The 72089-nt window shown below is 39.8% G+C and overlaps 7 protein-coding genes and 2 pseudogenes across 7 annotated transcripts; all 9 read left to right on the top strand.

Annotated features, from left to right (window-relative positions):
- Positions 1–1621: 1621 nt before the first annotated feature.
- On the top strand, positions 1622–2191 carry LOC125119962 (interferon alpha-1-like). The gene has a single exon (XM_047767569.1). It carries the CDS (start codon positions 1622–1624, stop codon positions 2189–2191), a length of 570 nt encoding a protein of 189 aa, XP_047623525.1.
- Positions 2192–9819: 7628 nt separating this feature from the next.
- On the top strand, positions 9820–10335 carry LOC125119963 (interferon omega-2-like). The gene has a single exon (XM_047767570.1). The coding sequence runs from the start codon at positions 9820–9822 to the stop codon at positions 10333–10335; it is 516 nt and encodes a 171-aa protein (XP_047623526.1).
- A 3998-nt stretch (positions 10336–14333) lies between these two features.
- Positions 14334–14879, top strand: LOC125119959 (interferon alpha-1-like; annotated as a pseudogene).
- A 7624-nt stretch (positions 14880–22503) lies between these two features.
- On the top strand, positions 22504–23076 carry LOC125119955 (interferon omega-1-like). The gene has a single exon (XM_047767564.1). It carries the CDS (start codon positions 22504–22506, stop codon positions 23074–23076), a length of 573 nt encoding a protein of 190 aa, XP_047623520.1.
- A 7735-nt stretch (positions 23077–30811) lies between these two features.
- On the top strand, positions 30812–31313 carry LOC125119958 (interferon omega-2-like; annotated as a pseudogene).
- A 3911-nt stretch (positions 31314–35224) lies between these two features.
- LOC125119957 (interferon alpha-1-like) lies at positions 35225–35811 on the top strand. The gene has a single exon (XM_047767565.1). It carries the CDS (start codon positions 35238–35240, stop codon positions 35805–35807), a length of 570 nt encoding a protein of 189 aa, XP_047623521.1. The 5' UTR covers positions 35225–35237; the 3' UTR covers positions 35808–35811.
- A 4309-nt stretch (positions 35812–40120) lies between these two features.
- On the top strand, positions 40121–40693 carry LOC125119952 (interferon omega-1-like). Its single transcript, XM_047767561.1, has one exon. The coding sequence runs from the start codon at positions 40121–40123 to the stop codon at positions 40691–40693; it is 573 nt and encodes a 190-aa protein (XP_047623517.1).
- A 27040-nt stretch (positions 40694–67733) lies between these two features.
- On the top strand, positions 67734–68410 carry LOC125119954 (interferon tau-11-like). The gene is given in 1 exon segment (XM_047767563.1): positions 67734–68410. A coding segment is annotated over 1 exon segment (558 nt). The 3' UTR covers positions 68292–68410.
- A 1338-nt stretch (positions 68411–69748) lies between these two features.
- LOC125119953 (interferon alpha-1-like) lies at positions 69749–70328 on the top strand. The gene has a single exon (XM_047767562.1). It carries the CDS (start codon positions 69759–69761, stop codon positions 70326–70328), a length of 570 nt encoding a protein of 189 aa, XP_047623518.1. The 5' UTR covers positions 69749–69758.
- The last annotated feature ends 1761 nt before the right edge of the window (positions 70329–72089 follow it).

Genomic DNA, 72089 nt, shown 5'->3' with positions numbered 1-72089 from the left:
TGATGGCTTCCTTTTGCTTGTAAAGAATAGACTTGGGGAGTTCCTGACATGTCTCAGTGGTCACGAACGGGACAAGCATCCTTGAGGACAGGGTTTGATCCCTGGCCTCGCTCAGTGGGTTAAGGATCTGGCATTGCCATGAGTTTTGGTGTAGGTTGCAGATGAGGCTCAGATCCCCACATTGCTATGGCTGTGTTGTAGGCCTGCAGCTGTAGCTCCAATTCGACCCCTAGCCTGGGAACCTCCATATGCTGCAGATGCGGCCAGAAAAAGCAAAACAAAACAAACCAAAAAATTAGACTTGGATTGGAACATCTCTCTGAAAGTCTTAGAGAAATCTGATATTTCACAAAAATAAAGACTCAAATTGATGATGATTTCTAAATCATGCCTTTTCTTTGCTCCCATGGATGCAAACATTAGCTTTTAGGGCTACGAAAAAAATCATACTACTACAATGGTGTGTAGCACTCCAAAATGCAACCCTATCCAACAAAATCTTAGTCCTTGGTATTCATTTTCTCTTCGGGTTTTCTTCTCTGTTACAAGAGCAGTACAGACATTGAGTTCACTGAAAATCAACAAACTGTATACACAATCAGAGCCACAACCTATGGTGACATGATGGCTCCTTGGAAGACGTCTCCTCCATCATTGGCTTGATCTTGTGAGGGGTGGCTTTTACTTACTTATGAGCTGCAATGCGCTGTCTTGTGGATGTTGCTTATGTTTGAACCTCAATGTCATTCAGGCTATGGGAGTTAAATACAAACAGAGATTTGTTTTTGTACATTAAATACAAAAAATGGTTATATTTTATTATTTAATTCTTCTAAGTTGTTCCATACATCAATAATTATGTCAAGGGCTAAACAGAAAAATTTTGAAAATATCTATATATCTATTAGCCAGTGAAGTTAAAAAATATTTCCTAATACGAAGTAAAATTAAAAGTTAAGTAGCAAAAATAAATATTAAGAAAATAATTTGTCTTTGAATGATTGTGACCAGTTTTGATTCTAAACATAACCAAACTTTGAAATTATTATATTTATATACATTTATTTGAATATGTAATTTAATACATTCTTACTTACATAAGTCAATGTATCACACGAAAAGTAACTCTGCCAAACTTAGTTTGCAAGATTTAGGTATAAAGGTAAATTAAAATTCAATAGCTTTTACATTTCATTTGTAGCTTAAAATTTTTTGTCCTTCTTAACGTGCATTGAAAACAAAGAGTAATCCTTGTACTTTCTTTTTCTATGGATAAAATAGAGATCTTCATGGATTACATAAAGAGATACACAGTATGCCTGTGTTTACATAATTTCATGGGGTCATGGTTAGGAAAAAAATCTAAAAAGGCTCTGTAGAGAGAGGAAGGGAAGGCAATAGTGAAAAAGAAATGGCTGAGAAATGTTGCCCTAACCCATTTGGAGAGTGCAAAGTGAAAAGCAGAAACAGAACTAGAAAGTAAGAGGGGACATTCAGAAAATGGAAATGAATTCGTTCCTATTTAAGACACAGCCCTGAGGGAAGGTCTTCAGACATCCTAGAGAGCAGGGTCACAGAGTCATCCACCTCAGCCAGGACAGCAGCATCTGCAAGGTCCCCAATGGCCCCAACCTCAGCCTTCCTCACGGCCCTGGTGCTGCTCAGCTGCAATGCCACCTGCTCTCTGGGCTGCGACCTGCCTCAGACCCACAGCCTGGCTCACACCAGGGCCCTGAGGCTCCTGGCACAAATGAGGAGAATCTCCCCCTTCTCCTGCCTGGACCACAGAAGGGACTTTGGATTCCCCCAAGAGGCCTTGGGGGGCAACCAGGTCCAGAAGGCTCAAGCCATGGCTCTGGTGCATGAGATGCTCCAGCAGACCTTCCAGCTCTTCAGCACAGAGGGCTCGGCTGCTGCCTGGGATGAGAGCCTCCTGCACCAGTTCTGCACTGGACTGGATCAGCAGCTCAGGGACCTGGAAGCCTGTGTCATGCAGGAGGTGGGGCTGGAAGGGACCCCCCTGCTGGAGGAGGACTCCATCCTGGCTGTGAGGAAATACTTCCACAGACTCACCCTCTACCTGCAAGAGAAGAGCTACAGCCCCTGTGCCTGGGAGATCGTCAGGGCAGAAGTCATGAGAGCCTTCTCTTCCTCCACAAACCTGCAAGACAGACTCAGGAAGAAGGAGTGACAGACACCTGGTTCATCTCGGAAATGCTTCTCACTGACTAACAAGCCCACACTTCCTCCTGTGCTGCCAGGTCACAGCCCCTCATTTCTGCTGTCGTCCTGCCATGAAGTGATTCAATTTGTCAAGGAACCTCAGGAGTATTGAGCACCATCGTGTTCTGCTCTACAGGCACTGGTTCTCTACAGATGCCCTTGCCATCTATTTATTTATCTATTCAACTATTTATTTATTTATCTACTATAGGACTTAAATTATTTTTGTTCATAAAATATATATGTACCTTTACATTGTTAAGAGAAAAAATATATCCTTTGTATTTATTTTATATTTTTCTTTGTTCATTAAATTTTTACTATAGAAAACTTCTTGTATTTGCTTTTTCTTTAACAAAGAAACAATAAGCCTGCATGTGTAAGCTGACTAACACTGGCTATTATAACTTATTTACCCAGTATAATTATATTCACCCTAGAGGTATAGTAGACGTCCTCTGAGTCAGGTTGTATGTTACACTCAAGACACACAAGTGAACATAACTAATCCAACACTGCTTTTTTATATCTTTGAATTTTTTTCAGGGAAATAAACCTAAAATCCATAGTAAATTAATATGTAATTAAATAGTAATTATTTTTAAATGCTGCTCTTTAGTATTAGAAATTAATATCAGGCTTGATGCTATAATGAAAACAATGAAGAAAATGGAATTTCACCACCAGAAAATTGATCAAGCCATGTTTTGATATAAAAGTAAAATTATTAGGTATTATCTATACTTAACTCTTACACATTTGAGTGCAAATACCTCCTGGCAAATTTTCAAGCAATTCCATGAACTGTAAAGCATGGGGCAGAAGAAGGGATCACATGTAGAGAGAGTTCAGCCCAAGAAAAGGGCTTAAATTTGAGTCCTATGACCTTAACCTTAAAAGGGAGGGGATGCCACAAAGGAAATAGGGGGGATGGCCATATGTTAAGAGAACAGTGGAGAAGGGTGAGGACACCATGACGGAAAGACTGAAGCTGCTTAGAAGACTCCATGCACTCGTGAAAATGTATGTGGAAAGCACCCACTACACTGCAATGGTAGATGGAACTGGTAGCCTTAGTGAGAGCTTGTTCCATGGAATTAATCAGCAGAATCCATAGTGGGGAAAGTGGAAGGGTGATAAGGTAAAGACAATATTTATAGAAAATAGGATTGAGACATTTGCCATCTAAATTGGAGGACAGATATAGGGTGGGACCTAGAATAGAATGTGGATGGTTTTTTTCTCTGCATTGTTTTCATTTTTGACATGTGTTTGCTTCTGAAGAGAGTTCATGGATTTGATGAATTGATAACTCATATTGATGTTTAAATTTAATTTACTTAAATCATGACATGTTTAATTGCTTACAGTGATAATTTATCATTATTTTGATTAATATGGTGTTGAATGTTCGTAAGCTGCTCTGTGCTTGAAACCATCCGCCACATGGGAGACAGATGGACCTGACCTCAGTGAGAGCTGATAGAGGATGATAGGAGTTGACACGAACTCCCACTGGCAGTTCTTCACTTGGGGAGTCACTTCACTACTTTCACTCTCAGCATAGTCAGATGTGTATTTGTTTTCCTTTTGCCTCAGTGCATCCAAATGCAATGGCAGCTTTCTAAGAAAGTTGAATGGAAAGGGAAAATAAAGGTTCATTCAATATATTAAGGAAAATAAAGTATAGGCCCTTTATGTTTCCATTTTTAGGTCCCTATTAAGTTACCAATCTCAAGATGATAGAGAAAGTTATTCAGAAGTAGCAAGACAAACTTTGCCCAGAAAAATACTAAATGAAAAAGAACATAAAAAATAAAGTCTGTGAAATCAGGAAAGCAAAGAAGGCTAATTTTGTCTAGCATCATATGTTGCTCATCTTCACCATGAGATGGAAAATGGTGAACCAAGAGGTCAGGAGAAATGTACTGAATTGTACAGTGATGCTTAGAAATTACTGCCATGTGAGGATCTGATGGGAGGTCAGTGGGGGTTTCTGATGTGAGATCTGATAAAAATCTAATTCTCTTTGTTAATAGTTATTTTGGGTAATTATTATGAACTCTGTGCTCATGATAAAGTAATGAATAAGATAAAGACCTTTCTCCTACAGTGGTTACTTATCAAATAGGTCTAAGAAGGCCATTTTCAAGAAGACCAATCCAGAAGGATAAGAGAGCTTGGCTGATATACAGAATAAAGAAGACACAGAGCCCATGAAGAGCAAACACAGTCAAATTCCTAGCAAGATAAATGTAAATCCTCGTCCCAATGGCCAATTTACCACAATTCCTTTTACTCTGTACACCAAGTTCACAATCACCAGAACTTACCATACTAACAAGTAAAAATACAGCTTGAAGAGACAGAGCAGGGAGTTCCTGTTGTGGCTCGGTGGGTTAGGAACCTGACTAGTATCCACAAGGATGCGGGTTTGACCCTGGGCCTCACTCAGTGGGCTAAGGATCCGGAGTTGCCCTCACCCGTGGTGTACGTAGCAGATGTGGCTCAGATATGGCCTTGCTGTGGTTATAGGGTAGGCTGGCAGCTCCAGCTCAGATCCAACTCCTAGCCTGTGAATTTCTATATGCTGCTGCAAGTACTGCCAAAAAAAGAAATTTAAAAAAGAGCAAGTATTACAAGTAGACTCAGACAGAGTAGAGAGTTAGGAATTATCAGACCAGGGGTTTAAAACAACAGTGATTAATATGCAAAGGGTTCTAAAGCATCCATCTATTTATTCATCTACTTCATCTCAGTCATACCATGTATGGTACTTAAAATTCTTTTGTTCACACAACATCATGTGCACATTTGTAATGTGTTCAAATCAACAAAATAAATTTACCACTATCTTTCATCATATTATTTTCTTGTTTAATTTATGCGACCCCCCCCCCCAAAAAAATCTTGGTGTTGTTCATTCTTACAAAAAGAAATAGCTGAAACTTGCAATCCATAGTAAAAATTGGATGATGAACTGTACTCTTCATTCATTTTTTTTCAGTTGGTTATCCCTCAAAACTTCATACTCCTCATCAGATATGTGATAGTCCTCAGAACACAAAGGTGAAAAAAGCAAATGCCAAACCTCTTCTTTTGGAGCTTTCACTTTGGAAGAGAAAGAGATCTAAAAGCAATAATGATGCTAAATTATCTCAATTACGTTTCCTGATACAATGAGAGAGAGAAAGGCAAAGGGATTTTCTCACCAGAATCTTGAATGTGGCATCTCCAGAAGGGGAGAAAGCAGATGTGCTCTAGAAAGTGCCAAGAAACATCTAAAAACAGACTTCCATTGGTAGATGCATATATGGATCCAGAATCTGCAACAATGAACATCCTGGAGATATTAATTTGCAATTGTTTGTTGCATATGTGGAAATCAGGACATGGTAAGGAATGTCCTTCCTTACCGATACAATGTAAAATGAGAAGATGACCGAAAGCTTATGAGGACCTGAGACAGGAAAGGTGAGCCTGCAAAGGGCACAGAGATGGAGTAATCAGTGCAGTTAGGAGTCAACCAGGGAAGACCAACTTTCAAAAAGCACTGAAAAAGAAAACAAAGGGCTGGAGAATTGCATGAGATGAAACTTAATTATTGACATGTGATAAAGGATCCACATTGCATCTACACTCTGCCAGGACACACGTGTGATCCTGTGGGACCACTTAACTTCCCTGAGCCCCAGCTTCCTCAAATATAAAGTAAGCGAAATGATTCCTAGGGTTGTTGTGACGAGTAGACAATCTAGAATATTCAAGAGCTCTTAGAGTATCACCCACTGAGAAATAGCTAAATAGGTAGTGGCTATTTTCTTGTTTTCAGAGAAATATAAAGGGAAATAATGAATTCACCTACCCCTCTCTGTAACTGACTGCAAAACACCGACAGTCGGCAAAACAGAATTGGAAAACAGTGTCTCATCAATGATATGCAATTATATACAAAATGTAATAAATATATATGGTACATATGCATATAAACAGATACTATAAAATAATACTGCAATATAATAAAGCATATATCTATGTGTTGATTCTGACACCTGGAACACTGCCCTCTCCCTCTCTGCTTTTCTGGATCCCATTCTTTCACTCCATCACCACAATCCTTTTCTTCAGGTAGGAAATCCTCATCCACTCTGCATTAAGCTGTACTGCCCATTCATACAGCTGTTTCCTTTCCCATTAGGGTTTATGGCTGCCAATACCTTCCACCAACTGCAAACAGAAGTTGAGTGAAATTCTAGGTTTGTGAGAAAACCCCCAGATGAATATCCCGGACTCACCATTGACAACAGAAGGTCCAGTCTGGGCTGGAGGTGAGAGGCAGACTTGTCCTCTTTGGGAATGACAAGAGCAGGCTGACCTGAAGAGGTCTTGTCCACTGAACAAACAATGGACAACATGAGAGCTTGGAGTTCGGTTATTTGGGAGGACTTTCTGAGGACAGCCTCTCTGACAGCTCTAAGGAAACTGCTCCAGGGGGCTGTGGGGTTGGGGGGAGGTCAGTATATATACGATTTTGGTAAATGATGAACCCACCATCAAAGACACTCTTGGTAGAAGGTTGCTGATCATCACGAGCAGCAGATGTCTTTGTTCATGACTTTACTGCTTTTCCAGGTATAAGAAGCAAGAAACTGGCTTCACAAAATTTTCTCCTGAAATGATCTACTATCTGAAGGCCTGCACTGTCAGTTTTCCCAGAGCACAGAGTGCCTCCTTCCTGATCCCCACCCTGACCTCCTTTCAGGGTGTAGGAGAGTTCAGTGACTTCATTCCTGTGGAACCAGGTGGAGAGTGACACCTAAGTTGTCATCCCGAAGGAGAAACATCAGAGCTCATATGGTAGAACCTGATAGGGTTTTTTTTGTTGTTGTTGCTAAAATCACACAAAATATAAAATGTTTTAAAAAAACAGATCCTAGGGATCTGCGTTGGAGGGTTAATAAACTTATTTTACTATGTATCGCTAAAGAAATAAGTCATAAAGTCTTCCTTATTTTTTTGAATTGGCAGAAACATCTACTCTCTTCTAACTATTTAATACGGATTTTGTCTATTTTTCATTACGACATAAAGTCACTTCAGCTGACTCAGACCCCACAGCCTGTTGCCCTACAAAGCAACACATAGCTACACTCTGGTATCTGAAGCACAAGTAAGCATCTTTTGTCATCACATGCTCTTCCCTCTGATTATTTCCTTCATTCCTAAAGATGCTGTTCTTTCCCAGCTTTCACTTTCTTTAATGGGTTCCTCCAGACAAATCATTGTAAAGCTCCTCACTCAGGTTTGCCCCTGTATACTAGGTACGTCTGTACAACTGTATAAGTGAATGTGATCCAAATAGGGTTAATGAGAGAATTGAGTTAATATTAACGAAAAATGTTACAAAATGGCTAGTCTACAAGCATGATAAGCAAGCAATAATATTCAGTTATTACTCCTTAATATCGTGATTACTATTATCCAGATTAAATCAGGATTTTCTGAAATCTACTAATTTCCTTCCCTGTTTTTTTTTTGTTGTTGTTTTGTTTTTGTTTGTTTGTTTGTTTGTTTTTTGGTAGGGCTGCAACTGTGACATATGGAAGTTCCTAGGCTAGGGGTCAAATCTGAGCTACAGCTGCTGGCCTATGCCACAGGTGTAGCAGCTCGGGAGCTGCATCTGTGAACTACACCACAGCTCATGGCAACTAGGGATCCTTAACCCAGGACAGGGATAGAACCGGCGTCCTCATGGTTACTAGTCGGGTTTGAAACCACTGAGCCCAAGGGGAACTCCCTAATTCCCTTCCTTATAATTGCCTGAGTGGATTTATCAACTAGACAGATGCTCAACAAGGCTGATCTCCAAGATCCTGCCAGAGAGGGTTAGCAACTGAGGTCCTGATTTCTAGTCTCTCTTTCTCTTTCTCTCTTTTTTCTTTTTGTGGCCCCACCTGTGGGGTTCCCAGACTAGGGGTTGAATCAGAACTATAGCTACCAGCCTCCACCTCAGCCATAGCAACACGGGATCTGAGCCGCATCTGCCACCTAAGCCACAGGTTACAGCAACGTCCAGTCCTTAACCCACTGAGCAAGGCCAGGGATCAACTTGCATACTATCACACGCTCTGTCAGATTTTTAACCCACTGGGCCACAATAGGAACCCTTCTCTTGCCAGTCCCTGAGAGTCTTACAAAGGAAGCCTTCAAGATACTATTAAACTTTGGCACATTCCATTTCGTCTATAAATTTTTTTACCAAAAAATAAAAAAGTCTGACCTGGTAAATATCTTTAACTGCTTCTATGGGTCACTAACTCTTCTTTTAACAATCTAGTCAAGTTAAGGTTCTGTGAAAGGAGTTTCAGGAACCCGAGTTGAGTAAAATTATTTTAGACTGTCACCGAGTCAAGAGAAATTATCAAACACAGTAATGCTCTCAATTAAAAACAAGTAAAGAGATAATTCTGAAAATAGTAGGGTTTGCTTCCATAAAGCCAGGAAGGAAAAATTAAATTGTGCTTTTAGTATACAGAAAGTAAAATTTAAACAATGCTTCATAAAAATACTGTTATTTTCTTTGTTTGATATTTATTATTTTCAAAAACTATTTTCATTAAAAAAAAAAAACAAAACCATTTTGCGCTATGCCTTTGGCACTAGTAAGTTCCCAGGCCAGGGATCCAATCTGTGCCACAGCAGCAACCCTGAATCCCAGCAGTGACAATGCTGGATCCTTAACCACTAGTGTACCACGGAACTTGCCATAAAACTATTTCAAAAGTAGAAAACATTTAAACATATTTAATGTAAAATAAATATAAAGATTAATTTTAATAATTTAATAATATAAACAAAATGCTGTGGGTTTTTAAACCTTCCTCCTTTTCAGTTCTTCAATACTTTCACCAGCACTTTAACGCTGTATCCTTAAAGACAACAGGAAAGTGACAGACTTCCAGGGACACCAGCTTCCCCGCCTTAGACCGGGGTGGTGGCCTCGCTCTGACTCACCCCCCAGGGCGTCCCCAACACCGCCCAGTCTCCCCATCGCCGCCGCGTCCCCCTTTCTCTGAGCTGCTCCTGCATCGCGCCAGAAAGGAGTCCTAATCTGTAAAATCGGCTACAATTCACTCCGATTCTGAACCTCAGACCCCCACAGGAAACGGATTCTTTCCTAAAAATGGCCTCGCTAAAGTGTCTAGGAGAAAATAACACACCAAACTCAGGGGCAAGTCCAGAAAATGCACGCTTCCATTCTCCCTACCGGAGAAAAGTGTCGCTGGCAGGACCGCGACAAGGCTCCCTCCTCAGCACTCAGCACCACGAAAACGAAGGTTTTTTCCTCACTATTAAATCACCACAAAATTGCTCAGCGACTTGGGGACGCTCCTTCTCTCCTGCTGCCAGGGACGCTGAAACCACACCTGGCAAGTCTGCCTGTCCAAAACCCGATAAAAAGGCTTCCTGCGCCCTCTTGCGGCCACCTAAAGAAACACACCGCCCGAAGTTCCAGGGAAGGAACATTTGTGCTAACTAGTTGAGCGGTGCCCGCTCGCCTCCTGGTGGCCGTCCGAAGAATCACTGAAATTCTCAATGGCCCAGATCTACTTGCTAGTGGCAGGAGTGATGCTCTGCTCCACTCCTGCTTGCTCTCTTGGCCAGAACTTGTCTGGGACCCCTAGCCAAGAAAATAGGGAAATCTCCACATATTTGTGGTGGATGAAAAGGATCCCCTCTCAGTTGTGTCTAAAGGAAAGAACTGATTTCAAATTTCCCTGGAAACGAGACAATAACACCCCAATCCAGATGACTCAAGGCACCTGTTACCACCATCTGATACTCCAGCAGATCAGCAACCTCTTCAACACAGAGGAGAGCCGAGCTGCGTGGAACAACACCCTCCTTGATCAACTGCTCTCTAGGCTTGATCACAGCCTGGAACAACTGTGGAAGCAAATGGACAAAGACAATCTGGCTTGTCCCTACTGGGAAACTGCTGTCCGGAAATATTTCCAAGGCATCCATCGCTATCTGAAAGGAAAGGAATATAGCCTCTGTGCCTGGGAGGTTGTCAGGGTCAAAATTGGAGAGTGTTTCTCCCTCATGTAACAATCCTCAAAGAGATGTCAAAAGAGAAAAAAGTCACACTGTGACACTCCCTAATGAGTCATACGATTGCTTGTTTTAGCCTCCAAGCAACCCCGACTCATATTTCCACAAATGCTGACAACTATTTGACCCGAAAATCATGAATTAACAAACATACATTTAAAGAGACGAATATGATCTGTTTCCCTAGATAACTATTTTATTTAATCTTAAATCTGATTAGCATATGGGGGCATTTGCTGTTCCTATGTGTGATGTTTATTTTAATGGAAAGGTTATTAGAATAGTCTGTTGTTAAAGACATTTGTTAGTTAACTTAATGCTACCTTCCTCAACAGGTAACAGAAAACTGTCAGGATTCTGATCATAACACATATCTTTATCTTTCCTTTGCATCAGAGCACAATGCTGGCATTACTGATCAGATGACTTTTCTAGTTGGCTCTTTTCCAAACAGTGATTCAGTGACATAGGTACCCTCCGTTGCGTGGCTTTGGCATATTCAGCATACGACTCAAATTTGTCTGTAGTAGTTCAGTCTATTCCAGTCTGTGGTAAATGGTAAAAGTATGGTGGATCACATGGGATGTTTCCAAGGGACAAGCAGTACAGGGCAATATCACTTCTACTCACATTAGCTGGTCTGAATTGATGCTCATGGGAATCCAAGTGCAAAGAAGTTGGGAAATTATTTAGTGACAAACTTGTGAAGAGGACACAAGTCCAGTGACTAAGACCAACTTTCACTTTTACACTATTTGCACTAATGACATTCTAGGTTGGAATTTAAAAAAAAAAAAAACCTAACCGATGTTCTTGCTTGCACACACTTTTTCAAAAAATCAATCTGGACCAAAGTCTGATTCCACAGTTTCAGCTTAGGGGAGAGGAGGGTAATTCACAGCATCATTGACTCTTTGCAAGAAGCATTCACATTGATTCCCAAAGGCATAGGCTGAGGAAAACATGCACATGTGTGGAGACATTAAAAGGTGTTTCCTTCTTACCTGAGGGAGACAAGAAAAGTATGATCAGGCAGCTCCTTGCAGGTACTTGAGGATCATTGAACTAAAAGTGAGAGGGAGTCTTTGATTTATGGCCAGTCCTGATTCTCATCCTGACCTTCTGAATACTGAAAATATTCAATATTCAAACTTGAAGAAAAGAGTCCTGCAAATAGTCTTCAAAAAAAAAAAAACCCTCACAAATATCATATTATAGCTCCCCTTGTAGAATGAGGAAGAATTTCTAAAGTATCTTGGACTTATTGTCCTCTCAGATCATTTCTACTAATGTATGTTGGTATTATTCCTCCTATTATTACCATGATTGTTCCCTTCATGGATATTGATTGAGCTCCTGAAATGAAAGGGGCTGGCCTGTATGTCTAGGAAAGAGGGTTGTGTCAGATGGTTTCTGTGCCGTTGGTTATTTCACAGACTCCTGGGAGGTATTCTGAGGATACAACAGGTCAGGTCAGGTCTTAGTCTATACCTGCTTTTTCAACAGAAGAGCAAAGACTGGGTAGTTTGTAAAGAGTAGAAATGTGTTGCTCGCAGTGCTGGAGTCTGGAAATCCAAGATGAGGGTGTCAGCATGGTAGGGTTCTGGTTGAGAGCCTGCTTCAGGTCTCACACTGCAAAGTATCCTCTAACCTCACAGGGCAGAAGAGTGAGAGGTTTATTTCAGACCTCTTTTATAAGGGCACTGATTCCACTTGCGAGGCCTCCATCTTCATGCTCTAATAAGCTTCCAAAAAACCCAGCACTTAATACCACCACTTTGGGGGTTTGGGTTTCAACATATGAATTTTGTGGGGACTCTAAACTTTGGAGCATAAAGGACACTTAAAAAAAAAAAAGCCTAGCATGTAAAAGCAAGGACATAGTCATGCTGAGTAAATTAAAAAAGAAGAAGAAGAAGAAGAAGAAGAAGAAGAAGAAGAAGAAGAAGAGCAGGTTGGCATGTCAAAAGAGCAGACCAAGGACTTAGAATCCAAACTCTTGCTTTTCATCTGAAGGAATGTGCTGTTTCATGCCCATTTTTGGAAATCAAACTGAAATGGAAGGGAATGAAGATAATACGGGAGGCAAATGATCACTCATTGTCTTTGTGAGGAGTCTTCAAAGTAGCTCCCTGATAAAGGTGGTAACTGCCCCATCATTGAAGACCCACCAAGGATAATATGGTAAATTTCCTGGTGGCTGTGAGCTGTGTGAATCAGGGAGAGTTTGAGTCTAGATATGCGTCTCTTTCTGACACCTGATTAGTAATTTTCTGTTGTGACAAACTGAGGGCAAGGTGGACATAAGGCCATTCTTCTGAGTTTAATATGGTGCTGAGCAAAGGCAGAAAATGGTGCTATTCCTGAAAATTGAATCCCCAGAGCCCCATGCCACCTAAAGGAAAGAGAATCCTGCTGGTTTGAGCAGTAAACGTAGTGGCTATTATTAATACCAGTAGGGGAAGTGTGGAAATACTAGCCATTGTCACAGCAAATATGGCTGTGATGAAGGAAAATAATTTGGTCATTCATAAATGCCTTCCCGTAGAAGAAAAATCAGCAAAACTGCTTCAATGAAAATTACTTGTTGAGTGAGTACACTGGGCCTGGTGCCAAGGATACCACAGAATATAAGACAGAATCCAGTTACTACAGAGCTGATTTGCCAAGATGATCACATAGCTAGTATTTAAAGATCAGAAGTAAAGGTCTTTGGAAAATTGGAAATTTAATGCAAAAATAGGGAGAAAGATGTAAATTGATGATGATTCCTAAAAGGTGCATTCTCATTGGAGATGATATTGCTCTCACGGGTGCAAACATCGAGTTTTTAGGGCTATGAACAAATCTTGGCTATTACCATGGTTTGTGACACTCCAAACTCAACCCTATCCAACAAAATCTTAGTCCTTACTATTTACTAGGATTCATTTTTCTCTTTGGTTTTCTTGCATATCATGAAAAGACTCACATTGACTTTATGGAAGATAGGCAAACTTTACACATGATCAGTGCTACACTGGAGGAGTTTCTCTGCATCATGTGCTTGATTTCAATGTCCTATTCTGAGAGGTGTCTTTTATGTACCTACGAGCTGCCATTGGCTGTCTCATGGATATTGCTTAGGTTTGAGCCTCAGTGTGAATCAGGCTAGAGGAATTAAATACAAATAGAAAATTGAATTTGTAAATTAAATAAGGTAACATTTTATTATTTAATTCTAACAAGTTGTTCAACACATCAATAATGACGGTAGTGCTAAACAGAAGAAAAAAGTGGCCAGAATCTATATGCATACCTAGCAGCTAGTGAAATTAAAAACTCCATTCTGATATGAAGTAAAACAAAAAGGTAAATACCTAAACAAAGCTCAGAAAACAATTGGTTTTGCGAAGATTTTGAGCCTTTTTGAATAATTATGTCCATAAATTGGTATTATTATCAAGTATGAAAATAAATTTTTTATTTGTATAAGAAATTTGATCCATTTCTAACTATATAAGTAAAAGTATATTACATTAAAAGTCATTCTGCCACCTTAGTTATGAACTTAAATTTCAATTCAATAGCTTTTACATTTAGTTGGTAGCTTAAAACTTTTTGATATTGTTAACTCTGCACTGAATACAAGGAGTAAGTGTTACACTTTCTTTGTCTATGTATAGAGTAGAAATATTTATGGATTACCTAAATAGATACATAGTACAGCTGATTATCAAAATTTAATGTGGGGGCAATAAGGAAAAAATATTTTAAAGGAGTCTGGGGAGGAGAAAGGCAGGTGATAATGAAAAAATATTGAGAAATGCTGCCCTACACATTTGGAGAGTTCATGTAAAAAGCAGAAACAGACTTAGAAAGAAACATTCAGAAAATGGAAAAGAATTTGCTCCCATTTAAGACACAGGCCTGAGGGAAGGTCTTCAGACATCCTAGAGAGCAGGGTCACAGAGTCACCCACCTCAGCCAGGACAGCAGCATCTGCAAGGTCCCCAAAATCAGCTTTCCTCATGGTCCTGGTGCTGCTCAGCTGCTATTCCATTTGCTCTCTGGGCTGCAACCTGCCTCAGACCCACAGCCTGGCTCACACCAGGGCCCTGAGCTCCTAGCACAAATGAGGAGAATCTCTCCCTTCTCCTGCCTGGACCACAGAAGGGACTTTGGATTCCCCCAAGAGGCCTTGGGGGGCAACCAGGTCCAGAAGGCTCAAGCATGAGATGCTCCAGCAGACCTTCCAGCTCTTCAGCACAGAGGGCTCGGCTGCTGCCTGGGATGAGAGCCTCCTGCACCAGCTCTGCACTGGACTGGATCAGCAGCTCAGGGACCTGGAAGCCTGTGCCATGCAGGAGGTGGGGCTGGAAGGGACCCCCCTGCTGGAGGAGGACTCCATCCTGGCTGTGAGGAAATACTTCCACAGACTCACCCTCTACCTGCAAGAGAAGAGCTACAGCCCCTGTGCCTGGGAGATCGTCAGGGCAGAAGTCATGAGAGCCTTCTCTTCCTCCACAAACCTGCAAGACAGACTCAGGAAGAAGGAGTGACAGACACCTGGTTCATCTCAGAAGTGCTTCTCACTGACTAACAAGCCCACACTTCCTCCTGTGCTGCCAGGTCACAGCCCCTCATTTCTGCTGTCGTCCTGCCATGAAGTGACTCAATTTGTCAAAGGCTTTCAGGATTATTAGCAACATCATGTTCTATTCTATAGGCACCGGTTCTTTACAGATACATTTGCTGATCTATGCATTTATATGTTTCAATATTTATTTATTTATCTATAAGATTTAAATTATTTTTTCTCCATTTGATATGTGCACCTTATAAAAATCTTTGTATTTAGTCTGTTTACTATTTTTCTTCATTCGCTAAAATTTCACTATAGGAAACTTCCTGTATTTGTTATTCTTAAAAAGAAACACCAAGCCGAACATGCAACCTGAACTGAAAAATGTGTGGTGTAATTCATCTCCCCATCATTATGACATTAAATTTAGAAGACAATATAAACTTCCTCTAAACAAGGTTATATGTGGCTGAAGCGAACTTAAGAAATCCAATCTTGCTTTCTTGTTTCTTTGATTCTTGTAGGGAAAGTAACTTGAAAACAAAATCAGTTAAGTGAAAGTTAAATGCCAATTATGTTTAAAACTAATACTAATATCAGCAATTAATATCAGGTAAGTTTAATGCTGTAAGGAGAAGAATGGAGAAAACATGAAGTGCTCTCAACAGAAGGTAAATGAAGCCATGTGAGGATTCAAAAGCAAGAGTAGAAGTTATGCTCTACCATTGACGGGTAGGCATCAAACAGCCAATGTCCACTGGGTACTGGAGCTGGTGATTTCCAAGCAATTCCTGGACTGTAAAGCATGGGAACAGAAGTGATCCAATCAGAAGAGGGCATAGAATGAGAAAAGGAATCAAGTTGAGTCAATGACCTTAACCTTAAGAGGGAGCGAAGAGCTGCAAGGGAAAATGAGATGGAAAGGCCATAGATTAATAGGACAAGAGAGAAGGGTGAGAAGACTGTGTGTAAAAGACTGACACTGCTTAGAAGATGTAATATGTTCATTTAAACTGGAGATGGAAACTGCACCTCCTTGAGAAATTAGATGGCACTGGTCACCTAAGTGAGAGATGACTGGGTGGGATTCATCAGCAGAAACCATCCTGGAGAAGCTGGAAGGATGATGACAGATGAGAACTCTCCCTGTTTTCTTCACCTGGGGAGTCATTTTATTACTTTCACTCGCCTCATGGTCATATTTGCATTTGCTTTCCTTTGACTTGAGTGCATCCAAAGGCAATGAGAGCTTTCTAAGAAAGTTGAGGGAAGAAAGAAAACTATGACATAGTGAAAATTACGGAAACTAATGGTATGGACAGTTTTATGTTTCCCCTTTTACCTCTCTATTTTGGTTTCTGTTTCAAGATGAAACAGAAATAATTCAGAAGCTGCAAGACAGCCCTTGCCAGAAAAATACTACTAAAAGGGAACATATATAAAGTTAAGACTCTGGAATCAGTGGCGAAAAGAAGGCTACTGTTTTCTAGCATCATGTGCCTTACATCTTCCCTGCTCTGCACCTTGATTGTGACGTGGAGAATCATGAATCAAGAGGCTCCATAGGAATATGATGAATGATCAAATGATGCTTATTTATTACTTCAATATAAAGTTCTTTTTTTTTTTTTTGAGGGCCACACCCAGGGCATATGTATGTTTCCAGGTCCAATAGGAGCTAGAGCTGCTGGCCTACTCCACAGCCACAGCAAGGCCAGATCTGAGCCACATTTGCAAGTTAGCCTGCAGCTCACAGTAATGCCGGATCCTCAGCCCACTGAGCAAGGCCAGGGATCAAGCCCACATCCTCATTGCTAATAGGTGGGTTTATTACTGCTGGGCCACAATGGGACCTCCTCAATATAAGGTTCTGATGGCAGGTTAATAGAAGCTTGCGGTATAACGTGTGATGGAAAATCTAAGAATACTCTTTGTTATTCATTATTTTGAGTAATGATAATGAACCCTGTGCTCATAATACAATGGTATACAAGATACAGACCTTTCTCCTTTGGTGGTTAATTGTCAAATAGGTCTAATAAAGTCATTTTTGAAGAAGACCAATCCAGAAGGATGAGGCAGCTTGGCTGACATGCAGAATAAAGAGGGCAGAAACAGAGCCCTGGACCAGAGGTAAACACAATCAAACTCCTAACAAGATAAATGGAAATCCTTACCCTAAAGGACAATTTACCTCGGTTCCTTTTACCCGATACACCATGATCAACTCTCAATAGAAACTTACCATACTAAAAGGAAAAAAACTGTTTGAAGAGACAGAGCAAGGATCAGAACTAGACTCAGACAAAGTAGAGCGTTAGGAATTATTAGAGCAGGAGTTTCAAATAACAGTGATTATTGTGCAAAGGCCTCTAAAGTACCCATCTATTTACTCATCTCAGCCATACTACATATGGTATTTAAAATTTTTTTTGTTCATACAACATCATGTTCATATTTATAATTAGCTGAAATCTAACAAAATATGCTTACCTTTATCTTTTATCAAATTATTTTCCATTTAATTTATGAAATTCTTCCCCAGAGGATATCCTGAGTTTTCTCTTAAACAAAAGAAATAGCTAAAAGTAGCAACCCATACTAAAAACTGGATGATGATTTGTACTCATCATTCATTTCTTTCTGTTGGTTATATCTCAAAACTTCATTTTCCTACATCAGATATGTGATAGTTCTGAGAACACGGAGGTGAATAAAGCAAATGCCAAACCTCTTCTTTGGAGCTTTCAGTTGGAAAGATAAAGAGATATAAAAGCAATAATGATGCTATATTATTTCAGTTAGGTTTCTTGTTACAATAAGAGAGAGAGGCACAGGGATTCTCTCGCCAGAATCTCCATGGGGGGATATCAAGACAGGAACAAAGCAGATGTGATCTAGAAAGTGCTCAAGCAACATCTAAAGACAGACTTCCCATCAGTAGATGCATGTGTGGATCTAGAATCTGCCACAATATACATCCTGGAGATATTAATTTGCAATAGTTGAATATATGGAAATCAGGACATGGTAAGGAATGTTCTTCCTTATGAGTACAGTGTAGAATGAGAAGATGACTTGAAGCTTATGAGGACCTTGACCTTTTAAGCCTGAGACAGAGAAGGAGAGCCTGAAAAGGGCACAGAGATGGAGTAGTCAGTGCAGTGAGGAGTCAACCAGGGAAGAACAACTTTCAGAAAGAACTAAAAACAAAGGAATGGGACTTCCTGTTGTGGTTCAGCAGGTGAAGGACCTGGTGTTGGTTTCTGTGAGGATCCGGCTTTGATCCCTGGCTTCGCCAACTGGGTTAAGATCCAGCATTGTCACAAGCTGCAGCATATGTCACAGGGGCAGATTGGATATGGTGTTGTGGCTGTGGCATGGGCAGCAGCTGCAGATCCAATTTGACCCCTCATCCAGGATTGTCCATATGCCATAGGTGAGGCCAAGCAGGAAAAGAAAAAGAAAAAACAAAGGGATGGAGAATTGCATAAGAAGAAACTTCAACAATTATTTTTAAGTGATATAGGATTCTGCACTGAATCAAGATTCTACCAGGAATCATGGGTGATCTTGGGAATCACCTAACTTCTCTGAGCCTCAGTTCCCTCATATAAAAAGTAAGTGAGACTATTCCTAGAGTGGTAGGTGGTAGACAGTGCAGAACATTTAAGAACTCTTAGCAGAGTATCATCCATTGAGTGATGTCTACACAGGTAGTGGCTATTTTCTTGTTTGCATGCAAATATAAACATACATAATGAATTCTCCTACCCTCCTCCGTAACTGACAGTAAAACACTGCAAAGCAGAATTGGGAAACTGTGTCTTCTCACTTATATGTATTTATATAATACATGTGCACATTTGGTACACATGCATATAAATATAAACTATAAAATATACTACATATGATAGTAGTGCATACTGAGAGCATAGAATTATCACACAAATATATGGACACTAACAGTGTTCCCAGCATGGGTGACACGGATACCACAGCAGCCTGCAGAGCATCAGAAGGGATGAGGGTCCAGTGCCAGCTGCAAACCTGTTTCCTCCTTAGAACCCAGCAAGCTACCACAGAGCAGGGAAGGATACTCCCGGGACAATGAAACCCAAGGAATTTCTTACATTCCATCTTGATGGAGCCTCTTTGAAAGACAAACATAATAAAACAAGGCTGAACAGAAGGGACATGGGCAGGGATTATGATCCATTTAGGAACCAGTGGGGTAGAGCCTTCCCAACAGGACATGTATCAGCACTGTGCACCCTGGAAGATGAGAACTGCTCAAAGCATCAAAGACCTTTGTGGAAATCCATTTATTTAATTTAGGCAATTTGGAAAGAGAGCATTGATGGATCAATCATCTTTCTTCTCTTTGCAGCTGGTACATTCTGCACTAAGTAGGGACATTTAAGTCAGAGGGGCCTTTCAAGTACATTTAGATGTCTGGAAACCTTCCTGAGGATTAGGATCCAAACAATAGGCAAAAAACAGTCCTATATTACTTCTAAAAATGCCATCTTATTAGTGAATGTTGTTTTAAATAATGGTATTGTTTTATGCTGCTTTCTAGGTTGTGACTAAAGACACAAATCAAGACAACTACTCTAGGCAGTGTGGCTGACTATTGAGTTCAAACCAGGCTCTCCCTGATAAGCAGCCCTTTAAAAACCTTCACTGCTTCTGTCTAGGAAGCACATACGCTTTTCCCCCTTGGTCAGTCCAAAGCCTCATCAGAAACCACATCTTAACCATTAGCTAGAACAATAAAGAGAAGAGACTCTTCACTGGGCTCTCTGGAGACAACAGAAGGTCCAGTTTGGGCTGGAGGTGAGAGGCACACTTGTCTTTGGGAATGAGAACATCAGGCTGACCTGCAGAGGACTCCTGGGACATCAGCGAGGTCCTTGTCCACTGAACAAACAATGGACAACATGAGAGCTGGGAGTCAGTTCTTGGGGGATTTCCTGAGGACTATAGCCTGGAGGAGAGCTGCTCTGACAGCTCTAAGGATCTGCTCCAGGTGGTTGGGGGAGAGATCAATACACATATATGATTTTGGCAAATGGGGTACCTGCCATCAAAGACACATTTCGGTAGAAGTTTGTAAGTATTTTACTACTTTTCTAGGTGTAAAAAGAGGCAAGAAATTGCTTTCATAAGATTTTCTCCTGAAATGATCTACTATCTGAAGGCCTGATCTGTCTGTTTTCCTGAAGCACAGAATGTCTCCTTCTTAGTCCCCACCCTGGCCTCCTTTCAGGGTGTATTAAAGTCCAGTGACTTCATTCCTGTGGAACCAGATGGAGAGGGATTTCTTAGTTGTCATCCTGAAGGAGAAATGTCAGAGCTCATATGGACAGAAACTGTTAGGTGCTTTGTTGTTGTTCTTAAAATCACAAGAAAAATCAAGACAAATATATTGCAGGTGTCCGCTGTTGTGGGGTTAATAAAGTTACTTTACTATATTTGACTGAAGAAATCACTCATAAAAATCTTAGAGATCTTTTTTTTCCCTCAATTGGCAGAAACATCTACTGTCTTCTAACCACTTAATAGGGATTTTGTCAATTTTTCATTAGAACTTAAAAGTCACTTTAGTTGGCTCAGACCATACCCTGTGGTGCCCTATAAAACAGCAGACAGCAACACTTTGGCATCGGAAGTAGAATTAAGCATCTTTTGTCATCTTACTCTCCTCCAGGTATTTCATTGGTACCTCAAGATCATCCATGAAGCAGCCATGTTCACCCCTTCCTGTTGTTCATATGAACCTCACCCTTCCCCTCTGCATTGCCTTGTCCCCATCTGTGCTGCACTGAAGTTTGCTAACTTAGAATATGTCATTGTATCAGTGGAAAACCACTTCCATATTTCACATTCAAGACATTCAGACCTACATTGCTTTTCTTTTCCACAAAGCAACTGTCAAATTTTACTTTCAGGAAAGTTGCAATGAGAAACAAAATATCTAAAGTCTTGAAAATGATAGCAATTGCAGCCCATTTGCCTTCCTTTACTTCCTTTATTTTTCTTACCTAAACTAGCCCTACAAACCCCTAACATTAGTGAATGCAATTTCTAAAAACCTTAAGTGAAGAATCACATACAAGTAAAGAAAAGAAGGCAATTTCTCCCCTAAGAATAGCCCAGGCCTCACTGCCCTGCATCCCAGAGACAGAGGAAGAGAGAAACCCAGAGGGATCCACTGAATGAATGACCAACTGAAGATCATTATTTTCTGTGACATAAGTGTCTCATGAGAGACAACTTTGTCACTAAATCACCTGTCTCCAGCTGAGAAACTTTGAGTATAACAAGCATTCATTTGTTTAAGGACAAGAGTTGACTAACAAATTTGTATTGACAAAACGCAAATTATCTGTCAAGTCAAACTGAAATGATTTCAACCAGATAACTCCTCCACATCCTAAGACAGAACACACCTTTGCTCTCAACATCTAAGGGCTGCTGGCACCTTTGATACCTGAGTACACATGTCAGGAGAGGAGGAGGTCACCACTGAGGCCTAGGGTCCTTCAAGCAAACATTCTGGGGGCAAAGGCAGAGATCCTGGGAGAAGAATTATCTTCCCAACAAATAAATAGGGCCCTCCACAGCGAGGAGATTTTAAAGTTCTCAGGATGTGGTGAGTCTGCTTCAGGGAGTGGGTGCAGGAGGTTAGGATGGGGACTCTGTCCCTCGAGAGGACAGGGTGTTACTAGATGTGACATCTCCCTTGTGAGGGAGGTAATGCTGGGAAAACACAATCATCTTGGAATTAGAATCTCCACACCCATATTCTCCTGAAAAGAACCAGGATTTCTGTTGGGAGTATTGGCCCAGGCTTTGGAGGACTATATGTCCTCAGGAAGAACGTGGTGGAAAGAAAGGACAATGTCTGTAACTGTCCTGACCTCCTGGTCCCCTGAAGCAGAACCACATGGATCTGCGTGGACCTGTTCTATAAGCAAGAGAAACATAAAAGAATATCATTCACTCATAGTCACTGGCCTCTTCTGTTAATCAAATAGTAAATAAAACCCCTCTTCCATTTCAAAGCCGTTAATTTCCAAAGGTGGTCTTGTAAATCCCTAAGTGAATACAGACAGACACCATAGAGCTGAGAGAGTTGGTCTCCTAAGTAAATAAGGTGGGAAAAATGGAGCCTAAGTTCAGAGGTAGAAATTTACTCCTACAATGGAGAAGAGCAGTATTTATGAAGGAAAGGGATTCACACACACAAAGAGGATGTGTTTATACACCAACATCACTTCTGACTCTAAGACAAAGACATTTCTTATTTGATTGATAAATATCCATTTGCATGGACATAGCTGAAGTTTCCGGGGGAAATTAAACTTCTATGACAAAATTAATGGTTCACAGTGATGATGTTGTCTTGGACCATAGGCAAAATACATAAATGAAAACCAAAAAAGAAGTGAAAGAGTAGAGAAATGTTTAGAAAATGAAAATTACTGTGTTCCCTGTTTAATGGCCTTGCTTAGAGAGAATGGCATCAGAGAACCTACCCCCAAGGTTCCCCCAGACACCCATCTCAGCCAGGCCAGCAGCGCCCTCATTTCCCCATGGCCTTTGTGTTCTCTCTACTGACGGCCCTGGTGGTGTTCAGCTATGGCCCTGGGGCATCTCTGGGCTGTGACCTGTCTCAGAACCACGTGCACGTCAGCAGGAAGAACCTGGTGCTTCTGCGTCAGATGAGGAGACTCTCCCCTTCCTTCTGTCTGAAGGACAGAAAAGACTTTGGGTTCCCCCAGGAGATGGTGGAAGGCAGCCAGCTGCAGAAGACCCAGGCCATCTCTGTCCTCCATGAGATGCTCCAGCAGACCTTCCTCCTCTTCCACACGGAGCGCTCCTCTGCTGCCTGGGACTCCACCCTCCTGGACAAGCTCTGCTCTGGACTCCATCAGCAGCTGGAAGACCTGGACCCCTGCTTGGTGCAGGTGATGGGAGAGCAGACATCTGCCCTGGGAATGGCTGTGAAGAGGTACTTTGAGGGAATCCATCTCTACCTGAAAGAGAAGAAATACGGCGACTGTGCCTGGGAGACTGTCAGAGTGGAAATCATGAGAGCCTTGTCTTCAACCACTAACTTGCAAGAAAGGTTAAGAATTATGGATGTAGACCTGGGGTCATCCTGACATGATTCTCATTGACTAAGATGCCATCTCATCCTAGCACATTCATCTTTTGTCATTTTAAGAACCTCTTATTTTGGATCTACACACAAAATGCATTGAATTAATTCAGGTTATTCCTTTTCAGTAGTAATAAGCATTAATGTTTCAAAGTTTTTCAACTCCAGTGGTATCTGTCCCTTAGCAATGACTTTCATGATGTTCATTTATATATTATTTATTCTGTTATCATATTTATTTTTCATATAAAAATATTTATGCTTATATTATATTTAAATTTAGAAAATATAATAAATATTATTAAATTTTCATATTCTTTTTCTTTTTAAATGATCTTTACTTTTTCCATTATAGTTGGTTTACAGTGCTCTGTCAATTTGTACTGTAAAGCAAAGTGACCCAGTCAGGCATACATTCTTTTTCTCATGTTATCCTCCTTCATGCTCCATCATAAGTGACTAGATATAGTTACTAGTGCTACACAACCAGATCTCATTGCTTATTCATTCCAAAGGCAATAGTTTATGTCTATTAACCCCAGACACCCAGTCTTCCATTTTATTTTATTTATAAAATAGTTATCAAAGAAAACTTCTTGAGTTTAATTCCATAAAACAAAATCCTTATTTTTTTATATAAATCTCAGAATGATATTTGTTCCTTTAGTCCTATGGAATAGTCCTACCATTTTCCAGAAAATGCTTGTCAAAAGGTGGAACTCCATGGGATTGAGAGAAGTTCTGAAAATTATGGAAAACTGTCAGTCCTTCTGTCATGGGTGGACCTGATTTATATTCAGTCAGCAAAGAGTGGCCCATGTAAATATCTGATGGAAAGACTCACCTCCTCCTGGGAAGCTGGTGACATGTGGTGTGATGGGGGGACCTGGTTGCTTTTCATTACAAAATTAATACATAAGATGTACAGTCATCTTTTCATTCGAGATTCTCACCGTGAAGTTAAGAGAAGATGAGTAACCAAACAGATGCAAATCCAGGACTAGAGAACCCAGAGGAGGTGACCTTCAGGACAGGGACCGTCCTTACGCTCCTGCGGCCAACGACGCTCACCCAAAGGGAGCTGGTGGCTGAGAAGAGAAGAATGTCCTGACTTGGGTCACATAACAAGTCACATCTGGTTTCCAGATCTGATCTTTTCTCCAGAGACACACATGGGGTGAGGCAATCAGACAAAATATGCACACATACAAAAAGGGGCCAAGAGATCTGCCCCACATGAGGTGGGTGCAACAAGAAACACTTTCACTGGTCTGCTTCTTGCTCTGTTTTCCTTTCTCTTTCTCTCATTTGCCTACACTGTCTAGTTGACATTTTCTTAGCTGTTTCTAAGTTTAAAAAATAAGTTGCTACAATTATCATGCAGGTGTCTTATATCCAAGGGAGAGTCTTTCTCTGAAGAAGGTGTCATGAAGCAAAATTTCTTGGTCAAAATACATACATACTGCAAGCTGTCCACGATAAAAATGATGATATTAATCATATTTGAGAGCGAATATGTTTATATATGTTTCCACGCATTGACCAAAACAGGATCTTATCATTCCTTTTTAGTTTTTCTGCCAACCTGATAGGTGACAAATAGCATCTAGAAGATCCATTAGTTGTCCTTTTCCTATTGATGGTCACTGTTTTCAGTCACAGCCCAGTCAGGAAAACAGAAAATTTCCTCAAGCCTTCTAGCCCATCTCTTGGGACTTGCATGGAAGCACTCTAAAAGAAAATAAACCTGCTGGCAAAGTAGAAATGGGGTGGATGGCAGTGGAGCCCCAGCATCACAGAGCAGAGCTGAGGTCAGATGTGGAGCTGACACTTTAGCTTCAAGACCAGCACATGAGGACAGGAGACAGCCTTTCCCATCACATCCACTGGAAATTCGAGTTTCTTCTCTGAATTTCCTCTCCACAACAAATGCTGCTACGGCTTTGCATTGTCACTTTCTCACTTATTTACACAACTTGACTATTGGAGTTCTCTGGTGGTCTCAGTGGATTTAGGATCTGGTGTTGTCACTGCAAGGGTGTGGGTCTGATCCCAGGGCTGGGAAATTCTGTATGTTGCAAATATGGAAAAAACGCAAAGGTTTCATTACCATTTTTTATACGAAATCCGTGTTGTCCAGGTAGAGGACACATAGTCTTTAGGTCCTCGACTAGATCTCAGTCCCACACTCACACTGTGTCCCTCCCACCTCCCTGGTGCCCATTCTGAGTTTCATTTGTGACATAAAATGTGGTTTTCCTGTGTTCCGGGCCCAGAACTCTTTTCAGTTCAAACTCATGAACTAGTTTGTGTTTTGTCCTAGTCTAGTTTTCAGGGATTTAAAAACACTCTTGATGCCAGTATATTTCAAAGATGAATTCTGGAATCATATACTCAAATGCTTATTTGACAGTTGGTATGTAGTAAGCATCTCAAATTTAGGTAATTAAAAATTAAAATCTCCTTAAAAACACACAAAAGCAAATGTAATCAACCAGCAGAACCTGTCCTTTATCTCTGTTCCTTAGTCAGTTAATGGCAACTCTGTATGTCCAGGTTCTCAGGGTAAAGTGCCTGACATCATTCTCCACTTCTCTCTCTCACATCCTGCATCCAGTCTGAATGCAATCAAAGTTTTACATCACTGAGGGTTTTCATGCAATAATTTTTAAATCTTTGCATTATGTGCATCAGGCTTCTATAATCTACCAAATCATGTTAATAGCTATGCTGAAAGCATCCTTGAATTATTAGGTAAATATACTTAGGATTTATTAGTCATTAACATGCCTCCTAATTATTGTAGTTATATTTTTCTTGCTTCACATGCATAGTTTTTTAATAATCCCTGAAAATATTTTCTTATTTGACCTATTTAATATACTTGAACCAGAATTTTTTTATTCTCAGAAAAGAAAGTGGATGATATTTCACTTTTTCTCACAAGGGGCTAAAAATAATTTTAACATATTTGCTGGTATTTCCTGATCTATGTCCTTTTCACTAGTTCTTTAAGATAATTCTAGAACACAATAATTTTTAATTTGTATGGAAACACAAAAGACCCCCAAGAGACAAAACAATCTTGAGAAAGAAAAATGGAGCTGGAAGAATCGGGTTTCCTGACTTCACACTATACTACAAAGCTACAATCACCAAAACAGTATGTTATTGGTATAAAAACAGAAACACAGATCAATGGGATAGGATAGATTGCCCAGAAATTAGCCCACACACCTACAGTCTACTTATAAATGACAAAGGTGACAAGAATATACAAGGGAAAAAAGACAGTCTCTTCAAGAGGTAGTGCTGGGGAAACTGGATAGCTTCATGTAATGAATGAAATCAGAACACTTTCTAAGGCCATACACAAAAATAAAATCAAAATGGATTAAAGACTTTAGTGTTAGGCCAGATATTGTAGACCTCCTAGAACAAAACATACAGAACACTCTTTGACATAAATCACAGCAATATCTTTTCAGATCCACTTCCTAGAGTAATGAAAATAAAAACAAAAATAAACAAATGGGACCAAATTAAACTTAAAAGCTTTTGCATAGCGAGTTCCCATCGTGGCTTCATGGTTTAGATCCCTGACTCACTCAGTGGATTAAGAATCTGGCATTGTCACAAACTTTAGAGTAGGTTGCAGATGAGGCTCAGATCCGTTGTTCCTGTTGCTGTGGCTTCAGCTCTCATTTGATCCCTAGTCCTGGGAACTGTATATCCTGCAGGTGGAGTCATAAATAGAAAAAAGAAAAGGCTTTTCCATAACAAAGGAAACCATAAACAAAATGATGTGACAATATTTGCAAATTAAGGAATTGACAAGGGATTAATTTCCGAAACATACAAACTCTTGAAGCTCAATAATAGCAAACTAATCAAAAAATGAGTAGAAGACCTAAATGATGGGCATTTCTCCAAAGAAGACATAAAGATGGCCAAGAAACATATGAAAAGATGTTCAACTTCACTAATTTCTAGAGAAATGCAAATCAAAACTACAATGAGGTATCACGGCCTTCCTCAAAAAGCCAACAAACGAGTAGAACAGCCTTTGTCAAAAAGTCAACAAACTATGCAGACTGCAAAGGGTGCAGAGAAAAGGGAACTCTCCTACACTGTTGGTTGGAATGTAAATTGGTACAACTACAATGGAAAACAATATAGAGATTTTCAAAAAACTAAATATAAAACTTCCATATGATACAGCAATCCCACTCCTGAGCACATATCCAGGAAAAGCATAATTCATAAAGATAACTGCATCCCAATGTTCCTTGTAGCACTATTTATAATAGGCAAGTTGTGGGAACAACCTAAATGTCCACAGAGAGAGGAATGAATAAAGAAGGTGTGGAACATATTTACAATGGAATATTAGCCATAAAAAAGAGTGAAATCATGCTGTGTGCAGCAAGATGGATGGACCCAGAGATTATCATGGTAAAAGTGAAGGAAATCACACAGAGAAAAACATCATCTGATATCACTTATACGTGGAATATCAAAAAAAAAAAAGGATACAAATGAACTTGTTTAGAAACAGAAACGGACTTACAAACTTTAAAAACTAAGTTATGGTCAACAAAGGAAACAGGATAGGGGAGGGATAGACTGGGGGTTTAGAATTGGCACATGCACACTATTGTGTATGGAATGGATGGTCAATGGGGACCTGCTGTATAGCACAGCAAACTCTAACCAAATTCCAGGATAATCTATATGAGACAGGATTTGAAAAAGAATGGAGATGTGTATGTGTTTAACTGAATCATTTTGTTACACACAGAAATTATCACAACACTGTAAATCAATTATACTTCAGAGAAACTTGGAAAAAAAAAAAAAAGATACTTCCCTGAAGAATTTGCAAGTCCATTCTAAAAGCTATAGGCTGAAAGTGATCCTAGGAAAGAGTGGGAAGGCCCTTAATTATTGTGAAAACTCTTTCTTCTACAAGCATTTTCAGGTTATTTATCTATGTAAATTTTATCCTTAAATCCGGCCTATATTCCTCTGTCTCCTGTGCCTATAAAAATATTCATATGGATGCCTCTAAAAAAACTTTACAAGTGAAACATAACAAATAAAATGTCAATATGTGGACATAAGCCAAAAGCCTGATATTTGACTATTTGAAATATGTAGAAGCATCTCATCTAATCTCAGCACATCATTTATTCATCACCATGGACTGAGGTTTGGCTGAGATGTGAACATGGGGTTAATAACCTGCAGTAATCAGCCAGGCTTAAGGAATTAAAATTGACCACCCAAAATTCTACCAAGGTTTATATGTTTCATTTAAGACATTTCAACTTTTATTCTTCTAATAATTTCCTATAGTTCTGCCTTTTCAAGGACAACATCCTGCCCTTTCTTTTTAAACTCTCTCACCCCACCCTTCCCCACATTTTCTCTCTCAGGGCCTTATAACTTAGAATCACATAAATCCTTGATTAATTGACTGTCCAGAGCAGTGGCACTTCTACATTTCTTATTCCCACCCAGTATCCTGCACAGTATTAGGAATACTATTGGTCTTTGGGTTTGTTAATAAAAGCAGTAAATGTTACAAACTTAAAAAATTGTGCCAGGAAAACTGTTTGAAAACTACAGTCTGGCTGCATTTTCTCTGTGGGTGACTCGTCTTCTCGGGTGACCAGTAACTTTGTTAATTGGGCATCTCCTTAGTCTTCCCTCAACGTCCTGCATGATTTAGTGCAATTATTTTCTTTTCCCATGGTACAGTTTGCTCACCTTTCAAATAGGGAAAATGAGAATACTATATTCGATTCAATATACCATTTCATGTTATATTCTCCGTATAATAAGAATATAACCACTCATAAAGTTATATCAGTGAGCAGATTATAGAAAGCATCAGGGACATATTAAGCATACCTATGACAGTTGTTACTGTGACAACTGTACACAAAAGTGTAAAGCCATTAATTCATGTCCACCAAAAGATGATTATTCCATATCTGTGCCTTGTTCAGACTGTGATTTTTTTAATGGAAAAATTCTACCTCTGAGAATTAAATTAGGACAGCATTTTTAGTATTGTACAAAGCACATATACAACATTTTAAAATTCTTCAAGCAAATGAAATATTCTAATAGCTGTACCAAACATGCCATTAAAAATACCATTTTTTTACAATGTTAATTCTTCCAACCCAGGATCATGGAGTGTCTTTCCATTTCTTTGAATCCTATTTAATTTCCTTGATTAATGTTTTATAGTTCTCAGCATATAAGTCTTCAACCTCCTTGATCAGGTTTATTCCTAGGTATTTACTTTTTGGGGGTGTGGTTTTAAAAGGTACTGTATTTTTATATTCCTTTTCTAATATTTCATTGTTAGTATACAGAAGTGTCCTCAATGCTTGTACTGGACACTAACTCTTCTTTCTAACAACCTAGTCAAGGTGAGGTCCTGTGAAAGGCATTTCAGTAACATGAGATGAGTAAAATTATTTACTTTTAAATTATTATTTATTTCTTGCACAGTCACGAAAAATGATCAAACGTGATCATTCTCACAATTAAAAGCAAACAAACAATATTGAAAACAGTAATGAGTTTGCTTCCATTAAAGCCAGGAAGGTAAAATTATATTAATGTATGCTTTTAGAATACAAAAAGTAAAGTTTACATACCATTTGATAAAATACTTATATTTTCTTTGTTTAATATTTAAATTATTTTCAGAAAACTATTTTTCCCTTTTTATTATTTTGATTGGGCCCACAGCATGTGTAATCTCCCAGGCCAGGTACTGATCTGTGCCAGAGCAGCCACCTGGAGCTGCAACAGTGACAATGCTGGATCTTTAAACACTAGGCTAGCGGGGAACTTGTCATCAAATGATATATAAATATACAAAAAAGTTTAAAATATTTAATGTAAAATAAATATGTTAAGTTAAAAATAAATTTAATTTTAATATATAAAACATAAAATACAAGGAGTTTCTAAACATTCCTAATTTTCACCGCTTTAATGTTGCAGCTTTGAAAGACTTCAAGAAAGTCACGGAGCATCTAAGGGCACAGCTCCCGCGACCTTGGCTCCTGAGGTGGCAGCGCCCCAATTCACCCCATTACCTCCAGGGCATCCCCAACACCACCCAGTGGTCCCATCTTCACCACGTCCCCCTTTCTCTGAGTTGTCCCTGCACGCACTAAAAATAAGCCCAGACCTGTAAAATCGGCTACAACTCAGATTCCGAGGTTCGCACCACTCTGTATACCGAATTTTTTTTTTCCAAATAATGCCCTACTAAAGTTGGTGGGCGTAAACAAACAAACAAACAAACAAACAAACAAACAAACAAAAAACAACTTACACAACTCAGGGGAAAGTCCAGGAAACACAAGGTTTCATTCTCCCTACCAGACAAAAACGTCACTGGCGGGGCTGGGACAATGCTTGCTCCTCAGAACTCACCACCACGAAAACGAAGGTTTCTTTCGCACTATTAAAGCAACACAAAATCGCTCCGCGAAAATGAGCCGCTTTTTTCTCTCACTCTGCTGGAGACTCAAAACTACAAACGCAAAAGTTAGCTTTTGCCCAACAAACCCGATAAAGAGACATCCCCGCCCTCTTGCGACCGCCTAGAGAAGCACGCTTTCCCAGGACCCAGAGAAGGAAACGCTGTGCTGTTAGAGATACCGGCAAGCTCCCTGGCTGCCTTCTGGAGATCACTGAAATACTTAATGGCCCACATCTATTTGCTAGTGGCAGGAGTGATGCTCTGCTCCATCCTGGCTTGCTCTCTTGGCAGAACTTGTTAGCCCAGAGAAGAGGGATATCTTTAGACTTTTGATACAGATGAAAAGGATCCCCTCTGAGTTACACATAAAAAACAGGACTGACTTCAATTTTCCTTGGAAAAGAGAAAATAACACCCAAACCCAGACATCTCAAGGTCCCATTACCCCCATCTGATGCTCCAACAGATCGTCAACCTCTTCAACACAGAGGACCGTCATGCTGCATGGAACAACATCCTCCTCCATAAGCGACTCTCCAGGCTTGATTGTAGCCTGGAACAACTAGGGAAGCAAATGGAAGAAGACAACCTACCTTTCTCCTCTTTGCGAATTGTTGTCTGGAAGTATTTCCAAAGAATTCACTGTATCGAAAGAAAACAAATACAGCCCCTGCGCCTGGGAAGTTGTCAGAGTCGAAACTGAAATGTGTCTTTCCCTTATGTAACAATCCTCAAAGAAAAGTCGGCAGAGAAAAAAGTCACACTTGTGACAATCCCTAATCAATCACGTTAGTGTTTGATCTGCTGCCTAAAGCAATCTTAACTCATATTTCCACAGGTGCTGAAAACTATTAGAAATAAAAATCATGAGCTTACAAAAATATGTTTAGAGAGAAGAATATGATTTATTTCATTCAATAAACGTTTTTAAAAGAGTAATTTCTTAAAGCTGATTTTTACTGAGGGAATTTGCTGATCTTCTGTGTGAAGTTTATTTTTTAATGGGAAAGTTATTAGCAGTCTGTTGTTAAAGCCATATCAGTTAACTCAATGCTAGCTGCTGTAACAGGTACACAGAAAAATGTCAGGATTCTAATCATTACAGAAATTCATGTTTCCTTTGCATCACAGAACAATGCAGGCACTCCTGATCAGGTATGTCTTCTGGATGGCTCTCCTCCAAACATAGATTCAGTGACATGGCCCCCCTCTATTTTGTGGCTTTGGCATATTTAACAGATGACTTTGAATTTGTCTGTAGTAGTTCAGTCTGTTCCAGACTGTGGTAAATGGAAACTTATTGTGGATCACATGGGATATTTTCAAAGGACAGGACACTACAGGGTGATACCACTTCCACTCACAATATTTGTCCTAACTTGATGCTCATGGGAATCTAAGTGCAAAGAAGTTGGAAAATTATTAGGTGGGTGATCAAAGAGAAGTTCAGTGAATAAGACCACCCTTAACTTTACACTATTTGTTCCAAAGATATTCTATGCAGAAAAAAATCAACCAATATGCTTGTTTACACATACTTTAAAAACATCAGTCTGAATCAAAGTCTGATTCCACAGTTTCAGCTTAGAGAGGATAATATGGATTCAGTTCAGAGTTCACAGCATCGCTGACTCTATGAAAGGAGCATTCAAGTTGATTCCCACAGGATAGGCCAACAGGGAAAATACCCACACATGTGGAGACATTAAAAGTTGTTTCCTGATTACCTGAGAGAGACCAGAAAAGCATGATCAGGCAGCTCCTTGCAAGTTCTTGAGGATCACTGAACTAAAAGCGAGAGTCTTCCAATCTGGTCTGTGATTGTTCACCCTGATCTTCTGAATACTGAAAATGCAAACTTGAAGAAAATACTCCTGTAAATAATCTCCAAAAAAACACCTCACACAATATTCCATTATAACTTTCCTTGTAGAACCACAAAGAGTTTACAAAATATCTTTGGATTTTGTCCTTGTAGGTCATATTTAATATACATCAGTATTATTCCTTCTCCTATTTTTACCATTGTTGTTTCTTTCATGAATATTGATTGAGCTCCTGAAATAATGGGCTGGGCTAGATGTCTAGGAAATGAGGTCAAGTCAGATGGTTTCTCTCCCTTTTAGGTATTTTACAGATTCCTCAGAGATATTCTGAGGATACAATAGGTCAGGTCATGTCTTAGTCTATTCCTGCTTCTTCCACAGAATAGCAAAGACTGGGTAGTATGTAAAGAGAAGAAATGTATTTCTCACAGTTCCACAGTCTGGAAGTCCAAGATCAAGGTATCAGCATGGTGGGGTTCTGGTTGAGAGCCTGCTTCAGGTCTCACACCACAGAGTCTCCTGTAACCTCACAGAGCAGAAGAGTGAGGGGTTAATCTCAGACCTCTTTTATAAGGGCACTAATTCCACTCATGAGGCCTCCGTCCTCATGCCCTAATTAGCTCCCAAAGGCTCACCAACTAAAACCATCATTTTGTGGGTTTGGACTTTAAAAATAGGAATTTTGTGAGGATTCAAACTTTCGGAGCATAACGGTCATTGAAGGCTTCAAGCCTAGCATGTAGCAGAGAGAATACAGTCATGCTGAATAAATAAAGACAAAAGAGCAGGTTGGCAGGCAAAAAGAGCATACCAAGGACTCAGAATACAAACCCTTGAATTTCAACCTATAGTAATGCTCTATTACATGCAATTTTGGAAATCAAACTGCAATGGAATGGAATGAAGATATAGGAGGTAAACTGTCATTTATCATCTTTGGGAGGCATCTCCAAAGTATATCCTGATAAAGGCAGTAACTGCCCCATCAAAGAAGATCCAAAGTATAATGTGGTAAATTATGTGGTGGCTGTGAGCTGTGTGAATCAGGGAGAGTTTGAGTCTAGATGTGTGGCTCTGTATATGACACATGACTAGTAATTTTGTATTGTTACAAACTGAGGGCAAGTTAGACCTAAAGCAATTCTCCTGAGTTTATTATGGTGCTAGGAAAAGGCAGAAAATTGTGATTTCTTGCAACTTGAACCTGCAGAGCCTTATGCAACTTAAAGGAAAGAGAATCCTGGTGGTTTGAGCAATAATCTCAGACGGCATTACTGATACCAATAGGAGTATTGTGGAAATATTAGCCATTGTCTTTTTTAATCCCAGCATATATGGCCATGAGGAGAAAAAAGAGCTTGGTCATTCATAAATGCCTTCCCATAGGAGGAGAAAAATCTGAGAAATGTTAGTTAAAATTACTGCCTGAGTGATTACACTGGGACTGGTGCAAATGACACTACAGAGATAGGACAGTGTCCAGTTATTACTGAGCTGATTTGCCAAGATGATCACATACCTATTATTTAAATACCAGAAAGTAAAGTCCATTGGGAAATTTGAAATTTAATGCAGAAATACAGAGAAAGATGTAAAGTGATGATGATTCTTAAATGATACACTCTCATTGGGAATGATATTGTTCACATGGGTGCAAACGGTAGTTTTTAGGGGTATGAACAAATCTCGGTTATTAACACGGTTTGTCCCACTCCAAACTCAGCCCTATCCAACAAAATCTTATTTCCTATTATTCACTAGTATTCATCTTTCTCTTTGGGTTTTCTTGTGTATATTTAAAAAGCACTGACACAGACTTTATGGAACATAAATAAACTGTATGCACAATCAGTGCTATATTGGAGGACTTTATCTGCATCATTGGCTTGATTTCAGTGTCACATTCTGAGAATTGGTCTCTACTTACTTATGAGCTGCTACTGGTTGTCTTGCAGATGACAGTGTGATTTGAGCCTCAGTGTGATTCAGGCTAGAGTAATTATATAGAAATAGAAAATTACATTTGTAAATTAAATAAAAGGTTATATTTCATTATTTAAATCTACTAAAGTTGATCAGCACAACAATAATTACGGCAGTGCTAAACAGGAAAATGTGGACAGTATCTAGCAGCTGGAGAAATTAAAAATCATTTTCTGATATAAAATAAAATGAAAACTTAGGTGCCTCAAAATAGACCTTAAGAAAAATTTGTTTTGCAATGATTTTGAGCAGTTTTGAATGAGGTTTAAGTTGGTAGTATTATGTAAAGTATTTATATAAATATGTATTTGGATATGTAACTTGATACATTCCTATCTATTAAAGTAAATATATTACATCCATAGTCATTTTGCCTCCTAAGTTAAAAAGTTAAATTACAATTCAGTATGTTTTACATTTAATTCATAGCGTAATACTTTTTCTTAACTCTGCATTGAATACAAAACATAAGCTTTGCACGTTCTTTCTCTATGTATACAGCAGAGGATATTTATGGAACACATAGATACACGGTATATTAGTGTCATCTAAATTTCACGGGGGGTAATTAGGAAAAAAATATTTAAAGACAGCCTGTGGGCAGAGGGAAGCGAGGCAGTAATGAAATAAAAAGTTGAAAAATGCTGCCCTAATTCACTTGTAGAGGACAAAGTGAAAAGCAGAAACAGAACTAGAAAGTAAGAGGGAACATTCAGAAAATGGAAATGAATTCATTCCTATTTAAGACACAGGCCTGAGGGAAGGTCTTCAGACATCCTAGAGAGCAGGGTCACAGAGTCACCCACCTCAGCCAGGACAGAAGCATCTGCAAGGTCCCCAATGGCCCCAACCTCAGCCTTCCTCATGGCCCTGGTGCTACTCAGCTGCAATGCCACCTGCTCTCTGGGCTGTGACCTGCCTCAGACCCACAGCCTGGCTCACACCAGGGCCCTGAGGCTCCTGGCACAAATGAGGAGAATCTCCCCCTTCTCCTGCCTGGACCACAGAAGGGACTTTGGATTCCCCCAAGAGGCCTTGGGGGGCAACCAGGTCCAGAAGGCTCAAGCCATGGCTCTGGTGCATGAGATGCTCCAGCAGACCTTCCAGCTCTTCAGCACAGAGGGCTCGGCTGCTGCCTGGGATGAGAGCCTCCTGCACCAGCTCTGCACTGGACTGGATCAGCAGCTCAGGGACCTGGAAGCCTGTGTCATGCAGGAGGTGGGGCTGGAAGGGACCCCCCTGCTGGAGGAGGACTCCATCCTGGCTGTGAGGAAATACTTCCACAGACTCACCCTCTATCTGCAAGAGAAGAGCTACAGCCCCTGTGCCTGGGAGATCGTCAGGGCAGAAGTCATGAGAGCCTTCTCTTCCTCCACAAACCTGCAAGACAGACTCAGGAAGAAGGAGTGACAGACACCTGGTTCATCTTGGAAATGCTTCTCACTGACTAACAAGCCCACACTTCCTCCTGGGCTGCCAGGTCACAGCCCCTCATTTCTGTTGTCATCCTGCCATGAACTTAATCAGTTTGTCAAAGGTTTTCAGAAATATTAAGCAAAATCCTGTTCTACTCTTTAGGCACTGGTTCCTTACAGATACCCCTGATGATCTATGTATTTGTATATTTAAATATTTATTTATTTAATAACCTATAATTTAAATTATTTTTATACTTAGTTTATTAGTTTTTATTTATTAAATACTTACTATAGGAAACATCTTGTGTTTATTTTCTCTTTAAAAAAGAAACTCTAAGTCTGAATGTAAAAGTCAAGAATTATTATTGTAATTCATTTAGCCAATATAATTACATTCACCTCAGAAGTAAAAACAGACTTCCTCCAGGGGTTCCCTGGTAGCTCAGTGGGTTGAGTATCCAGCATTGTCACTGCTGTGGTGCAGGTTTGATTCCTGGCTACAGAACTTCTGCAGGCTGTGGAATTTCTGTGGGTGTGGCAAAAAACAAAACAAAACAAAAAAACACTCCTCTAAGTCAGGTTGTGTGTTATCCTCAGGACACAGAAGAGAACATAGATATTTAAACCTTATTGTATCTTTGATTCTTTTTTAAGGACAGTAACCTAAAAAAATTAATCACTTATTTCATAACTAAATATTAATTATTTTAAAAATAACACTAGTAATACGAATTGCTATCAGGTTTAATGCTATGATGAGAAGAAGGGAGAAAAGTGGAATTCCATGAGCAGAAGATGGGTCAAGATAGGTGAGGATATAGTAGTAAAACTATTTGATATACTCTAGAGTTAACTGGTAGACATTTAAGTACAAATGTGCACTGGTAAATTTCCAAGTAATTCCAAAACTGTAAAGGGTGTGGCAAAGAAGGGATCAACTGGGGAAAGAGTACAGAACAAGAAAAGGACTTAGAGTTGAGTCCTGTGACCTTAACCTTAAAAGGGATATGATGCCACAAAGGAAACAGAGGTGAAGAGCCATATGTTAACAGTACAAGAGCGAAGGCTGAGAAGACCATGTCTGAAAGACGAATCTACATAGAAGGCTCAATGCCCTCAGTCCTTATAGACTGAACAAACAATGGACAACACAAGAGCTGGGAGTTCAGGTATTTGGGAGGATTTCCTGAGGACTATAGCCTGGAGGACAGCCTCTCAGACAGCTCTAAGGATCTGCTCCAGGCAGTTAAGGGGGAGGTCAGATATATATGATTTTGGAAATGGAGTTCCTTGCCATCAAGGACACATATGGGTAGAAGGTTGCTGCCAGTCATGAGGAGCAGATGTCTCTGTTAGTGACTTTACTGCTTTTGTAGGTGTGAGAAGAGGTATGAAATTGAGTTCATAAAATTTTCTCCTGAAATGATCTACTATCTGAAGGCCTGACCTGTCCATTTCCCAGGGCACAGAGTGTCTCCTTCCTGATCCCCACCCTGACCTCCTTTCAGGGTGTATTAAAGTTCAGTGACTTTATTCCTGTGGAACCAGATGGAGAGTGACTTCTTAGTTGTCATCCTGAAGGAGAAATATCAGAGCTCATATGGCTAGAAATTGTTAGGTGCTTTTTCTTTGTTCTTAAAGTCACAAGAAAAATCAAGTGTTAACAATAAATAAATTTCAGGGGTATGCTGATATAGGGTTAATAAATTTGTTTTACTATGTTTCACTGAAGAAATCACTCATAAAATCAGACTTCTATCTTTATTAATTAGCAAAAAATCTGTTTTCTTACTATTTAGTAGAGATTTTTGTCTAGTTTTTTTAGAGTTATCATCAGTTCATGTAAATCAAACCGACTCCCTGTTGCCCTACAAAACAAGAGACAGCAACACTTTGGCATCTGAAGTGGAAGTAAGCATCTTTTGTCATCTCACACTCTTCCCTCTAATTATTTTGTCGGTTTGCAAAGATCATGTTATTTTTCACTCTTCACTTCCTTTAATGGACTCTTCCAGACAAATTATTATAAAGCCCCTCACTCTGGTTTGCCCTTCTGTATTTGGTACACTTGAAAGATTTATATCCAGATTTATATCCCTCTCTGGCTGTGAAAGTGAATGTGATCCAAATAAGGTTAAGGAGAGGACTGAGTTCAATATTTTAAAGAATTTACAAAGTGATTAGTCCATTATAAGCAAATAATAAAATTCAGTTATTACTTCTATCTTTATTTCCTTTTTTTATGGCCACACCTGCATTGTATGTAAGTTCCAGGTCTAGGGGTTGAATTGGCACTGCAGCTGCAGGCTTACACCACAGCCAGGGTAACACTGCTCTGAGCTTCATCTGAGACTTATGCTGCAGCTTGCATCAACACTGCATGCTTCATCACTGAGAGAGGCCAGGACTCAAACCTGCATCCTCAGAGAGAGAGACGAGTGTTCTTAACAGGGAATGAGAATTCTTTTTAATGTCATCGTTACTATTATCCATCTAATTTTCTTCCTCTTTACTTTTCTCAATAAACTCTTTTTTATTGTCCAAGTGGATTTATCAAGGATTTATCAACTAGACAGATGCTCAGCAAGGATAATCTCCATAATCCTGCCAGAGAGGGTTACTTAACCTTCTAGCAATTGGGGTTCGGGGTTCAGTCTCTTGTGAACTCATTTCTCCCTTCTCTCTTCAAAACTGATCACATGAGGACTAAATTAAAAAAAAAAAAGTGGCTTGACTTGCAAATCGGAAGATAGTCAGCTGATCCAGGAGTGGATCTTCTGAACTTCCCTGACTTAGAGCATGTCATCATGTCAGGGGAAAACCACTTCCCTTCTTTCACATTCATGACATTCAGATTTACATTTGTTTTCCTTTGGCCCACAAAACAACTGTCAAATTTTACTTTCTAGGAAAGCTGCAATGAGAAACAAAAAAATCTATCATCTTGAAAATGATAAAGATTGTAGCATATTTGCCTTCCTTTTGTGACAACTTCATCACTGAATTTCCTGTCCCCAGCTTCAAAACTTTGAGAAGAACAAGCGTTCAACTGTTTTCATAAAAGAGATGAATAATAAAATTTGCAATGGGAAAAATACAAACTATTTGTCTACTGAAGGTGAAACGTTTGCAATTGGGTAATTCCTCTACCTCTGAAGACAGAACAAACCTTTGCTCTCTCAGCATCAGAGGGCTGCTGACATCTTTGATACCTGAGGACACAGGTCAGGAGGGAAGGAGGTCACAACTGAGGACCAGGGTCCTTCACACAAATACTCTGGGGACAAGGGTGGGAGTCCTGGAGGATGAATTATTTTGCCAAGAAATAAACAAGCCCCTCCATAGCAAGGAGATTTTAAAGTCCTCAGGATGTGGTGAGCCTGCCTCAGGGAGTGGGTCCAGGAGGTTAGGATGGGGACTCTGTTCCTCTAGAGGATACGGTGTTACTAGATGTGACATCTCCCTTGTGAGTGAGGTGCTGCTGGGAAAACACAATTATCCTGGAGTTAGAATCTCCACACCCATATTCTCCTGAAAAGAACCAGGATACCTGGTAGGGATATTGGCCCAGGCTTGGAGGACTATAGGTCCGCAGTAAGAAAATGGTGAAAATAAAGGGTGATGTCTATAATAGTACTGACTTCCTGGTCCCTTGAAACAGAACCACTTGGACCTGCTCAAACATGTTCTCGACAGAAGAGAAACATTGGAGAAGCTCATTTACTCATAATCATCAGCCACTTCTGTAAAACAAACACTAAATAAAAACCTTGTACATTTCAGAGTGTTTAAGTGCCAGAGGTCTGAAAAATTCATAAAAAATATAGAACATACAGAGGTAGGGAGCCAGCCTTCTGTGTAAAGAAGGCAGAAAAATCGAGCCTAAGATCAGCACTAGAAATGTGTACCTGGAAGAGAGAAGAGCAGTATTAATGCATGAAATGGAGACACACACAGAGAGAGGATGTGTTTATACACCAACATCACTTGGGACTTTCAGACAAAGACATTTCTTATTTGATTGATAAATATCCATTTGCATGGACATAGCTGAAGTTTCCGGGGGAAATTAAACTTCTATGACAAAATTAATGGTTCACAGTGATGATGTTGTCTTGGACCATAGGCAAAATACATAAATGAAAACCAAAAAAGAAGTGAAAGAGTAGAGAAATGTTTAGAAAATGAAAATTACTGTGTTCCCTGTTTAATGGCCTTGCTTAGAGAGAATGGCATCAGAGAACCTACCCCCAAGGTTCCCCCAGACACCCATCTCAGCCAGGCCAGCAGCGCCCTCATTTCCCCATGGCCTTTGTGTTCTCTCTACTGACGGCCCTGGTGGTGTTCAGCTATGGCCCTGGGGCATCTCTGGGCTGTGACCTGTCTCAGAACCACGTGCACGTCAGCAGGAAGAACCTAGTGCTTCTGCGTCAGATGAGGAGACTCTCCCCTTCCTTCTGTCTGAAGGACAGAAAAGACTTTGGGTTCCCCCAGGAGATGGTGGAAGGCAGCCAGCTGCAGAAGACCCAGGCCATCTCTGTCCTCCATGAGATGCTCCAGCAGACCTTCCTCCTCTTCCACACGGAGCGCTCCTCTGCTGCCTGGGACTCCACCCTCCTGGACAAGCTCTGCTCTGGACTCCATCAGCAGCTGGAAGACCTGGACCCCTGCTTGGTGCAGGAGATGGAAGAGCAGACATCTGCCCTGGGAATGGCTGTGAAGAGGTACTTTGAGGGAATCCATCTCTACCTGAAAGAGAAGAAATACAGCGACTGTGCCTGGGAGACTGTCAGAGTGGAAATCACAAGACCCTTGTCTTTATCCACCTACTTACAAGAAAGGCTGCAAATTGCGAATGGAGACCTGGGGTCATCCTGACATGATTCTCATCCACTAAGATGCCAACTCACTTTGTACATTCGACGCTAGTCACTTCAAAAGACTCCTTTTTTCTTTAATCACAAAACTTACTGAATTAATTCCATTAATACTTTTTCAGTAGTAGTAAGCAATTATATGTTAAAATATTTCAGCTCCCGAGACATGAGGTCCTAAGAGCTGATTGCTCTGATGTTATTTATTTATTAATTTACATATTTATATTTATTAATCTGGTATTTTATTTAAAATTTCATATAAAAGGAATTCATGCCTACATTGTATTAAAATTTAGAAATATGTTCATGTATTTCATTAAAGTTGCATAATGTTTTATTATTAAATTCTAATGAGAGAAAAGCTTTTGAGTATTTTTAATTCTGCAAACCTAAACCCTTATTTTTTCTATATAAATCTATGTCAGAATGATATTGGTCTATTTTGTCCTATGGAACAGCCCTACCACTTTCCAGGAACTGCTTTTCAAAATGTGGAACTCTGTGGAACAGAGAGGAGTCCTAGTAATTATGGGAAACTCTTTGACTTTCTGTCATAAGTGGATCTGATTTATATCTAGCCAGCAAAGGCAGGTCTGTGTAAATATCTGAGGGAAGGAGTCATCTCCTCTAGGGAAACTGGTGACACACAATGGTGATGGACTGACCCGGCACCTGCTACCCTTCCTTACACCTTCTTCCCAGTCCTGCTTTCTTGAACCACTCACTCCTCATACAGCAGCTCACTCCCTCCAACTGACTCCCCTTCCACACAAGTGTCTGCTTCTGTGCCAGTTTCTAACCTCTGACCTCAAGGTTGGTTTTGGAGTAGAAGCCACAGGAAAAGAGCACAAGTAAAATAGGAAATTCTAGGATTATCAAAACCTTGGGATCCCAGCCATGCTATTTAACAGCAATGTGACCTTGACAAATAACACAGTCACCATGCTCTCTAGTTTTTCCTAATCATTAATATGGGGATAATAATATATTTTCTCATATGATTCTTGTCAGGATTCAGTGACTAAACATACACAAGAGGCATAAAAGTGTGCCTGGCAGAAATAATCAGGACTGTTAGAGGCAGTGGGTACCCTCAGGGAGGACACAGGAGAAATGGTCTGAGGGAGGGAGTGGAGGGCAACGCAAGAAAGGTGGCAGGTCCTGGGCAAACTTTGTTTTTTAACTTGGGTGCTGGTTTGACAGTGAATTCGGTGTCTGAATTCTTTGTGCTGTATGCTGAAAATACTTGCAATTGCTGTGTATTACCCTTCCAAAATAATTCTTGGGTATCAGCAAAAATTCCTCGACAGAGAAGGTACAGTAGAAAATTCCTTGATCCACTTTAAACAGAAATAATATGGAAAGAAGAGAAATCTCAAATCAATGCAGAAAGTCACACAAATAATTCAGTAATGATGTTTGTGGCTTCTTTAGTAAGGGAAGGGCAAAAAAGAGCTTATGAACTCCTTGTGTTTTGGTACTTCAGCATCAGTGCAGAGGCAGAAGGAAACTAACAGGAGCTGCCTATGATCCTCAGGGTGTTGTTGAGATGACTGCCCAGGAGAATGTGTGTGAAAGTGCTTTACAAAGACACAGCTCTACTCATAACTGGGCCTTACATTATAGTTATTGTCCTTGACACTCTGACCTCAAATCCTAGCTCCTGGGCATGAATTTTCAAAGAATCTCTTCTCAGTGGAACATTCTACTCAGCCTCCTCCATTCCCTCTTGGCTCCCATTTTCTCTGGACACACCCAGGCTCCTATTTCAGTTTGCAGAGCTTACCTGAAAGGTGCTAATATGACCCCAGCCCTAGCCTCTTTTCAGAAAGGTGATTCATCTCTTCCTTACCTCAGGCATCCCTCTTGCTAGCTTGCCCTGTGGAACCCTAGGCTCCCAGCCCAGCATGAGACTGAAGTGAGGGAGTCCCAGGGGGAACAGAATATGAAGGGAAGCCTTGGGCTGAGGCATCTTCTGAAAAGGATGGTCTCTGTTTCTCAAAAACAGCAAAATTCATTCTTCATAAATTTATTTCTTCTCAAAAAAGAGGGTTTTCTTTTGTCTCTGCTGCATTTAGGTAAAGAATGGAGTATCCCAAGGAGTGGGCTTAGAGAAGAGAAGGTGCTCACCCAGCTCTGACTGAGAGCTGACTGTGATGTTGGAGCAGGAGGCAGGTTAGGGAGGGAGTCTGACAGTAGTATTGCATACCCACTACCCTCTCAACCTCCTTAATATTGTAATGCTGAATACAGCCCTTCCAAAAGCTAATACAAAGGCCTAACAACTTGACAAATGTTGAGAGGTTTTAAAAATTGAGAAAAGCCATCAGAGAACAAGGCTCAGGATAGCACATCCCAATCCTTCCCCTGATCCATCATCACACAGATCTTAACCATGGGTTGGATGCTCAGGTGACACGGGTATAGAGAACCCCAAACATCTCAGTCAGGCTCTAGAAGCAGAAAGAGACAAGAAACTTCACATATGCCCCAAAGAGCACTGAACTTTGGCAGTCTTGAGGTCCCAAGTTCAGAAAAGAAAGGAACAATGCACATGACCTCAAATATGTGACTAGATAAGACCTTTCATCTGATTCAGAGGCTCTCTTTCATGCTGATCCACACTGGATGGAGCAGCTCAGTTCCCCAAGTCTTCCTTTAGCCTTAATTAGAGTGTGCATTGACCACTTACCCCCATTATTTTCCTCTGGGGTCAGGCTTTGCAGCAGCAGGAATGCAGCACTCCTGGCCATGCGTATGGCTGACAGGTAGGGACAGGAGGAGGCCCAAGTGCAGCAGAGCAGGTATAAGGTCATAGAAAAGCTGAGAGGAGAAGAGCACAGCCTTAGGCGGCTTGGGAAATAAATCTCCATCAGCATTAGTAGCACTCAGCTCACCATCCAGCTACTGGAAGAGAGCTGAGTTCTCAGCTAAGTATATGAAAACTGACTAATATATTCTAAATTATCTCATGATGCTTATTACTCATTTCAATATAAATTCTTTGATAACTCAATAGAAGCTTCTGAACAGAGATCTGATGGGAAATCTCAGAATATTATTATTTCAAAGTTAAATTCTGGAAATCGGTCCTCAGCTGCCTCTGACAGCTGGTATCTACTAGGCATCTCAAGTTTAGGTTATTCAAGATGAAATCCTTTTTTTAAAAAAACCCACAAAACCAAATAAAAACAACCAAAAAGAAGCTGTCCTTTCTCTCTGTTCCCTATTCAGTTAATGGCAACTCTGTATGTCCAGATTCTCAGGTTAAAGTACATGACATCATTCTCCACTCCTCTCTCTCACAGCCTGCATCCAGCCTGAAAATAATCGAAGTTTTACACCACTGAGGGTTCTCTTGCAAGAACTTGGTAAAGCCTTGCAATTAGCACACAACACTTCTATAATCTACTGAGTTATATTAAGAATAGTCATGCTGTACGTATCCTTGAATTACTGAGTAAATTCTATTCATATGATTTATTAATGATTAACATGCCTCCTGATATTTTACATTCTATGCACGCATAGTTTTTCTAAAAAACCTGAACTTCTTTTCTTAAACCATTTAATACACTTGAACTGGAAGTTTATGATTCTCAAAAAAAGAAGGTGGATGACCTTTCAAATTTTCCCATAATGTGCTAAAAAAATTTTACCGTATTTGTTTTTTAAATCTATTTCCTATTCTACCAGTTCTTTAAGATACTTCTAGAACAAAAAAAATTAATATCTGTATGGAAACACAAAAGTCCATGAATAGTCAAAACAGTCCTAATGAAGAAAAACAGAGCAGGAGGATTCAGGTTCCCTGATTTCAGACTGTACTACAAAGATACAGTAACTAAACCAGTATGGTACTGGCATAAAGACAGAACTGTAAAGCCATGGAACAGGATACAAAGCCCAGAAATAAACCCATGCACCTATGGTCAACCGATTTTTCAACAAAGAAGGAAGAGTATACAATGAAGAAAAGAAAGTCTCTTGAATAAACAGAGTCAGGAAAACAGGACAGCTGTATGTAAAATAATGAAATTAAAACACTCTAAATCACACAAATGAGATAAACTCAAGGAGCTCCCACTGTGGGCCCACAGGGGATTGGTGGCACATTGGGAGTGCTGAGATGTGGGTTTGATCCCTAGCCTGGCCCAGTGGGTTAAGGATCTGGCATTACTGCAGCTTTGGCTTAGGTGACAACTGTGGTTCAGATCTGATCCTGGGCTGAGGAGCTCCATATGCCACCAGGAATGAAAGGAAAAAAAAATTCAAAATGGATTAAAGACTTAAATGTAAGACCAGATACTTTAAAATTTCTATGGGAAAACATAGGCAGAACCCTCTTTGACATAAATCACAGTGATGTTTTTGATCTACATTCTAGAGTAATGAAAATAAAAACAACAATAAACAAATGGGACTAATTAATAAAGGAAACCATCAACAAAAATAAGTGACAACCCACAGAATGGGAGAAACATTTGCAAATGAAGTGACCAAAAAGGGATTAAACTTGCAAATATACCAACATCTTGTGTCATATTTTTTTATTTTTATTTTTTGTCTTTTTGCCTTTTCTTGCACCTCTCCCGTGGCACATGGAGGTTCCCAGGCTAGGGGTCGAATCAGAGCTGTATCCACTGGCCTACACCAGAGCCACAGCAATGCGGGATCTGAGCCACATCTGCGACCTATATCACAGCTCACAGCAACTCTGGATCCTTAACCCACTGAGCAAGGCCATGGATCGAACCCACAACCTCATGGTTCCTAGTCGGATTTGTTAACCACTGAGCCATGACGGGAACTCCATTGTGTCATATTTTTTATAGCAAGCAACCAAAATAAAAATGGTCAAGAGACCTAAATAGACATTTCTCCAGAGAAGACAGAGAGATGGTCAAAAAGCACATGAAAAGATGCTCCAGGCAGATGGGATTAAGGTGGAAGAGTAGAAGGACTGGAGTTCACCTTCTCTCATGAAAGCAACAAAATTACAACCAACCACTGAACAAGCTACAACAAAACAGTCTGCAAACTATAAAAAAAGATATCCTACTCCAGAAGACAAAGAGGAGGTCACAGTAAGAGATTAGGAGAGGTGATTACACAATATAAACAATCCCATACCCTCAAGGTAAGCAGGCCACAAACAGGAAAGTAACTCTATAGCAGAGGCTCACCCACAGGAATGAGAGTTCTGAGCCCCACGTCAGATTCCAACATCTGGAGATCTAGTATTGGGAGGAGGAGCCCCTGGAGCATTTGAGGACCAGCAGGGCCTGTGTGCAGGAGCTCCATGGGACCAGGGAATAAGAAGACTCTACTCATTCATACAGGCTTTCAGGTGTACTGGGACCCAGGGCAAAGCAGAGACTCCATGGGAATCTGGGTCATACATGCCTGTGGTGCTTGGAGGATGTCCTGGGAAAACAGGGGATGACTGTGGCTCATTGCAGGGGAAGGACTTTGGAGGCAAAGTCTAGGGAATAATCATCAGCATGAACTCCTCTAGAAGTGGCCATTTTGGAAAAATCTGGCCCCACCCATTAGGCTGAGAAGCAGCAGACTAAACAATAGACCAGGTGGGAACATACCCCAACCATCAGCAAACAGGCTGCCTAAAGAATCCCCAGGCACACAGCCAGTTATAATCACACCCAGAGACAAAGCCCACTCAACAGAGGGATAAGAATCGGTTCCACCTACCAGTGGGCAGGCACCAGTCTCTCCCATCAGAAAGCCTGCAGCAACCACCCATACCAACTTCAGCCACAAGGGGTGCAGACAGCAGAAGCAAGACAGGCTATAACATTATTGTCTGCAAAAAAGGAGATGATCCCAAAAATCTATACAAAATGAAAAGGCAGAGAATTATGACTTAGATAAAGGAACAACAACAACAAAAAAATCCAGAAAAACAGCTAAGTGGTTGGAGATTACCAGCCTCCACAAAAAGGACTTTAATCTAATGATAGTAAAGATGATTCAAGATCTTGGAAATAAACTGGAGGCCAAGAATGATAAATTATAAGAAACAGTGAACAAAGAAATAGAAGGTTTAAAGATTAAGCAAGCAGAGATGCAAAATACAATAATGAAATAAAGAATTCAATTGAAGAAACCAACAGCAGAATGTAGAGGCAGAAGAATGAATAAGCAAGGTGGAAGACAGACTTGTGGAAATCACTGAAATGGAACAGAAAGGAGAACAAAGATCAAAAAGAAATGAAGACAGCCTAATAGAAATCTGTGACAATGTTAAACGCAACAACATCCATATTACAGGGGTGCCAGAAGGAGAAGAGAGGGAGAAATAGCCAGCAAAAATATTTGAGGAGATAGTAGCCAAAAAATTCCCTAACATGGGAAAGGAGTCACTCACTTAAATCCAGGAAGCACAATGAGTACCATATAAAATAAACCCATGGAGGAACACATATTAATCCTGCTGACCAAAATTAAAGACAAAGAAAAAATATTGAAAGCAGCTATGAAAAAGAAATAAATTACATATAAGGAAATCCCAATAAGTTTAATGGCTGATTTTTCAGCAGAAACTTTAAAGGACAGAAGAGAGTGGCATGATACACTCACAACGTGATGAAAGGAAACAACTTCCAACCAATATTAATCTATCCAGTAAGGCTCTCATTCATATTTGAAGGAGAAATCAAAAGCTTTACAGGCAAGCAAAAGCTAAGAGAATTCAGCACCAACAAACCAGCTTTAAACAAATACTAAAGGAACTTATCCAGGTGGAAAAAAAAAAGGCCACAACTAGAAACAAAAATATCACATGGCTTACTGGTAAGGGAATACATATAGTAAGGGTAGGAAAATATGCCACACAAATGTGCTACTAAAACCAGAAGTGATAAGAAGAGGAGGGTACAAATGCAGGATATTGGAGATGCACTTGCAATTAAGAGACCAACAACTTAAAACAATCTGGTATATACATAGACTCCTACATCAAAACTTCATGGAAATTGTAAAATAAAAATCTACAAAAGATAGAGACACAAACAAGAAAAAGCAATCCAAACACAACACTAAAGATAGTCATCAAACTACAAGAGAAGAAGGTAAGAAAAAAGTCAGAAAAATCCACAACAGGTAATAAAATGCAATAAGAACATAGTATCAGTAATCATATTAAATGTTGCCAGAGGCCAGCTCTGGTGGCCAGGGAGTGTACACTTTCCCTGAAGGAGATGGTCAGCGTTGGCGTATGCACACGGAGGCAGCCTCTTTGTCCCTTCTTTCAGGGCGCTGGACTGCTCAAATTTTATTGGTGTAAGTGGTTGATTATATAGACAGTTTTTCACTACAGATTACATCACAGTGTTAAAGGTACATTGGTTAACTATTACATGGTACAGCAGCTATACATCATGTTCTAAGACCTTTATCTTAACTAAATTTAGTGAGTACAATTTAAGGGCAATAAGGTACAATACATCATGTGGAAAGGAGGAGACTCAGTACAAATCATCCCATGGCCAAGCAGTCTTTACAAGTTGGAGAGGTCACAGACACAAGAATTTGGCATTCACAAATCTTGTTTTCAGACTGGTGCTTATCTTTAAAGTGTTATGGCAGGGAGACAGTGTAAGAAAATATAAACAAACTTAACTAGCTATCACTTAAAAGCTTTTATAACTCATAGCTAGGTGTCTTTTGATCAAGAATAATATACATCTAACTTCTATGAACCTCATTAAAATCCTAACTCTAAAGTTTACTGTATAACTAGTTAGTAGATAAATGTTATGTTTTTAATTAAATTGGATTTGAATAGGGGAAAGTCCCTCAGGATTAAATTCTTATTATATTATTGTTGTAATATTGTTAAATCACAAATCACCACAGGAAAATAAGAATGGAAAATAAGAATAATAAGTAAATAATCAGGAAAGACCGAAAAAAACTGAATAACAAGTGAATAACAGAAAACACTAAGTCATCCATGGAACAACCCCCACTCAGCAGCACAAAATGGAAATTGTTTCCTGGAAAATTCAGTTCCCTACTAATGTCAGCAGGCGAGCCTTATTGTCTTCTAGGGCCTGTCCTCGGAATTGTGCCATACAGGCAGACGTCTTCTTGTTTAAGAATCTGCCCTTGGAATTGCACTGTTCAGAAAGGCCCCTTTTTCTGATTAGGAGCTTGCCCTCGGAATTGTACCATTCAGGCAGGCCCCTTTTTCTGATTAGGAGCATGCCCTTGGAATTGCACCGTTCAGGCAAGCTCCCTTCCTTGGCTCTTTGTATCTTCTCGGCTCCCTGAAAAATGTAAATGGACTAAATACCCCAACCAAAAGACACAGACCAGCTGAATGGATTCAAAAACAACTTCCACATATATGCTGTCTTTAAGAGACCCACTTCAGTTCTAGGGAGACATATAAATTGAAAGTGAGAAAATGAAAAAAAAATATTCCATGCAAATGGAAATCAAAAGAAAGCTGGAGTAGCAATACTCATATCAGACAAAATAGACCTTAAAATAAATAATATTCTAAGAGAAAAAGAAGGATATTACATAATAATCAAAGATAAAGCCAAGAAAAAGATATAACAATTGTAAATATATGAACCCAACATAGGATCACCTCAATGTATAAGGCAATGGCTAACAACCTTAAAAGGAGAAATGGACAATAATACAATGACAGCAGGGGACTTACAGCAATGGGCAGATCATCAGACAGAAAATCAACAAGTAAATACAGGCCTTAAATGACTCTTTAGACCAGATGGACTTAATAGATATTTACATAATATCCCACCCCAAAGCAGCAGAATACACATTCTTCTCAAGTGCACATGGAACATTCTCAAGGATAGGTCACATTTGGGGCCACAAATCAGGCCTCAGTAAATTTAAGAAAATTGAAATCATATCAAGCCTCTTTTCTGACCACAATGCTATAAGACTACAAAGCAACAACAAGAAAACAAATGCAAAAATCCCAAACACATAGAGACTAAACAACCAATGGACCACAGGAGAAATTAAAGAGGAAACTGAACATTTACAAGCAAATGACAACAAAGACACTAAAATCCAAAAGCCATGGACTGCAGCAAAAGAGGTTCTAAGGGGGAAGGTTATACCAATACAAGTTTATCTCAGGAAACAAGAAAATCTCAAATAAACAACCTAACTTTACACCTAAAGCAACTAGAGAGAGAAGAACAGACAAAACCCAAAGTTAGCAGAAGGAAAGAAATCATAAAGATTGGAACAGATATCAACAAAACAGAATAGAAGAAAACCATAAAAAGATCAAGGAAACTAAAACTGGTTCTTTGAAGACATCAACAAAATTGATAAACCCTTAGCCAGACTCATCAAGAAAAAAAGAGAGAGAATTCAAATCAATACAATTAGAAATGAAAAAGGAGAAGTTACAACAGACACTTCAGAAATACAAAGGATCATAATAGACTACTACAAGCAATTATATGTTGATAAAATGGAAAACTTAGAAGAAATGGACAAATTCTTAGAAAAATACAATCTTCCAAGACTAAGACAAAATGAAATAGAAAAGATGAACAGACCAATCACAAGTACTGAAATTGAAACTGTGATTTAAAAAATTCCAACAAAGAAAAGTCCGAGAACAGACAGTTTCACAATTGAATTCTATAAAAAATTTAGAGAAGAGTTAACACCTATCCTTCTGAAACTATTCCAAAACATTGCAGAGGAAGGAACATTCCCAACCTCATTCTACAAAGCCACCATGACCCTGATACCAAAACCAAATATACCACACACATACACACAAAGAAAATTACAAGCCTATATCAATGATGAAAATAGATGCAAAAATCCTCAACAAAATACTTTAAAAGTGAATCCAGCAATACATTAAAGGATCATACAGATGATGAAGTGGGACTTACCCCAGGGATGCAAGGATTTTTTAATATCCTCAAATCAATGTGTGTGATACACCACATTAACAAACCAAAGAATAAAAAGCATATGATCCTCTCAATAGATGCGGAAAAAGCCTTTGACAAAATCCAACACCCAATTCTGAGAAAAACCCTTCAGAAAGTGGGCATAGAGGAAACCTAACTCAACATAATAAAAGCCATATATGACAAACCCATAGCTAGCATCATTCTCAATGGTGAGAAGCTGAAAAAATTCCCACTAAGATCAGGAATAAGTCAAGGATGTCCACTCTCGCCACTACTATTCAACACAGTTTTGGGAGTCCTAGCCACAGCAATCAGAGAAGAAAAAGAAGTAAAAGGAATTCAAATTGGAAAGGAAGAGTAAATTTATCACTGTTTGCAGATGACATGATACTACACCTGGAAAATCCTAAAGATGTTACCAGAAAACAGTTAGAGCTCATCAATGAATTTGGTAAATTTGCAGGATATAAAATTAATACACAGAAATTGATTGCATTTCTATATACTAATAATTAAAGGTCAGAAGGAGAAATCAGGGAAACAATTCCATTTACCATCACATCAAAAAGCAAAAAATAAAAAAATAACTAGGAATAAATTTACCTAAAGAGATATAATCCCATACTCTGAAAACTATAACATGCCAATGAACGAAATCAAAGATGACACAAACAGATGGAGAGATACACCATGCTCTTGGATTAATCAATATTGTCAAAATGACTATACTACCCCAGGCAATCTACAGATTCAATGCAATCCCTATCAAAGTACCAATGGCATTTTTCACAGAACTAGAACAAAATATTTTAAAGTTTGTTTGGAAGCACAACAGACCCAGAATAGCCAAAGCCATCCTAAGAAAGAAAAATGGAGCTGGAGGAATCAGGATCCCTGACTTCAGACTATACTACAAAGCAACAGTCATCAAACAGTATGGTGCTGGCATAAAAACAGAAATACATATCAGTGGAACAGGATAGAAAGCCCAGGATTAAATCCCTGCACCTACAGTCAACTAATCTATGACAAATGAGGCAAGAAAATATAATGGAGAAAATACAGTCCCTTCAATAAGTGATGCTAGGATTTCAGTCTGTCCTTTTTTCAGATTCCACATGTCAGTGAAAAGTTTGGGGGAGGGGGGATATGCTTGGGTTATGGGATGGAAATCCTGTGAAATTGGATTGTGATGATCATTATACAACTACAGATGTGATAAATTCATTTGAGTAATAAAAATAAAAGAAAAAAGAATGCTCTCAGATTGAGGGCTAAACTAGATACTTGCAGTTTTAAAAAAATAATAATGATGAATCATTGCTGCTCTTCTTCCGTGTGCAAATTTAGACATTAAAAGTCAGGTATGTTTTTAGAAGGAATTGTCATCTACAAAGACTAATTTATTAGGACTGGAATGATATTTATATGAAAAATGTGGAGGTCTTTATATTAAAATGTACCTGGAGATGTGGGTTAGGATGTATGTAATTCTCACTTACTAAATTAAATAAAAGAAAATTTTTCCTAAAAAAAAAAAAAGTGATGCTAGGAAAACTGGACAGCTTACATGTAAAAGAATGAAAATACATCATTCCCTTATACCATAAACAAAGTAAACACAAAATGGGTTAAACACCTAAACATAAGACAGAATACCATGAAGCTCTTATAGGAAACATAGGCCAAACATTCTCTGACATAAACCACAATAATATCTTCTCAGATACACCTAGAGAAGACCCCTAGAGTAATGACAATAAAAACAAAAATAAACAAATGGGACCTAATTAAACTTAAAAGTTTTTGCACAGCAAAGGAAACCCTCAATAAAACAAAAAGACAACACACAGAATGGGACAAAATATTTGCAAATGAATTGAATGAAAAGGGGTTAATCTTCAAAATATATAAAAACCTCCTGCCACTCAATACCAAAAAAAAAAAAAAAGAAAAGAAATCCCATCAAAAAAATGTGCAGAAGATCTAAACAGGCAATTCTCCAAAGAAGACATGCAGATGGCCAGAAAACACATGAAAAGATGTTCAACATCACTAATTATTGAGAAATGCAAATCAAAATTACTACAAGGTACCACCTTACTCCAGCCAGAATGGCCATCATCAAAAGTCTACAAACAGTAAATGCTGGAGAGGGTGTGGAGAAAAGGGAACCTTCTTAGACTATTGGTCGGAATTTAAATTGGTGCAACCACTATGAAAACAGTATGGAGATTGCTCAAAAAAACTAAAAATAGCGTAACCACATGATCCAGCAATCCCAAGCCTGGGCTTCTACCCAGAGAGAACCATGAATCGAAAAGATACCATGTACCCCAATATTCATTGCAGCACTCTATACAATAGCCAAGATATAGAAGCAACCTAAATGTCCATCAACAAGGCATGGAGAAAGAAGATGTGACACATATACACAAATATTACTCAGCCATAAAAAGGAATGAAATAATGGTTTCTGCAGCAACATGGATAGGCCTAAAAACTATCATGCTAAGTGAAGTTAGACAGACACAAACAAACAGACTTCAAAAACAAACTTATAGTTACCAAAGGGGACAGATGGGGGCAGGGAGGAAGGGATTGGGGTTTGGTAGTGGCATGTGCCCACTACTGTATATGGAATGGATAGTCAGTGGTAACCTGGTCTATAGCACAGGGCACTCTACCCAGTATTTCCTGATATCCTACGTAAGAAAAGAATCTGAAAAAGAATGGATATGTGTACACGTATAACTAAATCACTTGGCTGTACAGCAGAAATTATCACACACTGTAAATCAGCTATACTTCCAGAAAACCTGAAAACAAAAGATCCTTCCCTGAAGAATTTGCCTGTTTATTCTAAAAGCAACACGGTGAAAATCACCTTAAGAAAGAGTGGGAGGCCCTGTGAAAACTCTTTCTTCTACATGCATTTTCAGGTTATCTACATAAATTTTACCCTTAAATCCAGCCTGCGTTCCTCTGTTGCCTTTGCCTATCAAGATACTCATATGGATGCTCCTCAAAAACTTTACAAATCAAACATAACAAATGAAATGTCAAAATGTGGATATAAGCCAAAACCCTGATATTTACCTTTTGAAATATGTGAAAGCATCTCATCTAATCCCAGAACATCGTTTATTCATCACCATGGACTGAGGTTTGTCTGAGATGTGAACATGGGGTTAATAACCTTACAGTAATCAGAGAGGCTTAATTAATTAAAATTGAACCCCCTCCCCGCCAGTCCTACCAAGGCTTATATATCTCATTTAAGACATTTTCACTTTTATTATTCTAATAATTTCCTATGATCCTGCACTTTTCAAGGACAAGGTCTTGCCCTTTACGTTTGACCTCTCATTCCACCCTTCCCCACATGTACTCACCCAGGGCCTTATAACTGAGGTTCTTACAACTTAAATGTCTGTGATTAATTGACTTCCCAGAGCAGGGAGATTTCTATACTTCTTACTCCCTCCCAGTATCCTGCACAATGTTAGGGGTATTACTGACCTTCAGGATTGTTAATAAAAATGATAAATGTAATAAGTTTAAAAGAGTTGTGCCAGGAAAACTGTTTGCAAACTACAGTCTGGCTGCATTTTCTCTTGTTTGGTTAATTTTGGCTTCTCAGGTGACCAGTAAATTTAACTGGGCACCTCCTTAGTCTTTTCTCAACAGCCTGCATGATTTAGGGCGATTGTTTTCTTTTTCCTATAGGGTGGTTTGATCAGCTTTAAAACAGGGAAAATGAGAATTCTATATTCCATTCAATACACCATCTCCTGTGACATTCTCTGTATGAGATCATTCTTGAATAGATTATATAAAGCATCATGGACATATCAAGCCTAGCTATGACAGCTTTTACTGTGACAGGTATACACAAAGGTGTAAAAGCCATCGTTTCATATCTACCCAAAAGACCATGCCGCATGTGTGCCTTGATCAGCTTGTGATTTTTCAATGGAAAAATTCTACCTCTGAGAATTAAAATAGAATAATATCTTTTATTATTGTACAAAATATAAATACAAAATTTTTAAATTCTTCTAGCAGATGAAATATTTTCATGGCTATATCAAACACTACATTAAAAATACCTCTGGATATCTGGAGGGCATCAAAATAAAACTCAATCAGTGCACTGGCACCTAGGTTATTTACTAAGTAGAAAATGATATATTAAGTTTAAACTTACAATATGCAGAAAGTGAAAGCATCAAATGCAAACAAATTTTGAATCTTTGTGCATCTTATCCAGATGAGATGACATTCTGAATAAGTTAATAAAATTCTCCCATGAAAAACCTGAGTGTAAACACAGCTGAATGCTTCATAGAAGACCTCTGCTTAAAACAAATAAGAGGCACCATATCTATGTAATGCTGACAAATAATATTTTAATGCAGTATTTAAAAATGAAAATTCAAAAACATACATGATGAACAAAATATCAAAATTCTAAATAACTGACTGTGCCCTTGCAAGTCTCTGAGAATCTTACAAAGGGGCACTTCAAGTTGCTATGAAATTTGGGCAGACTACATTTATTCTATGACATTTCTTACCAAATAAAATGAAAAGATCAGACTTGGTAAATGTCCTCAACCGCTTGTACAAAACACAAACTCTTCTTTCTAACAGTCTAGTCAAGGTGGGTCCTGTGAAAGGTATTTCAGTAACCTGAGTTTAGTAAGTTATTTAATACCATCACAGAGTCAGGAGAAATTATTAAACATAATTCTCTCAATTAAAAACAAAGAAAGAAATAATTTGGAAAATAGTAATGAGTTTGATTCCATTAAAGCCAGGAATTAGGAGTTCTGGTCTGTCGTGGTGCAATGGAAACAAATCCAACTAGGAACCATGAGTTTACGGGTTCGATTACTGGCCTCACTCAGTGGGTTAAGGATCTGGCCTTGCCATGAGCTGTGATGTAGGTCGCAGATGAGGCTCAGATCTGGCGTTGCTGTGACTGTGGTGTAGACCAGCAGCAACAGCTCCGATTAGACCCCTAGTCTGGGAACCTCCATATGCTGAAGGTGTGGCTCTAAAAAGACCAAAAAAAAAAAAAAATTAAAAAAAGCCAGGAATTACATTACACTAAATTACATTACATAATGTTTTTAGTACACAGAAAGTAAAGTTTAAATAACGTCTGATAAAATATTGTGTCACTTCGTTAATATTTAAATTATTTTCAGAAAATGATTTTATTATTATTTTTGGCCCTGCCCCAGCATGTTCCCAGGCCAGGGATTGAACTAGTACCACAGAAGGGAACCCTGAACCTCAGCAGTGACAATGCTGGATCCTTAACCACTAGGCCACCAGGGAACTTGCCATAAAACTATTTTTAAAATACAAAAAAATTTTAAAATCCTTAATTTAAAATAAATACGAATTAACTTTAAAAGAAATTACATTTTAATATATAAAAAATAAAATGCTGTTGAGTTTTTAAACATTCTTACTTTTTAGTTCTTCAGTATTTTCTCCTCCACTTTCGTGTCGTAGCCTTTGATGACGCCAGGGAAGTCACAGAGCAACATCTAGGGGCACAGCTTCCCCATCCTCTGGCCTCAACCATGGCTGCTCCCCTACTCACCCCCAGGGGTTCCCCATCAGGGCCCAGTCCTCCTGTCGCCCCCGCTTCCCCCTTTCTCTGAGCTGTTCTAGCAACTCGTCAGGAACAAGCGTGGATCTGTGAAACTGGCTACAACTAGCTCTGATTCCAAGCCTCACACCCTTCAGAAAACGAAATCTTTACTAAAAAGGTCCAGTTTCTGGGTGAAAATAACGCACAAAACACAAAGGAAAGCTCAGAAAACGCAAGGTTCCATTCTCCCTACCAGGAAAATATGTCGCTGAGGAGGCCGCCGAGAGGCTCCCTCCTCAGCATTCAGCACCGTGAAAAAGAAGGCTTCCCCTGCTCCGTGCACTATTCAATCACCACAAAATTGCTATATGATGTTCTCTCACTCTGCCAGAGGCGCTGAAACTGCAAACTCAGAAGTCAGCGTTAACTCGATAAAAAGACATTCTACGCCCTCCTGCGGCCACTGGAGAGCTTTAATTTATTAAAAAAAATTGTTGTTTTACATTATTAAAAAGTTTAAAATATTTAATGTAAAATATATAAAAATTAGATTAAAATTAATTTTAATATGTAAAAATGCCGTGAGTTTTTAAACATTCCTACTTTCCAGTTCTTCAGTTCTTTCTGCTCCACTTTAATGTTGTAGCCTTGAAAGACACCATAAAGTCAGAGCAGCTAGGGGCACAGCTTCCCTGTCCTTGGCCCTGGTGGTAGCCACGCTCCAACTCACCCCCAAGGCGTTCCCCCCCAAAACGGAAAAGGTATATATATGAATGTACTTTTCCTTTCCACCTGGGCTTAAGTTCCAGAGATGTTCCTAAGCTTTCCCCCGGAGGGTCCCAATATCTAGTAGATTGGTGTCCAGATTTTAAATGCCTTTCCCTTTTCCCTGAATTTGACTTTCTTCCCAGAAATAATCCTTAACCTGAAAACATATTACAACATGTTCTGATTGTGAGCTGTCAATCCCTGCATAAATGGGCACTGGTGTAAACTGGCCTGGCTAAAATCTTCCACCAGAAAGGGAAGGATGAACTCAGGGGCAGGTGCAGAAAATTGAAAGGCTCTGTGAAAGCTGCAACTGAGCTCCCCAGGGGAGTCAGGCTGGAGAAAGTTTACTCACTGCTCACGCGGTCCCACACACTCCCTGGGCCACGGCAGTGCCTTGCCCGGGCCAGGGCTCCTGCTGACAGCGACGCCCGGGTTCACCCCGTGGACGCTGAGCCAGAGTTGCCTGGAGGGGTACCATGAGGCCTGCCCTGCTGGGTGAGCGGCCCGCCAGCCCGCAACGGCGAGTTCGTGCGCCCCCTTTCGGCTGCTGGGCGCAGTGACGAGAGCTTCGCGTGCATTGCTGAAGGGAAGGGGAGCCAAGTTTCTCAGATCGCCAGGTGAACGGATCTGTCTGCTGATGGCAATGGGGATGATCTGCTCCGTCCCACACATTTCACCCCTTAGTATATGTCATTTTATATTTTTCCAATCATTTCCCATATTCATGTAATTTGGTAGCATAAGTATTTGTTACCTCGAATCCACAAAATCCATCAGCTTGCTCTTTTCTACAGAGGACTCGCTAAAATGTTTGTGATTCAATCACTCTTTGATACAGGGGCTATAACTCTCAAGGGTCTTCTTTATTATGAATCATATAACTTTGTAGGGAAAATTAATTGAGCAATCTATATGAACCATCTGGGATAATTAAATATGGTTATTTTATAATTATCGGGAGTATTAATTTTGTTGCTCATATCTAAGCCTCTCAGAAATAATTGCCAGTTGATAATTTTATATTTCTTATGATATACAATAATAAGAATACATTGATATTTGGTTAACAAACCAGGAGATAGATGATAATGAAAATATAGAAAATTTGTAACAGTGAGATATGTAAACACAAACAATAACCATGTTAGAAGTATAGGGTTTTCCAGAAATATTTGATTGTTCAACACATGTATTTGGCACAGGCATCTGATGTGGTGGACAGGGAGGCGGACTGTGGAATCAGACTTACTAGATTTTGAAACCTAGATTTGCCATTTACTTATTAGATTGGTTGAGGTGTATTAAATGAGTCCCTTAGAAAAGTCAAAGGAATTTATACTTGCTATCACTCTCATTTTAGATTAAGACTAGAATTTATCTGGTAGATGCTTGGTGATCTTGCTCCCAGTAGAATTGTAACATTTCATTAGTAATCAATTCAGGTTTAATGTGCCATTAAGAAAATGAAGCCAGCATCAATCAATGTGTTTTTTTGCCTCAAATAAATGTCAAGAATGAAATATATTCTAATGACCTCTTGCCATAAACACAAGACCTTGGGATCCTATCACCATGTTATGGATGTAGTGTGTGTGCCCCAAATCCATATATGGAAACCCTACCCCCAATGTGATGGATTAGGAGGTGGAGTGTTTGGGAGGTCACTGGGATTTGGTGAGTTTATGAGGGTGGAGCTCTCAGGGATGGGATTAGTGCCTTCATGAGGCTCACAAGACAGCTTGCTTCCTCTCTCTGCTCTCCAGCATTTCAGGATACAAAGAGAAAGCTGGCTCTCACCAGAACTCAACCATGATGCCACCAGATCTCAAGCTTCCAGCCCTCAGAACTGTGACAAATACATTTCTTCCATTTATAAGCATGTACCAGTGAGAGGCAGTGAAGTTCAGTATTTTGATAGTCAAAATATTTTTTTTTAATTCCTGAGTTTTGAACTTAATAAAGATCTTCAACAATTCTAAGTTCTAAATTATTTTCATTTTATGTTCTTAACTATCCTCAAAGAGGCTAGAATGAAGGTATGTTTTTATTCATTTTAATCTGCTCAGGGACAAATTCCTTAAGGCAGGAGGTCATTTTGCCTGGTTTCTAAGTAAATCTACATATACTTTATATAAAGGTAGGTGTGAGTAATATTTCTGTGATGGGGCTCATAAAAAAGGATTTGTTAATAAATCCAGACTTATTAAACATTCAACAATATTTATTTTATACTTTGCAATATTTTGATCTAAAGACCAGTTTATTAGCACATTATATTTCCGTATCTGTTTAAAATTACTAGAAATATTTAGCCATATGAAGATTTAATCAATATGTGCTTGTGAAAGGTATCAAAGAAAAAGTATCTTTCAACTTGTTGTCTGAGTTTATTATTTCATTGTGCTAATATTAAATTCTAGTAAAAAATTAGGCAAATTTTTGTTTTTTTTCTTTTTCTTTTCTTTTTTTTTTAAATCTTTTTGCCTTTTCTAGGGCTGCTTCCCATGGCATATGGAGGTTCCCAGGTTAGGGGTCTAATCAAAGCTGTAGCCACACCAACACCAGAGCCACAACAACATGGGATCCAAGCCGCATCTGCAACCTATACCACAGCTCATGGCAACGCCAGATCCTTAACCCACTGAGCAAGGCCAGGGATCAAACCTGCAGCCTCACGGTTCCTAGTTGGATTCGTTAACCACTGCACCATGATGGAAACTTCAGGCAAAATTTCTTGCTGACATGACTAGGAAAACTCCATTTTTCCTAAGTCAAAAATTGTATTTTAATTATTCAGCAATTCTGAAGAACAAAAACCAAGCAGGAGGCAGAACTCTCCCAGACTTCAGGTAATATTACAGAGCCACAGTAATCAAGACAGTGTGGTACAAACATACAGACCAATGGAATGGAACAGAGAACCCAGAAATAAACCCAGACACCTATGGTCAATTAATCTTTGACAAAGGAGACAAGAGCATAAAATGGGAAAAAGACAGTCTTTTCAGCAAGTATTGCTGGTAAACCTGGACAGCTACATGCAAATCAGTGAAACTAGAACACACCCTCACATCATGTACAAAAATAAACTCAAAATGCCTGAAAGGCTTAAATATAAGACAAGACACCATCAAACTCCTGGAAGAGAACATAGGCAAAACATTCTCTGACATCAACCTTACAAATGTTTTCTTAGGTCAGTCTCCCAATGCAACAGAAATAAAAGCAAAAATAAACCAATGGGACCTACTCAAACTGACAAGCTTTTGCACAGCAGAGGAAACCAAAAAGAAAACAAAAAGGCAACTTACAGAATGGGAGAAAATACTTTCAAATGATGCAAATGACAAGGGCCTAATCTCTAAAATATGCAAACAACTTAATACAACTCAACAACAAAAAAGCCAACAACCCAATTGAAAAATGGGCAAAAGACCTGAATAGACATTTTTCCAAGGAAGATGTACAGATGGCCAACAAGCACTTGAAACAATGCTCAACATCACTGATTATTAGAGAAATGCAAATCAAAACTACCATGAGACACCACCTCACACCAGTCAGAATGGCCATCATTAATAAGTCCACAAATAACAAATGCTGGAGGGGGTGATGGAGAAAAGGGAACTATCCTGCACTGTTGGCAGGAATGTAAGCTGGTACAACCACTATGGAGAACAGTATGGAGGTACCTTAGAAATCTACACATAGAACTATCATACGACCCAGCAATCCTACTCTTGGGCATATATCCGGACAAAACTCTCCTTAAAAAGACACATGCACCCGCATGTTCATTGCAGCACTATTCACAATAGCCAAGACATGGAAACAACCCAAATGTCCATTGACAAATGATTGGATTAGGAAGATGTGGTATATATATACATGATGGAATACTACACAGGCATAAAAAAGAACAAAATTATGCCATTTGCAGCAACATGGATGGAACCAGAGACTCTCATCCTGAGTGAAGTAAGTGAGAAAGACAAATACCATATGATATCACTTATATCTGGAATCTAATATGTGGCACAAAGGAACCTTTCCACAGAAAAGAAAATCATGGACTTGCAGAATAGATTTGTGGTTGCCAAGGGGAAAGGGGAGGGATTGGGAGGGACTGGGAGCTTGGGGTAAACAGATGCAGAAGGTGGCCTTTGGGATGGATTAGCAATAGGATCCTGCTGTTTAGCACTGGGAACTCTTCTAGTCACTTATGATGGAGCCTGATAATGTGAGAAAAAAGAATGTATACATGTAAGTGTAACTGGGACACCATGCTGTACAGTAGAATAATAAATAAATAAATAAATAAATAAATAAATAAATAAATCAGAAGATAATCCATTTGTAATATTTTTTAAAAGTTCAAATTACTTAAATATTTCATTAAGCAGTTTTTTAAACATGGTCAACACTGATACATATGCTTGCATAGAACTGATATGCCTAAAAAGAGAGATGGACATTTGGCCAATCCCCATTCCCACCTCCATTCTCTCATTCAGACCTTTATATCATTTTATAAAAGAAATTCTCCCTTGCAAATCCCAAGACTCACCATGGCTGTTCCAGCGTGCAAATCCTCATGGAGGGTCAGTTTCAGAAGATGTAGCTTTGGGGAGAGATTCCCTTGCTACAAAGTAGAAAAGGCTTCAGAGAGAAGCTTATGCTTTATCAGTCAGCTCCTCTCTCCGCTGTATCCACATCTTCCTTTGGACAGGCTAGTTTTGATCAACATTAAATGCACTTATTTTCCATCTTCTACATCTGGAATATGACCATTTCTTACAACTACCCGTATGTATGCTCTTACTCTGTTCAGATCCAAACTTCTAGAACGTCTCTGCAATATGAGTCCTTATTTCTTGATATAAAGCTCATTTCTCCAATTGCTATAATCTGGTGCCCATCTCTCTGTTTTCTTGAAACTGCTCAGCCAAGGTGTGTAACAAACTACATCTTACTGAGGCCACATTTCACTGCCAGGCAGCCCCAGCTGACATTTTAGAAGCATCAAACACTTGTTCCCACATTGACCATTTTAAAGTTGGACCTTCAGCTGGTTTCCATGTCACCATCATACCCCGATTTTCTGCTCCTCCTCTTCTCCTTCTTTTGCTGACTCCTCCCTCTCATCTCGGGGACCTTTGGTTTTTCTCAAAATTCCACACTAGGCATCACACTTCATCCTCTCTGCACAGAGTCTCAATCTCCCAAATGGTTCCAAATGTCATCTCTGAGATTACAACTTCCATATGCATGACTTTACCCAGAGCCACATCTCAAAACACTTGTTCCTCTCCAAACCCCTTATCTGCCTGCTACCCTACACGATCTCCACACAACATGTCCACCACTGGCCATCATGCAATTACCTGGCTAACCCTGCAGACCCTTGAGATGCCAGCTCACCAGCTGCTTCTTCCAGAAGCTTTCTCTGATCCGTGGGATCCCACATGCTCCCAGTGTCCTGCACTTTCCCTGTCACAGTATCAACAGGCCTTTAGTTGAATGCTCACCAACCCACATCCCCACCGGACTGGAAGCTCTGTGACAATACCAAGGTGTCTGCTCTGTACATTGTATCTGGCACCCAGCACAGTGGCAACAAATAGAAGGCATACTCACTACCTATTTGCTGAAGTTTAAATTCCATGATTCTAAAATGTATTTTGCACAGTTTCTTCATCATGCAACTGCTGAAACTGAATCAACAACCATCAGACATGTTTTTTCAAGAACGTACAAGTTAAAGGAACAGCTCCAATAACTATAGGACGTACTGTATAGCACAGGGAAATCTACTCGATGTTCTGTAATTACCCACATGAGAAAAGAATATGAGGAAGAATGGATATATGTACATATATAACTGATTCACCTTGTTGTACACCTAAATCTGTACTCCACTGTAGGTCAACCACACTCTACTGTATTTTAAAAAATACAAATAAATGTAAAAATTAAAAAAAGGGAAGAGCTTCTGCTGCGATAACCTGTCCCAGTGCCTTATGTTTCTCCTTCCCGGCCCAACAAGAGTTCTCTCCTTATGACATTTTAAGCCCCATCCTCTCCAACAGAAAATCTTCAGAGGAAGCAGTATCTTTGTTTTATTTACCATTATATTCACAAACACAAGTAAACTACTGTAGCATCAAAATATGTTAAGAATCAATGAAATAAATAAAACTAATTATATTCCTTTTTTAAGTCAGATTTAAGGTTTAAGGACACTTTGATTCTTTACTGTGTCACAGTGGGAACGCCCCAACACTTTTGATTCTTTAAAGTTTATAAGTAAAAGCTAACAGTTAAAATATACCTTGTACACCCCCAAAGAAAAACTGACCAAATCATAAGTACGAATTTTGTAAATGCAGCAATCATAATAGATAAATTCTAATTATTACAAATTTAAAAATATAGTTTCTCTGGATTCAAAAGTATTATTTCCAATTACAACTAAAATCAATGTGCTGAGATAACTCAGTGCATTTACAACTGAAGCAGAAAAGGCTTTGAACTGAGGAAACACTGAACTTGTGGCACCTATAAATAGGTAAAACTCTATTGTGGATGACTGGCTTCAAGTCTCCTTGCCCACTTCTGGGTTTTCTCTGAGGTTGATGCTACAGGGAAAGCACAGCCTACTTTCACATCTTAACTTCCAGTCTGACGAAGTCCCACACATAGCAGCTATGTACTTTCTTTTCAGGTGTAGCCTGGTCCTTCAAAAGGACTTCTTCAAAGTCAGGTTGGAGTCTTCCTTTCCAGGAAGGTCTTTTCTTCCCCAGGCTCCTACACCAAACTGGTCTCCAGATCCTCCTCCTGTTGATCAAGCCCAGTGAGGAATTTTAACTGTCTGTGTGGAATAAGCTGAAGCTCGGCTGGATCATCTCATGGAGAAAGAGGTGGCATGAGGTTTTTGGGTTCAGCTTCTTGGGAACCCCAAAGCATTCCTGTCCTTCAGGCAGGAAAACAGGGAGGACTCTCCCCATTAGGTGCAGAACTGGGACAGTCTCCTTCTTTGGCAGGCCATGGATCTGGGCCAGGTCACAGCTAAGTCTGCAGACGGGGCTGGAGACCATCATCCTCTGTGTCACCAGTGAAGAGCCTGGCAGGTCCCCAGTGAGCTTGCTGATGCAGATGTCTGACCATAGGAGACATTCTTCAGCTGCTCTGAACACCTGCCTGCAAAGGAGAGTCTTAAATAGGTCAGGATTGTCATTTCTCTACTTACCTCAATGTTGTTTCCATGTTTTTCTCAAGCTCTTCCAAATAACCTGATAACTCCAATGCTTCATTTGTTTATTACGCTGGAAATTAAACACACTCATGGAACTTGACAGAGGATCAATCCAGTAGGACGTGTTCATATAAATGAGACCCAAGGTTGAAATAAAAATCTGAGTCTCAATCAATGTCTTCTTTAATTCTAATAAAAATACTTACATATCTGAGATTTTACTCCATTGCCACACTTCGTAATACATCAAAATACAACAAGCCTGGTCTGTCTCTATGTGCTTTTTAAGTGGCTAAGACATTACATTTAAATTCTTCCACATGACTTTCAGGCAACATAGATCATATATCTGGATATAGTCTATGGACAATTGTGGCACAACCGTTAACATCAAGGGTTAATTCAGGAATTCCCATTATGGCTCAGTGGAAACAAACCAGACTACTATTCCTGAGGATGTGGGTTGGATCCCTGGCCTCACTCAGAGGGTTAAGGATCCAGCATTGCTGTGAGCTGTGGTGTAGGCTGCAGATGCTGCTCAGATCCTCAGTTGCTCTGCCTGTCTTGTAGGCTGGCAGATGCAGCTCTGATTTGACTCCTGGCCTGGGAACTTTCCACTTTTAAGGCAGCTGTTCTTCCCCACCCCCCACCCCCCAAAGCGGGGAGGGTTAATTCAAACCATTCTCTTCTTTCTGTCACCAAAATGTGTTGACTGCACACATACATGACAATGTGTTTGGCAGTGTGGATTCCAGGGAAGTAAGGCAGGGATGGGGACTGCCCTTCAGGGAGCAGGGAAGACAGACATCAGAGGCAGGATTAGGAGGAAGGAAGCAGCACATGCTCAGTACAGATGAGGGCCAGTACTCAGCACTGATGAAGAGGAGGGACTGGGAGAAGCAGAAAGCTCCACTCTCAACAAATCTGTGGCCTCTGACCTCAATTGACATCAGATTTTCATTTCCTTTCTAAAAAACTGAAACAACTGAACTAGTGGTCACTCAGGGATTTGTAAAGCTGAAATAAAATTAAAGTTGCAAAGTACAGGCTGAGAATCTCAACGCAGTGAATGACAGCAGCTTTTATATTAATATAACACATGGCAGAGTTCACACTCAGCCCAACCCAGAGAAGCTATGACTGCAGCTCCCTTACTTCTATAGAGAGGCCCCAAATGCAAAGTCTAGGAGAGGCATTGCCTATAGGACTGTGAGGGAGCAGAGCACAAGCTTCCACCCTTACAGCAGCGCCTGCGGCATTTTGGAGAGAAATTCTACAGCACTTGAAGGGTTTTGCAGAGAACCAACACTTTGGAAAGTTGTCTGAAAAAATATGGTTGTTCTGTGAATCATAGAAACGAGATGAATAGTCCTTCCCTCATCCTTAGTTAGTCTCAGACCACCTCTGGTGATATTAACACAAAGATTTTTTAAAAAGTTGTACAGACCTGGACATGGGTAAAAAATACAAATTGGGGTGAGAGTGGTGAGATAGAGGACATTACTATATTTTCAGTTGTGGAAGATCACCACACTAATTCAAATGGAATACTAGGGTAAAGTAAGCAAATACTTTGCACAAACATGGATTATAAAGAGGCCCCAAATCTATGTAATCAAGATAAGGAATATTTTAATGCAATATTAAAAAAAAAAGAAAGTTCTAAAACCTAAACATGATGAACAAAATATCAAAATTTTAAATAAAGACAATACTGGCCCTGCACTTACAACTCCCTGAGAGTGTTTCAAAGGAAGCTTTAAGTTGTCAATGACATTTGGGCAAACTCCATCTATAAAATTCTTATCAAAAAAAGTTTTAAAACGGTCAGATCTTATAAATGTCCCAAAAGATTGTACAGGAAATGAACTCCTTCTTCAAACAATATAGTGAAGATGGAGTCCTGGAAATAGTGTTTCAGTAACCTGGCTTAAATATTAAAAACTGTCGCAGAGGAGTTCCCGTCGTGGCGCAGTGGTTAACGAATCCGACTAGGAACCACGAGGTTGCGGGTTCGGTCCCTGCCCTTGCTTAGTGGGTTAACGATCCGGCGTTGCCGTGAGCTGTGGTGTAGGTTGCAGACGCGGCTCGGATCCCACGTTGCTGTGGCTCTGGCGTAGGCTGGTGGCTACAGCTCCGATTGGACCCCTAGCCTGGGAACCTCCATATGCTGCGGGAGCGGCCCAAGAAATAGCAACAACAACAACAAAAAAGACAAAAAACAAACAAACGAACAAAAAAACACTGTCGCAGAGCCAGGAGAACTTGTCAAACATGGAAATTCTCTCAATTAATAACAAGTAGAAAAAAGTAATCTTGAAAATATTAATAATAATTTAATGCTTCCATTAAAGACTGGAAGTTAAAATAATATTAAATGATGGTTTTAGTTTAAAATAAGTAAAGATTTGGAGTTCCGACGTGGCACAGCTGCTTAAGGATCCAGCATTGTTACAGTAGTGGCTGGGGTCACTGCTGTGGCAGGGATTCAATCGCTGGCCCTGGCCTGGGAACTTCCCCATACCACAGGCCTGGCCAAAAAAAGAGTAAAGTTTAAATAAAGTTTGATATAATGAATGCCGTTTTAGTATTCAAATATATTTTAATATTCTAAGTTTAATATTTTATATTTCAAAAATATTAAAATGTAAAAATAATGTAAAAGTATTTAATTTAAATTGCAGATATAAATTAAATTAGAAATAAATTTAATTAAATATAAAAAGTAAAATGCTACGAGTTTTTAAACATTTCTGTTTTTCAGTTCTTCAATACTTTCTCCTCCACTTTAACACTGTAGCCTTCAGACTCCAGGAAAGTCAGAGAATCAAGTGACACAGCTTCTCCATCCTTAGCACCGCTGTGGAGAGGACCCAACTCACCCTCAAGGCGTCCCCCCAAACCCTCCTATCTCCGCAGAGTCCCCCTTTCTCTGAGCTCTCCCAGCATCGCGCCAAAACCGAGCCCGAATCACTACAATCAGCTACAAGTCGCTCTTGTTCTGAGACTCGCACCCCTCAGAAAACAGATTCTTCTGTAAAAACGGCCTCGCTAAAGTTTCTGTGCGAAAATAACGCAGAAAACTCAGCCGGAAGCCCAGAAAATGCAAGGTTTCGAGATCCCTACCAGACAATAATGTCGCTGGTGAGGCCGGGACTAGCCTCGCTCTTCAGCAGTCAGGGACTCAGAAAGGAAGGTTTTTTGCGCATTAAAGCAGCACAAACTTGCTCCGTGAAGATGATCAGCTTTTGTTCTCCCGCTGCCTGACCGGCTGCAAATACAAACTCTAGAAGTCGGTGTTTCCAAAACAAACCCCATATAAGGACATACTGCGCCCTCTTGCGGCCGCCTAGAGAAGCACGCTGCCCTGGGTTCGGGGAAGGAATGTTCTTGCTCACAGTTTAGCAGTGCCCGCGCGCCCCCTGGCGGCCCTCTAATGAATCGGCTGAAATTCTCAATGGCCCACATCCAGTTGCTCCTGGCAGGAGTGATACTCTCCTCCATTGCTGCTGGCACTCTTGGCCAGAATTTGTCTGGGATCCATAGGTTAGAGAACAGGGAAATCTTCATGCTTTTAAGACAGATAAAAGGGATCTCCTCTCAGGCATGCCTAAAGGACAGAACTGACTTCCAATTTCCTTGGAAAGGAGGGAAAACCACCAGAACACAGACATCTCAAGGCACCTGTTTCCACCCTCTGATGCTCCAGCAGATCATCAACCTCTTCAACACAGAGAACAGCCGTGCTGCTTGGAACGACACCCTCCTCGATCAACTACTCTCTCGCCTTGATCATGGCCTGTAACAACTAGAGCAGTTGAAAGAGGACAATCCAGCTCGTCCCTATTTGGGAAGTGTTGTCCGGAAGTATTTCCAAAGAATCCATCGCTATCTCAAAAAGAAGGAATATAGTTCCTGTGTCTGGAAGGTTGTCAGAGTAGAAACTGAAGTGTGCCTTTCCCTTATGCAACAATCGTCAACGAAGACTCAAGAGAGAAAAAAGTCACACTTGTGACACATCTTAATCAGTAACATTATTGTTTGATTTGACCCCCAAAGCAATCTTACCTCACATTTCCACACATGCTGAAAAATATTTGAAATGAAAATCATGAACTATCAAAAATATGTTTAGAGAGACTATGATTATTTCATTGAATAAATGTTTTTATAGAGTAATTTCTTAAATTTGATGAAATTATTGGGGGCCATTTGCTGTTCCTATGTGGGAAGTTTATTTTTATTTATTTATTTATTTATTTTTTGTCTTTTTGCTATTTCTTGGGCCGCTCCCGCGGCATATGGAGGTTCCCAGGCTAGGGGTCCAATCGGAGCTGTAGCCACCGGCCTACGCCAGAGCCACAGCAACGCGGGATCCGAGCCGCGTCTGCAACCTACACCACAGCTCACGGCAACGCCGGATCGCTAACCCACTGAGCAAGCGCAGGGACCGAACCCGCAACCTCGTGGTTCCTAGTCGGATTCGTTAACCACTGCGCCACGACGGGAACTCCTGGGAAGTTTATTTTTAACGGAAAGGTTTTTAGGATAGTCTGTTGTTGCACACTTTGGTCAGCTGACTTAATACCAGCTGCTGCAATAAGTAAATACCAATCTGTCAGCAATCTGATCCTAAGAGAAATTTGTTTCCTTTGTATTAGAATACAGTGCAGGCACTCCTGATTAGATGAATCATCTAATTGGCTCTGCTCCAAACATGATTCAATGACATGGGAACCTGCTATTATGTGGCTTTGACATATTCTATGTATGACTTCAAATTTTTCTGTAGTTCCTTCAGGTTTTTTCTAGCCAACAGGATAGTGAGTAAGTATGGGAATAGCATGGGATGGTTTCAAAGGACAGGTCAGTGCAGGGCAATATCTATATGTTGGTACTATTATAAATCTATCTACAAAAATACTACCTGAGTATGTAATTTAATAGATTTTTATTTATGTAAGTCTCTATATTATACTAAAAGTCACTCTGCCAACTTAGGTTGCAAGACTTAGTTATAAAGGTAAATTAAATTCAATAACTTTTACATTTCATTTATAGCTTAAAACTTTTTGTCATTCACAACTGTGAACTGAATGTAAAGAGTAAGCTTTGTACTTTCTTTTTCTATGGATAAAATAGAGATATTCATGGATTATATAAATAGATACACAGTATACCTGTGTTTACAAAATTTCATGGGGTCATAGTTAGGAAAAAAATCTAAAAAGGCTCTGTAGAGAGAGGAAGGGAAGGCAATAGTGAAAAAGAAATGGCTGAGAAATGTTGCCCTAACCCATTTGGAGAGTGCAAGGTGAAAAGCAGAAACAGAACTAGAAAGTAAGAGGGAACATTCAGAAAATGGAAAACAATTTGCTCCCATTTAAGACACAGGCCTGAGGGAAGGTCTTCAGACATCCTAGAGAGCAGGGTCACAGAGTCACCCACCTCAGCCAGGACAGAAGCATCTGCAAGGTCCCCAATGGCCCCATCCTCAACTCTCCTCACGGCCCTGGTGCTGCTCAGCTGCAATGCCATCTGCTCTCTGGGCTGCGACCTGCCTCAGACCCACAGCCTGGCTCACACCAGGGCCCTGAGGCTCCTGGCACAAATGAGGAGAATCTCTCCCTTCTCCTGCCTGGACCACAGAAGGGACTTTGGATTCCCCCAAGAGGCCTTGGGGGGCAACCAGGTCCAGAAGGCTCAAGCCATGGCTCTGGTGCATGAGATGCTCCAGCAGACCTTCCAGCTCTTCAGCACAGAGGGCTCGGCTGCTGCCTGGGATGAGAGCCTCCTGCACCAGCTCTGCACTGGACTGGATCAGCAGCTCAGGGACCTGGAAGCCTGTGTCATGCAGGAGGTGGGGCTGGAAGGGACCCCCCTGCTGGAGGAGGACTCCATCCTGGCTGTGAGGAAATACTTCCACAGACTCACCCTCTATCTGCAAGAGAAGAGCTACAGCCCCTGTGCCTGGGAGATCGTCAGGGCAGAAGTCATGAGAGCCTTCTCTTCCTCCACAAACCTGCAAGACAGACTCAGGAAGAAGGAGTGACAGACATCTGGTTCATCTCGGAAATGCTTCTCACTGACTAACAAGCCCACACTTCCTCCTGTGCTGCCAGGTCACAGCCCCTCACTTCTGTTGTCATCCTGCCATGAATTGACTCAATTTTCAAAGTTTTTTTAGGATTATTAAGCAAAATCCTGTTCTACTCTATACTCACTGGTACCCTATGGATGGCCCTGACTGCTCTATTTATTTATCTATTTTAATATTTATTTATCTCTAAGATTTAAATTATTTTTTGTGCATTTAATATTATGTGTACTTTATAAACCACCTTCGTATTTGGTCTGTTATCTTTGTTTATTACAATTTTACTGTAGGAAACATCTTGTTTTTGTTTATTTTTTTAAAAAAGAAATACAAACCCTGAATGTGCAACCTGATTATATAATCCTTCATGCAATTCATTTCCCCATCATTATGACATTCAAGTTAGAAGAGAATATATACTTCCTCAAAGACAGCTTGTATGATAGCCCCAGGATAGAGAGATGAACATAAGAAATCTAATTCTGCTTTCTAGCATCTTTGACTTGTGTAGGGAAAGTAACCTGAAAACAATAATCAGTTAATTGAAAATTAAATACCAAGTTATGTTTATAACCAATACTAACTAATGTTAGAATTTAACATCAGGTTGGTTTAATGCTATAAGGAAAAGAAGGGAGAAAAATGAAATTCTGTCAGCAGAAGGTGAACCAAGCTATGTAAGGCTTTAAAAGCAAAAGTAGAAGTTATTCTCTACATTGACTGGTAGGCATGTAACTGCCAATGTCCATTGGGTACTGGGGCTGGCGACTTCCAAGCAATTCCCTGAATTGTAAAGCATGGGAACAGAAATGATCCAATCAGAAGAGGGCATAGAATGAGAAAAGGAATCAAGTTGAGTCAATGACCTTAACCTTAAGAGGGAGCGAAGAGCTGCAGGGGAAACAAGGTGGAATGGCCATAGATTAATAGGATAAGAGAGAAGGGTGAGAAGACTGTGTGTAAAAGACTGAAACTGCTTAGAAGATGCAATACGTTCATTTAAACTGAAGATGGAAACTGCCCCTCCTTGAGAAAATAGATGGCACTGGCCACCTTAGTGAGAGCTGACTGAGTGGGATTCATCAGCAGAAACCATCCTGGAAAACCTGGAAGGGTGATGAGAGAAGAGAATTCCCCTTGTTTTTTTTCACCTGGGGAGTCATTTTACTACTTTCACTCTCATCCTGGTCAGATTTGCTTTTGCTTTCCTTTGACCTCAGTGCATGCAAAGGCAATGAGAGTTTTCTAAGAATGTTGAGGAAGAAAGAAAATAATGACATAATGAAAATTATGGAAACTAATGGTATGGACTATGTTTCCTTTTTTACTTCTCTATTTTGGTTTCTGTTTCAAGAAGAAAGAGGAAGATAATTCAGAAGCTGCAAGACAACTCTTGCCCAGAAAAATACTAAAAGGGAACATATATAAAGTTAAGACTCTGGAATCAGTAGCGAAAAGAAGGCTACTGTTTTCTAGCACCATGTGCCTTACGTCTTCCCTGCCCTGCACCTTGACTGTGACGTGGAGAATCATGAATCAAGAGGCTCCGTAGAAATGTACTCAATGATCTTATGATTATTCATTACTTTAAATATAAGGTTCAGATAGGAGGTTAATAGAAGCTTGTGGTGTGAGGTTTGATGGAAAAATCTAAGAATATCCTTCGTTAACCATAATTTTGACTAATCATTATAAACTCTGTGCTCATGATACGAC

The sequence above is a fragment of the Phacochoerus africanus genome, chromosome 2, assembly GCF_016906955.1.
Source record: "Phacochoerus africanus isolate WHEZ1 chromosome 2, ROS_Pafr_v1, whole genome shotgun sequence".
In the NCBI taxonomy this organism is placed as follows: Eukaryota; Metazoa; Chordata; class Mammalia; order Artiodactyla; family Suidae; genus Phacochoerus; species Phacochoerus africanus.
The sequence above is the reverse complement of the archived record's forward strand: the minus strand, read 5'-3'. Positions and strand labels throughout refer to the sequence as shown.

Bases quoted from the DNA above. Each gene is read 5' to 3' on its own strand.
- LOC125119962 (XM_047767569.1), top strand. From the start codon at position 1,622: ATGGCCCCAACCTCAGCCTTCCTCACGGCCCTGGTGCTGCTCAGCTGC.
- LOC125119953 (XM_047767562.1), top strand. From the start codon at position 69,759: ATGGCCCCATCCTCAACTCTCCTCACGGCCCTGGTGCTGCTCAGCTGC.
- LOC125119952 (XM_047767561.1), top strand. From the start codon at position 40,121: ATGGCCTTTGTGTTCTCTCTACTGACGGCCCTGGTGGTGTTCAGCTAT.
- LOC125119963 (XM_047767570.1), top strand. From the start codon at position 9,820: ATGGCCCAGATCTACTTGCTAGTGGCAGGAGTGATGCTCTGCTCCACT.
- LOC125119957 (XM_047767565.1), top strand. From the start codon at position 35,238: ATGGCCCCAACCTCAGCCTTCCTCATGGCCCTGGTGCTACTCAGCTGC.
- LOC125119955 (XM_047767564.1), top strand. From the start codon at position 22,504: ATGGCCTTTGTGTTCTCTCTACTGACGGCCCTGGTGGTGTTCAGCTAT.